Below are 72,089 nucleotides of genomic sequence, written 5' to 3'. Positions count from 1 at the left end.
TCAGGTCAGTTGAGACTGGTCTAGTACCAGTGGTACATACTTCGAGACTGACTTCGTGTCAGTGCAGTACTGGTCTGGGACCAGTGAGAGTGGTACACACTATGACGCTAACTTCGGGTCGGTTGAGACTGGTCTGGGACCAGTGGTACACTCTCTGAGACTACGATACTGATCTGGGAACAGTGGTAGGAGTGGTACTTACTATGAAGCTAACTTCGGGTCGGCTGAGACTGGTCTGGGACCAGTGGTATGCACTCTGAGACTGACTTTGAGTCAGTGGAGGATGATACTGGTCTAGGACCAGTGGTGTTGTACTCACTATGATGTTGACTTCGGGTTGGTTGAGATTGGTCTGGGACCAGTGGTACATACTCTGAGACTGACTTTGAGTCAGTATGATACATCCTCGATCATTTCTTCTTCTTCATAATTCAGACAAAAGCAGAGTGGAACAGAACAATGCAAGAGCAGAGCAAAACAATACAGATCAGTGCAGGGCAGAACAAGAAAAAGCAGAACAGCAGAATAGAGCAGAGCAGGGCAAGGGTAAGGCTGTACAGGGCAGTGCATTTGATGGATGAATAGTAACGACCGATAGACAGATTGCAGATGAAGTTCTCCATGGTTGAGAGGGAGTGTTAAAATTGGCAACCAGGGCAAAACTTCATGTGGTTAATCTTATTCATGGATGATAATATTTTTATTAGATTCCTCTTGTCGAGAGGTGTAGGATTGATATAAAGATCATCCGATTCCTATAAGTATTCATGGAGATATGAATTTATTTTGATTATGGAATTATTATCAAGCCGACCTACAACTCATGTAGGCTCAGAAACCCAACAGTCACATCTATTCACCCACCAACGTTGTGTATAAATATAAGAGGAATTTTCCTCATTTGGACTCACTCATCTCATCACATCTCTCTCTCTCTCTACTACGCAGAAATGAGTCTCTTCTCTATTGCGCTGAAATTGGTCTCTCTCTCACACATGTGAATCCAGAAGCTGTTGAATTTGAAGCTGCAACTGCAGAAGTAAAGATTGACTTGTGTGGCCTAGAAGATCTCCTCTTTGGAACTACGTTGTAGGTTCATCTGAACCTCCTCTGAAAGCCGCAACTTTTGGTGGTGGAATGAAGTCAATCCGATGAACGATTTGCAAGATATCGACTGCCCTAGTTTGAAGCCGGAAACTGCTAAAACTGAAGCTGCAACTGCAGAAGTAAAGATTGACTTGCGTGGCCTAGAAGATCTCCTCATCTGAATTGCGCTGTAGGTTCATCTGAACCTCCTCTGGAAGCTGAAACTTTTGGTGGTGGAATGAAGTCAATCCGACGGTCGGTTTGTGAGATATGGTCTGCCCTAGTTTGATAATGAAGTCGCTAATGCTGATGCTGCTGATCTAGGGTTTGCTACTGCTGATATGAATCAAATTTATTGTACTATTTCTCTCTGCTAAATTATTGAAGATAAAAGAAGATTTGATCAAAGGGTTTCCCCACACATTGTGGGGTTTGTCCCTGGCTAGCCGCCACATCTTGTGTCTCTTGTCTTGGCTTGTTTTCTGTCGATCGTTTAATGTTCTATCTGCACTTTACTTTATGTACATGTGATTGCTAATTGGTGGAATATAATAAGAAAAAGAAGTAAACTGTTATAAGCATAAAACATACCATAACTTAACATTTTTTCACTGATGGTCACCATTGCGGTGACTCGCTTCACACACATGCACGTTTTCCAATTTTCTGAATCCTGCACTTACTATTTGCATGTATGATCATTCACTTTTGTTTACACTCATTATCACCATGCATTCATAATTCTCATGTTTTCAGTCACCCGCCGGTGGGTTTGGGATGCCTTGGCCTAGACCTTGCCCTGCCTGGCTAACATTGCACATTTCTGGAAGTGAAGGATCTTCCTTCCCTCTAGAAATTAAGCAAGTTTGGCCCAGTAATAACCTCCAGGCTTGCATTGCACAACTCTGGGAGGTAGTGCCTTGATGGCCCTAGAAACTGTGCAATGCAGTTTGCTGGTTTGCATGTCACTGCTGATTAAAATTACACATTGCACAATTTCAATCCTTAGCAGGCTAGGTTGGACTGTGTATTGTGCAGTTCCAACAATTATTCAACCTCCCGATAGCCTGGACTGTGCGTTGTGCAGTTTTGGAAGTTAGTCTCCTAGCCTCCCGGTGAAAATTGTGCAATCTTCACAGAGAGAGACACATGTATGTTGCATGTCAGTCCTCTAGTTTGTTTTTGTTTTCGACTGACGGATTGCTTTTCATGATTATTGTTATGTCTCCAAGTATCACATGTGTTCGTCTGCCTCTCAGTAGCACAGGTACAATGGATTTTAGGAGAGCAGAGTTGAAGACACCGTTCAGAGCACAACTGGGGATGCAGTCGATCAAGTGTCTATGAACTTGCCTATCTATGAAGACATCAATTTGTTCATGGACAAGGATATCAAGATGAAATGGCATTGGCATCACAGTGAGAAGCACCATCTGCAATAGCAAAAGGTAGCACACCTGCATGTGACAAATGCAAGAGGAAGGTTGTTGACAGCGTAGATGTGGAATAAAGTTGCAAGCTCAAGCAGATCCACTTGTGATGAAAGAAGCTTTGGAGATTGAGGCTATGAGGGGATGGTATGACAAGAGGATCGCACGGAGGCAAAGAGAGAAACAGAGAAGGATTTGCAGGTGCTAAAGTGACAACTCAAGGAAGAACAAGAGCTGCACAGATGAGAGATGGAGTTGCAATATGAACAAGTACAACAAGAGGTGCAACATCCACAAATTGATGAAAATGCACCCATACAGGTTATAGACCCATCCCAACAGTTGGCATGGAGCAGACAGGGTGAGAAGTGTCATTGATCACATGCAAGGGTATTCAGGAGCATGGATGTCATTGTGTGCACGCATGCGATCCCACCCATTTGGCACACTCATCGAGGTGAAGACAAGAAGAAAGTCTGACTGGAGTTGAACATGTATTTCAACAAGTTGATGCGCATGGTCACCAACACATACTTGGAAATCAACATAGACACTATGCATCATTATGTTGCTGGTCCAACTACACTCAAGACAATGATGCGCATGTTATTATACGAGTTGGACAGACGAGCCATACCAGTGTACCTGAATGCAATGGAGGCAAGAGTTCGCTTTCAGCAGGATGTCACCATTGAGCGCACAGACACCATGACGGACAACCAAGCTTGGAATCAGTTCGCCACAGTCGATTATCGCGAGGATGTCGAAGGGTTTGTGTTCCCACAACTGTCCAAGTCTTAGTGATGTCTTGCATGGCTTGATCAAGCCTATTTTGTCTGACATTGGTACATGTGCATATTGTATGTAACATCTTGGCAAGTGGAAGTTCAAGTGTCAATAGTTGAATGTAACATTCATAGAGTAGTTGAAGAGTCATGAGGGTAGGTGAATAGTCACAAAAGGAAATGTCAATGGTCACCCCACCCTTTGCTATTTATAGTACCTCATAACTCATTGTAGAGGCTTTTGGTTAGCCAAGCTTCTAATAGGAGTATCTTAGAGAAAGCTTGGAGAGTATTGTAACGAGCCTCAATGTCTCCACAACGCAGAGCTAGTACATCTCTTTGGAGGATCAGGCGGCAGTCACTGTGATGTTTCGCTACCAGGACTAGTGGTTGGTCATGGTTGTTCTGTACGATTGGAACTTTCACTTCTTAATATAACAGAGCCAGCACGTTTCATGCATATGTTGTTATTGTATTTCAACTATCTTGGTTACTCTAATGATATATGTATCTGTTTACTATCGCATGCATTTATGAAATCTTTCTGTATAAGTATGTATAAATCTTACTGAGATGTGCTATTGGTTTAACCATCACTTTGGATTGTTATCTTACTTGCTTTCCAATTTGTGATGCATCTTTGTTTGTGTGTTCCCTTCCAATCTGCGTGCTTCCACAGGTTTCCAAGGGTCACACTCACCTCACTTTTTGTGTTTTAGAACCATTCAAGCACATTCCTTGGCTTGCTACACATGTCACACCCTTGCTACCAACAAGGACATCTTACTTGCCTCTGTGTGCAACCACGGTCAAGGCGATACCATACGACCCACTGCTGGGACTCCTACACCAAACAATCTGAGGTCTAGTTGGGACTTCTTACTGGGGAGATCCCCTGACATGTTGTCAAGTCCAGCACCATCAACAATTTATTTTGAGTTGTAATTAATTAATTCAATTTAATTGAGCTAAATTCAGTTAAACTAGTTCCAATTGTTGGAGGAACTAGTGGGAGGTCTACTAGTGTGGTGTTGGCTGTATTGATCAATCAAAAAAATAATGATTCACTCATAATTAAATCATGCATGTCAGATCTGAGAGTTACCCAGTTGAGATTGGAGTTCAGGGAAAATGTACTATCAATTGTATAATCATTCGAATTGTACAGGTGGTCCATGAAGTTAGAGGCAGGCTTATGAGGATTGCACAATTCCAATCGAGGAATTTCCCTAATTAATAGGTGGCTAATTTCCAAGGAAACAACGCAAGGAAATAGGGACTTGGGTAAGCAAAAAGTTGGTTAAGTATTGGGATGGGATTGTTTAGGAAGTTGTGAGACAGATAGAGATATTGCAGAGGTTGCTCGGTCTTGAGCAAACCTTTGTAATCTTCTCATATTTTATGACTAATGCAATATATAGATAGCATGGGTTTTTAGCTATGGATTTCCCTAGGAAATCATTGTGTAATGCATTGATTGAATTATTTCTCTTGTATGCTTCATGATTTCACGATTGATTAATTGTTTCTGTAGATGAGTAGAGCATATTCAAGCGTATTGTTTTAGTATATTATAATTAGCAGTTTGAATCTACAAGGAATTTCCACAGAGATTTCAAGATATCCTTAAACACAACCTATATCTTTTTGTTGTGCTTCTTTGTTAGACGAATTTTAGAGAAATATGTCGATGCCTTAATGATAAGAGATTTGCATCGACATCAATCTGATCAAACAATAGAGATATCCTACTTCTCCATACGGACCAAATGATGTATAAAGGAAGGGACCTGTATTCCTTTTGAGACAGAAACCAAGAAGATAAGTAAGATTCTAGAGATTTGGATTTCCGTACATGTACTATGTATAATACATACATGACACCTTCCCACACCACCACTGCAAACAGACATCTCAAGAAAAGGTGATAGACATCCTCGGGATGCTGTTTACACATTAGGCATATACTTGGACCAAGGAATCCCATATGTAGTAGGTTGTTCCACATCAAGATTCTATCGTGCAACACCAACCAATAGAAACATACAAGTATTCCTAGAACCTCCCATTTCCATACACATTGAAACCATTTGTATTTGTCTTGAGGTACCTCCATCATAGGAATCCTGTTGTATATTTCTTGAACAACTACTTGCCCCTTCTTCATTTTTCCGTCCCATACCATCCTATCCCCATTTGCATTGATATGAACACTAGAAACACATAAATTTGTCAGATATTATTCCCATTCTACATCCAGTGCCCCCGTAAGCCCCATCTCGTCCACCTTATACCAATGTTGGGAGAAAATTCCTTGATTTTGTGCATGATGAATATGTTTAAGAAAGTATATACCTTTGTCATGCAAAAATCTAAGAAGGGAAACAAACCACCAGAGAGATCCTTTAGTGCGTTTAATCCGATCTCAATCTACAAACCGTCTCCAACATCCCACTTGAGGAACCCAAGCAAACAAGGTAAGTTTTTCATCATACAATTCCATATGTAAGAGGAGTCCATTTGAAACCTTTCTCCCATCCTTATCCATTTAGAAAAAAAATCCCCCCGTCATATATTTTTCTCTTATGATCTGGGCCCAAATGCTACTACCCTCCATCACCCTCCATTGAATTTTTAATAAGGAGGGACATGTTAAAAGAAAAGAAATCCAAAATGCCCCAACCTCCATCAGATACCAAACATGTGATCATATTCCATTTGACCAAATGCATCTTTCCCTTTTGAAGGTGACCAACCCACATAAACCTAGCCATAAAAGACGTGATCTTATGGATAACCTCCTTAGGGAGATGAAACAAGTGCATCCAATAAATTGAAATGTGAAGTAAAACTAATTTAATCAAAAGCATGCGGCCCCCTATTGTTAGCCATTTGTGTGTCCAATTAGTCAACTTCTTATCAAATATTTTTAACATCCATTTCCAGTCCTTAATACCATATCTATTCGGTTTTAATCTAAACACCAAGTATGGGAATCCCTCCTCTAGATGGTAGGAAGTATTCTAAAATAGTTTATAGATGTCTATAATTGTCACATCCTTAGGTTCTCCAGAAATAAAAATAGACTTCGTTTGTTCATGTACATTCCAGAGGCATCTCCAAAATACCTTATTATATGATGTATTTGAACCCACTCATTCAAATTAACATCTCCCCCAAATAGTAGATCATCCATGAACATCAAAAGTGTGATGGCGATGTTTATCGAAACCCTGATTCTCGATATCTTACCTTTGTCTCCCTCAACCCCGCTCTTATGACTCAGACAATCTATGACCAATAGAAAGAGTAACGGGGAAAGTGCACAGCCTATGGTTGAAGCCCCCTGAAAGCCCTGAAAAACTAAGAAGGGAGGCCATTGATTATATAAAAGAAATTCAAAGTTGTTAAGAATGATATTATCCAGTTGATGTTCCTTGACTCCATCCCCACCTTATGCAAAATTATTCTTAGAAATTCCCAATCCACTGAGTGATATTCTTTTACCAAGTTCTTAATTCAATATTCTATCAATTTCGAGATCATCTAGTATACAAATTTGCAAATAGAGATAGGGCGATAATCGTCAAAGGTCATAGGATCTTTCTTCTTAGAGATGAGGGCTATAAAAGTAGAGTTAATGACCCCTATATATAGACGTGAATATTGGATTCCTCAACAACTGCAACGAGATCTGGGGCCATCATATCCATAAAGTGAGTGAATAATTTTACCCCTCATCCATTAGGCCCTAGGCACTTATCCCTGTCACAAACCTTCAGAATAACAATTATCTCCTCTTTACTGATCAGACTGCCTAAAAGATCATTATCTGCCTCAGAGAGCATATTAGGCATGTGGGACACAAACTCCATCTGCGAAGTGAATTCTTGTACTGAATCCTTATAAAAATCCCTAAAATGACGAACAACCATTTCATAGGCATAAGTAAAGAAAAATGACAAGGGAGCATTAAAAAAAAGCAAGCATAAAAAATGAGTATCACAGAGTGAATAAATAACTAATGAATACATCAAGAGTAAAAATATAAGTATACACAAATATAAAATAGAAGTTATATGCACAAAATGAATAAAATAAATATAATTAGTAAATTACGCTGAGACAATACTAATTACATAATTATATGAGAAGGAAGAATGTATAAAAAATAATGTTAAATGCATAGTATGCAAATCATAATGATTACATATCGTGGTAATAAAAATAAATAAGATAACATATAGACGATAGGCTCGAATGAAGTAAGTTACGTAAGTAAATAGATTGGACATGTAAATAAATTATAATAGTACAAGTGTTAACGAATGTAAATAAATTATAATAGTACAAGTATTAACGAATGTAAATAATTTATAATAGTACAAATATTAATGATAAAATATCTACAACAAAACAAAACAAGCAAGATGAATATGGTGAATGCTTCAACTTAGTTTTATTGGCCACAAATCTTTGGTGGGTCTTTAACGTAAAGGGCTTATGACAAGAAATCATATTTGGTAAATATATTCGGACAACCAATCTGGAGGACTGGATTGGTGTAGGGGCACCACCATACTCTAGGACATACTTCATTTGGTGTAGCTTTATGGATGCTTGCCTATGGTTTTGTGCCAATTTGCGTTGGCAGGTGGGTGATGAGACTAAGGTTTTTATTTGTGTGCATGTTATTAAGGGATTCTCTAAAAACCATATTCTCCCTATTCCTATCATTCAAATTCTCAACATGCATGGCTATAATTCTCTGGCTAGCCTTGGTGAAATACAAATATCATTGTTCTCTTCAACTTCTTGGCCCCACACATGGGAGATTAGCCTCCCAGAGCATTTCTTCACTGAATGGGAACTCTATCATTTCCAATTGGGTGACGCTGGTATCTCCCAGTCAAAAAAGCATGACATACCTATCTAGATGGTCACGTGGCTAAGGGAAACATTTATGCCTAGGAAGTTTACTCTTACATTTCAATTATATAACCATCCTTTTCCAGTCACTGACTGGATTGCTCAAATGTGGAAACAGGAGGTCCCTCTTAAGCTCAAATGCTTCATTTGGTTGGCCATAAATAACCAAATTCTTACTTGGGAAAACCTAATGAAGAGAATATTTCAGGGATTGGGGAGATGCTTGCTTTTGTGTGTTGGATTTTGAGGATAACACTCATCTCTTTCTAATATTTCCTTTCTCCTTGCTATATGGGAGGAAGTTTTAAGGTCTTTGAAGATTATTGCTTAGGTAGACCACTCCTCTATCCTTTCATGTCTTTCCTCCTAGTCATCTAGTTAGAGAGCTAATACAACTTTGCCTCTGTACATCCTTTGGGGGATTTGGTCTAGTATGAATGATTGCATATTTGAGGGCAAAGGTCCAATCAGTCAAATTTCTAGCCTCGTGATTGTTTCATATTTCCTGGAGATTGGTCCTTGGTCTCCCTGATCTCATTCCCGGACCATATCCTATATGGACTTGTAAGATAAATTTCCAATTGGATATTTTGATGGGGCCTCTTCCGGGGGTCTGTGTGGATGCAAGTTTTATATCTAGATTAGCTCTTCTGAAGCATATAGTTTCTGTTGGTATGGAGTGGTTGGTTCCAATTGCAGTCCGAAATTGGTGGCCCTTTGGGGGGTGTTGCAGTGTGCCCTCTGACTTGCAATTGACAAGTTTCTAGTAGTTGGTTATGCATTGCCAATCATTCAATGGATTCAGGGGCAAAATTCTCTCAAGGTCACCTTCTTGGTTAACTAGATGGAGAATACTAGGTCGCTTTTTCCCTCCTTTTCTGAAATCACCTTCTAAGATGTTTTTAGCGAGAAAAATACTCAAGATGATGCTTTGTCTAAGCGTGGAATTTATATCTTTCCTAGGCTGATTCATTTCGAACATCTGGTTCACAACTTTGTTGGAAGTGATGGTTATTTTGAGGTGTAAGAATGCGTGACTCTTTCAGGCTCTACTTTTTTGGATGTATTTTGAGAGAGGTCTTTTTTGTTTTGTACTCTTCATATCTTGTCAACTTCCTTGTTTTTTGTTCTGATTTTTGACTCTTCAGATTTTCTTGTTGGAATATCTTGTTAGGTTGCCCATGGGGCACATTTTGAGCATTTCATAGACCATTGGCCTTTTCATGGCTCTGCCACTAGGCTATTTGAATTAAGTTGTGGTGGATCTTCTCTCCCGTCAACAAGAAACACACTATGCAAATGTAAATGCCTCTGTTTTAATGAATACATGTTTTTTTCTTCTGAAAAAAATGGTGAACATAGTAAAATAAAGCACATAATTGGGCACATCGATTGACATACTATTAATAAAACATTGATGGTCAGAGATCTCCTAGCAAAACCATTGGATCCATAAGCTTTGCTATATATCGTAGGGCCAATATAACATGGAAAATATCAGTGTATAAAAGGAATTAAATATCAGTGCGAGTCTTTACCATGTAAATATATAATAGTGACTCATCTTCATGGTACTCGAAGAGAGATCTACCTACCATTAAATAAACCATGTTAATTAATTAATAAATTAAACTATTTATTTATTTACACCCCTTTATTTCTAGATTATCCCATCGTAAACACTGATGGCATGGAAAATGGTCTCAAACAGAACTAGATCTAGCGAGATTTGGTATGGATAAGATCACACCATAAATGGTCATCACAAATAACTAGAGAAACCACTGGGAATGATACTTGATCCATGACATATGAACAATATTTTCTCTAGAGGAAGAAATCTAGAGTGAAGAATAACTTGATTCGCTGATCTGATCTGTGATCCGGATTTAAACAAGAACGCAACAAATTACATAGATAACCATAAACACAGAGATGCAGTGGAAATAATAGTTCATTTCATTAATCTAAAATACTGAAATATGCTTACAAACAGGAATGGAAATAAACCAGCTAGGGCGATGGTAGCTTATCTCTGAGAAGAGACATGGTGGCTACATGCCATTGAACTGCCTTACAATGAGGCTCAAGGGCCTTTTTATTATTGAAAAACCCTAAACAACCAAAACCCTAACCCGAGGAGATGTAACTCCAAGAGTTTATGGGCCCCGTTGGGGTGAGTTGGACAGCCAACTTCCCCGGGTCGCGACTTGGTCATATTATCTCAGTTTGACATGCATGATATCCCGTTGGAAAGATCTCTCCAAGGACTACGACTGAAAATATGATTTTAGACAATAAATCACTGGCGGTAGATTTCCAGAGAAACATCGTTTAGGGCCTCAAAATGGCTCCGGAAGTTTAGGACCCGAAAAACTGCTAAAAATAGTACATTGTGCTATAATTAATGAAACTGAAAAATTGAAAGAAGCAATGGTGGGGGTCCAAGTGGAATTGGCGGGTGGCCACCAATATCCACCTAGATCATTCCTCTCCCCTTAGGAAGCAATGGTCCCAATTGCGTTGAGTTCCTCCATGAGATGAAGGAACTTCTGCTGAACTTGGTCCCTGGTGAAGGAGTAGGCCTGCCTTGACAACTCGATACAGTTGGATATTTTGCTGGTGAGTGTGCTTGATCTATGTGTCCATGATTCGATCAGTTGTAGTTTCTTCCATGCAATCTAGATTTAACTCTGTGGGTTTGAGTTGTTCTGCAATGTCAGATGTGTCTAGTAATGGTGGAAAGTGTGGCCGAAGGCAGTCCACATTGAACACTGGGTGCAGGCCAAGGAATGGGGGAATTCTGAGCTCAAATGCATTGTCTCCCATGGCCTTGGTAATCGTGTAAGGACCATATCAAAGTGGTTTGAGTTTCCGATAGGCTCCAGTAAGGCTTTTCTTTTGCAAATGCAACCAAACTTTGTCGCCCACCTGAAGCTTGTGTGGCACCTGATGTTGATCATGTCATTGCTTGTACTTGGCATTTGATTTCTCCAGAATGTCAAGGACCTACTGGTGAATATGTTGGATGTGCTCAATGAAGTTATTTTCCTTATTTGTTTTAGACTGGACATGAGCTGAATCTGCATGAGTAGCTGCGAATGGCATGGCCACATCAATGGGACATAGTGGTTGGAATCCCAAGCCCACCTTAAAAGGGCTGTGACCAGTCGAGTTGTGAAGAGCCTGGTTGTAGCTGTGCTGAACATAGGGGAGGCTCTCGTCCCATGTGCATGGATTCTTTGAGTTGTACATGCGCAGAATGTGTACGATCATCTTGTTGACAACCTCTATTTGGACATCAGTTTGAGGATGGAAGGTTGTGGACTTAGTGAGTTTGGTGTCTAGCATCGACCAGGGACTGAACCAAAATGTATTAAGGAACCTGCTATCCCGATCTAAGATGATAGACTGTGGGATCCCAAAGTGTACCCACACTCATTCAAAGAAGAGTTTAGTAGTGGCTTCTACTGTGATATTCTTCTTGCAGGCCGCCATAATGGCCATCTTCGAGAACCTGTCGATGACCACAAAAACACAATCATTTCCATGGTTAGTGGAAGGAAGGCCTGACATGTAATCCATGGAGATGGATTCCTAAGGTCGACTAGGGGTAGGCAGTGGGGTATAGAGGCCTTGATTCTTGAACGTCGGTTTGGAAATGGTGCAGGCAGTGCATGATATGATGTACTTCCCAACATCCTGTCACAGATTCGGCCAATATAAATACTTATGCAGTACTCCCACTATTTTCTCGACCCCAAAATGCCTAGTAGCTCGACTGTAGTGTGCTTCTCAAATCATCTTGGCACGCTCGCTTGAAGGAACACAAAGGTGACCTAGGTGGCATAACAGGGCATCCTGGAGGTGAAAATCTAGAACATGCTGACCCTCCAAGAGTGTCTGGTATATGTGGCTAAATTTTGGGTCTATTTTTTAGAGAAGTGGCCAATTAGAAGTCTCGTGCCCACAAGAGTTGAGCACAGTGGTAACGCCATGATCGGTGGTCGACTGAGGCAATCTGCAACATTATTGGTGTTTCCCTTCTTATACTTGATATTCAAGTGGAACTATTGCAGGTATGTGGACCACTTCTGATGACGATCATTTTGCAATTTCCCTTGGGTCTGTATGAACTACAGGGGTCGATGGTCTGTGTGGATGACCGTTTCATTCCCCAAAATATAATGCTTCCATTATTAGCAGGCTTGCATAATGGAATACATCTCTTTGTCATAGGTGGGATACTTTCGGACTGTTTCCAAAAGTGTCTCATTGTGATATGCCATTGGATGCCCGTGTTGAGTAAGGACTGCCCCAATAGCATAGTCAGAGGCATCTATCTCAACCTCAAATGGTTGTTGCAAGTCTGGTAATGTGAGCACTGGTGCCGAGCAGAGGCAATTTTTCAACTCTGTGAATGCTTTCTGTTGAGATTCAGACCAAAAGAATTTTTCTTTCACTCCTCCCTTGGTGACTTGACTCAAGGGCCAAGTAATATGAAAAATCCCAACAGGAACCTGCAATAGAAGTTGGCAAGAGCTAGAAAGCTGAGAAGCTCTGTCAGAGTGGTTGGAGATGGCCAATCCCGAATGACTTGGATCTTGGTTGGATCCACATGCACCCCCTATTCATCAATAATGTATCCCAAATACTGAACCTGGGTCATGCCAAAAGTGCATTTCTCCAAATTGGCACATAACTTGTGTTGCCGCAGTGTTTGGAGAACCTGTCAGATGTGGTGGAGGTGCTCTTCGCAACTCTGGTTGAAGATTAGGATGTCATCCAAGTATACCACTACAAATGAGTTGGTGAATGGCCGCAAGATGTCATCCATTAGCCTCATGAAGGTTGGAGCATTCGTCAATCCGAAAGGCATAACCAACCATTCGAAAAGGACCTCCTTGGATTTGAAGGCAGTGTTCCACACATCGGAGGGTTTAATTGGTACCTGGTGATATCTGGACTTCAAATCAATCTTGCTGAAATATTTCCCCCCCTTAAGTTGGTCCAGGAGGTCATCAATCCATGGGATCAGGTACCTATTATGGACAATGATCTTGTTCAGCGCCCGATAGTCAATACAGAGTCTCCAACTCCCATCCTTCTTCTGTACCAACACAATCGGGCTCCCACAGGGCAATGAACTGACATATGTGACATTTTTGTAGCAGCTCCTGAATCTGCCTCTTGATTTCATTGTTCTCCAGAATGGAGCACTGATAGACTGGTCCATTGGGCAGTGGCGCACATGGGGTCAGATCGATGGAGTACTTGACCTGACAGTGCAAAGGAACCCCTGCGGGGAGGTGAAGATGTCCTCGTACTCCTCCACGACCTTGTCCATCTGTAATTGTCGTGCGGAGGGGCCCTATCTAGAGGTCGTGGCCACCATATTCTTCTTTCCTTGATGGTGTATCATCATGAAAACAAATTTCCTAGTTTTGGAAATGAGCTTACTGCATTGTTTTGCAGTAACCAAAGAGATGGTGGTAGGCAGTGCTACCTCTGGTATCTTGTACAGCTTATTTCCCAGAGTAAAAATAATAGCATGAGGCCTTGATTCATACAGAGCATGTCTCTTCCACAAGTATAGTTGTCCTAATAATACATCACAAACTTCAAAGGGGAGCGATGTCACACAATACCTCATCCGTGAAGGGCTTGATGTTGTATGGAAGGCAACACTGCTGGCTCACGTGAAGATCCCATCCTTGGTGAAGCCACCCGATGGTGTATGGTTGTGATGTGTTGTGGTCAGTAAGCCCAGCCGCTTCACGAACTCTGTTGAAATGCGGTTCTTTTGGCTCCCACTGACGAAAATGAACTGTAGCGGGGAGCCCTTTACCCACATTTGGGAGTGGAAGATACGATCCTCCTCCTCTGGATTTTCAGGTTCCTCCTTCTGGATCTTCGTGGTGGCAATGGTGGCGTTGGGCTCCGCATCGATAATCTGCTTCCCTTTGTCATTCCCCTTGTTGGGTTCTGACTCAGAGTCGGAACATGCATCTAATTCTGAAACCTTTAGCTCGGCCACCAGTGACTGCTTGGCCTGACACTCACTTGTGTTGTGAGTGGAGCTCTTATGGAACTCACACCACTTTCCCATGTCCTTCCTTAGCTTCGCGACACTGTTCTTTGCTTGCAGCTTTGGCGGGTTGTCTTGGGTCACCCTGCCTTGGCTTTGTCCTTTGTTCTGCAATTTGGGGGCACCTTTCCCTTGCTTCGGATTTGCAGATCCAAAGTCTCACTTCTTTTGTTTAAACTTTTTCTCGACCTTGACGGCATATCGGTATGCTGTGTCGAGCGAGGAGATGTTCAGGAATTCTATTTCTTCCTTGATGTACTTGTGCAGGAAGCTGTGGTATTTGAGTACCAAATGCTGCTCTGTATTCTTGATACCCAACTTTGTGTGAAGGGTATGGAAAATATTGGTAAACTCTGGCACGTCTTGGTCCCTTCCTTGCCGTAGCGTGGTCCACTTTATGTATTGATCCTCATATCTTTTGATAGGGTAGGACTACTCCTTGATGTCATCCTAGAATGAATTCCAAGTGGGTGCGACTGAAAATAGTGAGCCTGTACTTTCATCCTTCTGCTCGCAGTAGTTTTCCCACCAATCCTTGACGTGGGGGGCTACTTTGATAAGAGTGAAAATAATCTTTTCCCGACTGGAAAAATCACGAACAGAAAAATAACCCTCTCATAGATTTAATCATTTATCGACGACATTTGCGTCTATCTGACCCTCGAATATGTGTATTTCAAAATTAACTTGTACCTTAAACGGTGTGGCGTTTCTAGAGTAGCTGTTGGAAACCGATGCGTCGCCCCTGGGTAGCTACTGAACATCATCACATTCCTTTGTCTCTCGAGGGCTTCTTCGAGCAAGATTTTGATAAGATCTCTTGTCCCCTCGTCTTTCTTTTCATCCGCCATGGGAGGTTGTCAAGATTTGCAAGGCTGGCCTTGCAAAGGTTCGACCAGTTCAAGCCCTAACTCCTTATATCCCGACCTTGTTGGGGACATGCAAAGAAAAACAGAGAAAAAATGCAGACTGCTCTGATACCACTGATCCAGATTTAAACAGGAATGCAACAAATTATAGAGATAACCATAAACATAGAGATGCAGTAGAAATAATACTTCATTTCATTAATGTAAAATACTGAAATATGCTTACAAACAGGGATGGAAATAAACCAACTAGGGCGATGGTAGCTTATCTCTGAGAAGATATGTGGTGGCTACATGCCTATGAATTGCCTTACAATGAGGCTCAAAGGCCTTTTTATTATTGAAAAATAAGAGAAAACCCTAAACAACCAAAACCCTAACCTGTGGAGATGTAACACCAAGAGTTTATGGGCCCCGTTGGGGTGAGTTAGACAGCCAACTTCCCAGGGTCGCGACTTGGTCATATTATCTCCATTTGACGTGCATGATAGCCCGTTGGAAAGATATCTCCGAGGACTATGACGGAAAAGATGATTTGAAATACAAAATCGCTGGCGGTAGATTTCCAAAAAAACATTATTTAGGGCCTCAAAACAGCTCTAGAAGTTTAGGCCCTGAAAAACTGCTAAAAATAGTAAACTGTGCTACAATTAAGGAAAATGAAAAACTGAAAGAAGAAATGGTGGGGGTCTAAGTGGAATTGGTGGGTGGCCACCAATATCCACGTGGATCAATCTAGATCTTGGGAATAGTTACAATTAAAAAAACTAATGATGGTTTTCAACATAGATCTAGAATGATAACATTGAATCCAAAAATTAACAAGAGATCTCGAAGAACAATAATTCCCAAAGGTATCAACAATTTAAATCTTGATATGATATCAAATGTAATGACCCATAATTAAAATATAAAAAAATAAATACATCAACCATATTATCAACACAAATCTTCAATTGATTAGCATAAAATTTTCAAAAAAAAAAACATTAGTAGAGAAGACATACCTGTAGAGTGAAGAACGGAAATAGATCTTACTACGATTTCAGGGTTGTAATGCCATCTAGATTTCTTATTTTAGGGTTGTAACACCATCTAGATCCTGCTGAGCACAACAAAGTGTTAGGGATGGATCTACTACCAACCTTACACAAGCTGCATCTAATATTTCTTGCAACTATCACTCTGAGCCCTCATTCAACTTACTACTACCAGGCCTTTCGTTTCATAACATTCCCTTCCTCTAAGAATGAGTGAATAAATGAATTCTTCTCATCTACAATTTCGCCATTAAATAGAGCCAAATATTCTAAACATGGTAAAGGGATTGGAAAGGGATCCACATTTGCACAGTCCATGTGTCATCATGCCCATTTTTATTTTAAATTTATTATTAACTTTGTTTGTTACTTGTTATTTTTATTTATTATTATCTTTTTTCGTTATTTATTATTATCTTTCATTCATTACTTGTTATTTTATTGATTATTATTATTATTATTATTATTATTATGGGAAATTACATAAATGAGAAGTAAACTTTCGAAAAAGGGAGAATAGTTATAATTATAAAAGTTGTACCGAAGAAGTAACCCTGCCATCCTCACTCTTGGAAACCTTTATATATATATATATATATATATATATATATATATATATATATATATATATATATATCCACTAAGTATTTAAATTGTTCTAATAACAAAGAAAAAAAATAACATAGAATTAAAATATAAACATTAATCCAATGAAAATTTACCCTCATTAAGAAAAGGGGGTTGTGCATGAAATTAAATAATAATAATTTATAATTTGAGAAATTCAATTTCATGAGAGAAGCTCCATGAGGCAAAAGCATAACACAAAAATCTCCAACTAAGATTTTAAGTTGAGAAAAATAGAGAGTAGTTGAAAGACAAAATCTGGACCTACTCGTTGAATTGAGTTAATGAACACAAAATACATAGTATAAATTGGGATCAAGGGACAACTAGGAGAAGAAATAGGTAAACATGTGTGGATGAGGAAGTAACCTTTTTATAAGAAACTAAGAAAATAATTTCATGAGAGTTTTGGTGAGCCATTGACACATGGATAGATGAATAATCAAAATATGGGAATAAAAGAAACACTTATTTTTCATGAGGTGGCAAGTGTCATTATTGAAACATTCTATAAAAGGAGGAGAAATTTATGAGAAAGGGACTCTCTCTTTACCCTACTGTTGGATGCCTACCATAATGTCATTTTGTGCTTAGAGTGACTATTGAGATCTATGATGAGTTTGGTGGAAGTGGAGGCTCTGTTAATGGGGAACTCTTGAACTTGGGAACTCTCCTTCACTTGCGAGTGTTTTTGTCTTCTGTACAACCCCATCACAACTTGGGGTTCCATAGGGAAGAAGAGTACCCAAGGAAAGGCTGAGAGGTTGACTAGTGAGTCAACAACGTTAGGTCGGGACATACGAATTCTACATGTGTATGAGGATGACATCAAGAGAGTGTGAGGAATTAACAGATATTATTTTCATGTTCAATCCCCTTGCTCATGGTATATATGACCTTTTAAAAAGTTCATATGTAATATTATATGTTATATTAGTTACTTGATTCTAGAGGTTTGAAAAATGGTTACATAGTTACAAAATCCTTGATTGATGGTATATGTACTTTGATTTACTTGTATGTGTATAATCCTTTATGTTGGTTGTCATCATTCAAGATGAATTAATTTTAAAAGAACACCTACTACTATTTATTATTTTTATAACTCTGCGGTTTTTGGATACACAATTTATTTGTTGTTAAGATTCCTTGTATATATGGCACCATTAGCATGAAAAATATTAAAAAAAAAATCATTGTGTACTTAGGAGGGTTCCTACACTTGGTATCAAAGCATGGTTCGCACACTGATATGGGGCACACCACTTGAATTAAAATTTTATGTAACAATGATAGGCACATTTCTATGATTATGTAACTATTGGCATGTAAACCCTCCTGTTGTAGCAGCTACAACCACCCTCCAAAATTTTCCCTTAACTTCGTTTTGGAGCCTTCCTACCAACGTTTCACAGCAACTTGTCTTGGTTCGTCAAGTTCACAAGTTTCAGTGTTTTTCTTGGACAAAGGCAACCTGTCAATCACAGCTTGATGTACTCCCCTCACAGGCTAATCACCCAGACTTGATCCAACTATTGGCTAAGCACCTCCCCCAATAAACTGCACATTTATGGAGGGAAACCAACCTTCCCCAGAAATTGTGCAATCCTGTCTCGCAGCCTGTTGGGCTCCATAATTGCGCAATTCTGCCAGTCAACACTCACAGTGAAATTTGCACAATTTCCCCAGCAGGGTTGCTCAACCCAGAATTTGTGAAAATCTGGGTAGCAGTTAGCTACTTTGCCCAAAAATTGCACAAATCTCCTCAGCAGCCAACCCAACTCCCAGCCAGAAATGCGCATTTTCTCCCAGCAGTTGAGCAGCCCCTTACATGTGTAGCTGAGTTGACTGGTTCCCTCCGAGACCAAGCAAAATAGACTTTCACGCATGAGTTACTTCTCCCAAGGCAGCATGCAAAAGCATCCCTTGATTCAGGGATCTACTTTTAGCAGTTGGAGGTTACATGCAAGGATCACTTCAGAAACCTCCCACCAAGTGTCGCTTTCCCTAGATTTGTGGCATGTGTGTCAAAACTTCGATGCTATCAAAACTCATCAACCGGATGCTATAGAGCTCATTCCTCACATCAACCTTGTAGCTCTAACATCCCACATCAATTCTAGGAGTTGTCGGCACATCCAGCTAAGATGTTTTGGGGTAAGCCTACCTTCCATGCCTTGTGTTGCATTTCTGTCGCTTTTTGTGTATTCGCTTATGTGAGTGTTGTTTGCTTGATTTCTTTGAACGTTTGTTGTCATTTACACGTATACTAACTTGTCCTAGCACTGTTTCAGTTTTTGTTGCTATCTCACTTCTGTCACATGCATTAAACTGTTTTGCATGAATGGTCGCCGATTCGGAAGCTCGCTTCACCCACATGCATGTTGATCTGTTTACTGAATCTTTCATTTATTGTTTGCATGCATGATCAATCACTTCTTCTTTCACCTAGTGTCGCCATGCATTCACTGTCATATTTTCTTTCAGTTGCCCATCGACGAGTCTGGCCAACGTTGGCCTGGTGTTATAGACATTTTTGTGCCTTACAGCATTGAGCATGAAATGTCCATAATCTAAGGGATCCAAAGTCCCTAAACATGTTGTTCCTACCCCTAGAGGAACAAGGCTAACTAACCACAGCAATTCACAGAAGTTCTCCACCTGAAACCACTCAAAAACAAGTCAATTCAGGATCATGTCAACTGCTCCACTGAGCATCTGCGCTGAATGTCAACTGCTACACTGGCTACCTGCGTTGAATGTCAACTCCAACACTAGCTACCTGCGCTGAGCGAGTTTGGACAAGTGGCAGGCTCATTCCTCAATGTGTCAATGCTCAGGAAGCTTCCAAAATGACACTTGCCTCAGGGAATTCGACTGGTGATGAGTAAGAGGTTCCAAATCTCCAAGTGGAAGCAAGAACCTCCAAGTGGACTCAAGAACTGAGAGAGGGAGAGGACACTAGTCAGATCTCAAGCTGACTCATCCTCTCTCCAAAATAACTATATATAGATCTCTCCTCCATGAGATCTAGAGGCTGGAATTTTGTTATTGTAAAGAATTGCTGTTGGTTTGAGACTGGAAACATTGGGTGCTTAATGCTTTGATGGGAGCTGAAGAAGGAATTCCATTTTGCTGGGAAGGAGATGCTGGATTGGAGCCCTCTGGGTTGTATCTCTTCCTAAACCCTGTTATCAATCAATAAAGCTATCTTGGTTTTCTCCTATATACTGGTGTATTTGTATGATTGCATTAGTGTATTTGATTTACTTCTAATCCTGAATCATTTATGAATATGAATATTTGCCTTTGTGTTGTGTTCTTCTCTTGTCGCAAGTAGCTGTTCTCTTGTCACAGGTAGCTGTTCTCTTATGATCTCGTGGGAATCAAGTAGTTGTTCTCTTGAGCAAGTGAGGAGGCAAGTAGCTGTGAACACCCAAAGAGAAGAGGATCTAGATCGAGGGACAAACGGAAGACAACGGTAAGTCTGTCGATCTCCCCTCTTTCACATTTCATAAAGGAAGAAACCAGAATAGTTGTATCTGTTTGTTGCTAAGGCACTGTCACACCTTAGGTGGATAGGATCATCCTGCATAGGCATTTTTCCCCACAACAAATTGGCGACTCCGCTGGGGAGATTTCTCTAGTCATTTTATTTGGGTTTACATCATTGTTTGCTTCATAGACTCAACAACAACAATCGAACTGCTTCTGCAAAGTAGACTGTTGCTGCCTTGATCCTTCACTGGATTTTGTCTATGATCTGAACAATGGACTCACAAATGACTTGATGATCCTTTGTGATAGTCTTTAGTACCCTCTCAAAGCATCCCTCTGATTATACCTTGCTTGTGTTTCTGATTTGGCCTGAAACAATTGATTTTTGAGCATTTTGTGACCCAGAACCCAGGGGAAACGAGAGTTTCTCCTTCAGCGCAGACACTGTGAAGGCAGTTTTCATTTCAACGCAGGTCCCGTGAAGGCTACCTGCGCTGAATGTCAAACCCACAGTGTTGGACTTGCGCTGAACCAGTTTAGCCTTGTGCAGCTGGGGTTCTCTGCTGTCTGTTGCCCTGTTTTGATCTCTGTTTTTGCAGCCTTTAACCAGCATAGGTACCAGTCTGATAACCCCTTTTCTTTGCTTAGATTCCACCTCCTTTTGTACAAAAAGACTGTGAGTGTTTTTATGTGTTTTTACGTCATTTACAGTTTTCCTTTGCATGAGTGAAATAATCATCCTGTAGCCCTTGATTCAGATCTGATTGACTGTGATCTTAGGAGAGAGTTCATTGGCTGTTTACAGTTGATTATCATTTGCTTTTGCTTATTGGTTTGAGTTTGTCTCTTTTAAGTGTCGAAACAAGTATTCATTTTGAAAGTCGCAAATTGATTGTAATCTCTTCTACCCTTGTTGTTTTCGAAAAAGTAAACTTGTTTGTATCTGTCATTTAAAAGCAAATTCAAAGTTGTACAAAAAGCTTTCTTTGTAGGCATCTATACTAAGAAAGTGGAAAACAAACACCTGCATTGTGCATTTGCATTTTGATAAGTTTGCATGATTGATTTAGGAAAGAGTGCATTAGAGTGTGTTGATTGCTATTTGAGAAAAGATATTGTCTTTCTTTTCCCTTAGTAGCTAGGATTTTCAAAGTTGAAAAGATAATAAAGCTTGCTTATCATCTTAGACTGCATTTAGGAATTGTACCATACATCTCGTGGTGATCCTGAAAGGAAAACTTCTAAAAAGATCAACTTAAAATAAACTGAATGAACCTAACAATGCTTTGCAACATAATGCACAACATAGAGGTCTAGGCTAGAGACGTGTTCCGGCGTCGTTAAGCCTAGTGACTGTCGATCTCGTGGAAGGTGGGTGATTCCTCCTGAGGGATGTTAGCGCTAGTACGGATTGTGCTCCCACGTACCGTCGCGTATATATTGGGAGACCCCTATAGGCATATATCCTTTATCCTTAGGAAGTCGTGTCGGCTGCCCTACTGATCGCAATGCAGTGAACACAGCATTCACGAAGATCGACCGCCCGTACCTTAAAAAGTATTCTGTGGTTTTGCGAAAATTTTGGCACACCCTCTGCCTAGATCTCTAGAGCAGTTTCTTTTGGCCTTTTTCAGACTCTATAACAGAAAAAGTCCATCCGAGCATTTGTCACTTCAGGCTCGTTAAAACATCGAAGGAGACTAGAGTCATCTTTAGCTTTTTCTCGACTCTTTAAAAGTGAAAAAGCAAGTTGTGTCTAAAGCGTCGTTAACAATTTATTTTAAATGGAACAATCACCCTTTATTCCCGCGTTGATCTTTAGGTTGAAAGGATAGAGCACACCAACCAAGGAATTCCCCTTGGTGGAAATCCTAGTCCCTTCTCCTCTTGGGGAGATGTTGGTGCACCCAACATGGCCACATTGTCGCTTCCAGGACTGACAATTGGTCTACCAGTCTGGCTCTTTTCAACCAATGTCATTCAGAACACCACAATTCCTGAACAGTCGAGTCAACAGTTAGATCAGACAAGAGTTGCCTCCCAGCCTTCCACTTCATCTTCCTCCCCTCCTTCCTCTTCGCTTGACGGAACTGGTCGAACAAAAAACCGGGTTCCTAAGGAGAAGAAGGAGAAGAAGAAGAAAGAAAAGAAGAAGAAGGAGCCTAAGGCGACTGGGGGCAAACAAGTGTCATCTGACAAAAATCCACACACAGCACTCGTAAGGCCTAAATCGCCATGCGTCATATGCAAGGGAGACCACTTCCATAGAGATTGTCCCTGTATCCCCCGGATACTAAGAGACTGGTCCCCCCGTTTGCACAATTCGGTAGCATCGACCTCTGGTAGCCATGTCGATTGCTCACCATCAACTAGTGGGAGTGAAGCCCCAGGACAGGGCGGGAAAGCTAAATTTCCCTGCAGACTGTGTGAAGGCGATCACGCCATCCGCCGTTGTCCCTTCTTAGACGAGGCAAAAATAGTTCTGGAAGATCGCCCGATTTTACGAGCGCATCTCCCTCCTGGATATCAAAGACTCCTGCCAAGTCCCTCACTAGTTGAAAACCCGGCTGACCCGCCCAGGTGGTCAACCGAAGCACTTGTCATTGAAGATGAACCGTCTGAATCCATACCTGACGAAAGTCTAAAGGTTGAAACAGCAGTTGACCCGGTTTTGCCTTCAGAGGATCTATCTTCGAATGACACCATCACAGAGGAGAATAAAGACGACACCGTCCAGATTCTCTTCATTAGCACTGACTCTGATGATCAAGGGGGCAATGCCACCATTCCTTTATCGCAGGAAGGAAGTTCATCAGAGCGCTATCTGGTCGTATACTCGGTCCCACCACCAAGCAACCTGGTTGTGTCCTTCGACTGGAACCAACTAGGTAGACCCCGCTTGCCAGCTAGCATACCATTCAGAATCATTGTCCAAATATACAGAATGGTAATGGCTGGTACAGTTATTGATGAAGGGGCATCTGTGAGTATCCTTTCCTCTATTGCTTGGCAAGCACTTGGTTCACCTGCGCTTTTGCCTGAAATGAGAAATCTATCAGGCTTTGATAAGGGAACCAGTCGACCTTTAGGGATCCTCCCCAATGTGCCCATAACATTGAAAGGGAAGACCGTTCAAATGAACATGATGGTCGTTCAAGGAGCCTTGGATTATAACCTACTCCTTGGACGAGACTAGATATATTGCATGGGAGCCATCGTCTCATCACTCTTTAGAGTAATGTGTTTTCCGCACGGAGGAAGAATGGTCAAGCTCGTGGACCAACTTTCATTCCCCGGATCACGCATCGCAAGTAGTCATGAAACATCGCTAAATGGTCTATTCACGCAAGAAGTGTCTCAACCCACGGTCCGTCCTCCTGATGAGCGCGAGTAATCCGGGAGGATATGACTAGAACCTAGTGGGTATGCATCCTGGCCTGCTTCGGCAGGGAAAATTTGGGTATAAGGTAGGTTTCCGCGGGAGTATATGACTAGTCCGTACCCCGTCCGTAGAGGAAGAGGGGTTGTTCTAGAATAAGATTCTTTTGTCAAAGTTATGTGGGTGGAATAAACTATTTTTCGCCCACCTCTGTTTATTTCGGTAGACATTGCTGAAGAAGTGTTTTGTTTAAACTACTAACAAGAAAATCTTTGGGTAACCTGAAAGAGGTAAGCCTCTCTCGTTAAGACAAATGTTTTGGCGGAAGAGAAGTAGAGGTAACCTTGAAATTCTGTTTTATACCTGGGGGCATGCAAACCTTTTGGAGTGCAAGCAAGGGGCAACTATTTATTTTTTTAAATTTTTAGGACATCTAACCCTTTAAACTCGTAGGATTAGTCGTTTCCGAACTTGCATAAAGAAAGGATCCGGGGCAAAGCTTACGTGAGATGAAGCTCCATAAAAAATAACATCTCCAATGAGACACTCTTATCATATGACTGGTATAAACGAGCAGTTTTAGCATAAAGTTCATGCTCGTTAAAAAATAAACGCAAGATCCGAGCAGTTTTAACGCAGAATTCATGCTCGTTAAAAAATAAACATAAGCTTGAGCAGTGTTTTGGCGCATTCAAGCTCTTTAAAAAATGAACCCATTACCGGTAAAATAACCATTGTGTACGTAACCTTATCAGCCATAAAAGCCTTGGTCGTGTTTGCACCGTCACCTCCACTTTTCATTTGGCCGATCGTTTACCTCCATATGATTGTTTACCCATTTTGAGGAACAGCTGCGAAGAGTGATTTCACCTAGCCATCCTTGTGACACTGCCGTGATTGGAAAATTCCAACCTGTACCTGGAATCAGCTGCTAACCCTGTTCATCACTCGTTCCTCAAAAGACGAGTCTTCTTTAAGCTCTTTTCAACTGACTCGTAAAATATGAAAAGATTGCCGAGTTTTGGCCTTCCAGCTTGTTAAAGCGACCGGAAGTGCTATCCCTCCTCTAGATTTTAATCTTTTTGGACCTGAGGGATTATTGCACAAAAAGATCGAGCACTTGTTTTATTCGGCTCGTTAAAACTATCGAAAACTCATCCCTTCTGTATTGTTTTATACTTTTTCAGACTTAAGGGATTAGATGACGAAAAAGGACTTTTGGAGTTAACTTTACGTACCTTTTTAGACTCTCTAAAAATGAAAAGGACTGAGTTATCCTTGTCGTTAGACTCGTTAAACCACTAAATAGCGACAAACTTGTCTTTAGACGAGAACGAGTTTCACTGTCGCTAGACTCGTTAAAACATAGCGATGGGCTTGCCCGAAGGGCAGGTTATAGAACAAGCATATGTTATCCTCCTCAAGCTTGACAAAAATAAAGAGGTATTGGTCAGCAATGACTGGGGAAAAATTGGGAGAAAATCGAGAAAACTTTGATGGTAGCAGGTCGCTCTTGAACATGACACTTTTCCTTCGTACCACAATCGGGTTGGGTTGTCTCATTCACCTGTCACATCACCATGGTCTCGCCATACCATCCATATTTGGGGTAATGCTACCGATCCATCGCATCAGTGTCGCCATATGTTCAAGAGAATTCGTTCAGAAAGAGTCAACCGGGTCCCATCCACTGCCATACATTATCCTTCATCCATTCATGACCGCCACCCTGAATCATATGTCACAGATCGTTTTCACCTCCATTAAAATCATTAGCTCCGTTCCGTGTCACTGATGTGGGATTCATCAAGGCCCTCCTTTGACGGATCGCTTCTTGTCGACATCAGCTCATTATCCAAGAATTTGATCTAGGAACAACCCCTTCAGTACTTTGAAGCTTGCATGCCTCAATGGCAAGTTTCTCACTTCCGGCGACAGGTATACATCAATGACCTTCGACAAGAAGATTTTGCGTGGTGTTCGACGCCAAGTCCTTTATTCACACCACGTGAATTGTACTGCAGTACCTTGAGGGTCATTATCATTATCGGTGATTCCTCTCGCGCTTGTTAACGGTTTACATCATTGACCGGTAATCAAGCGATGTCTTTCCATGCTCGACTTCAGCGCAATTCTCACATGGATCGACTTGTACTTAGAGTGAAGATCGAACGAGTTTGAAGACCCCGGATCTAGTTTCATCCATCTGGGCTGCGATATATATTCAGGAAAGATAAAGACATTTGACATGTACATCATTGCAGCAGATGATCATCCTACTCAAAAGATGATAATTTCGCCAAAATTATCAGTCTACCATTAGACGATCGTCTGTTCTATGTACAAAAATGAATTTATAAAGCTGAGCATGGGAATGCCCGCCTCAGCTAGATCATGAAAGCAGTATGAATCATAATGTATTGTATTGTATCTTATTACAGGTCTCCTCCCAGCAAATGGATGAACTTCGGACCCTCCTGGATAAAGCATTTCACCCGATAAATGGCCTCATACTTTAGGGGGCAACTGTTATAGACATTTTTGTGCCTTATAGCATTGAGCATGAAATGTCCATAATCTAAGGGATCCAAAGTCCCTAAACATGTTGTTCCTACCCCTAGAGGAACAAGGCTAACTAACCACAGCAATTCACAGAAGTTCTCCACCTGAAACCACTCAAAAAAAGTCAATTCAGGATCATGTCAACTGCTCCACTGAGCATCTGCGCTGAATGTCAACTGCTACACTGGCTACCTGTGTTGAATGTCAACTCCAACACTATCTACCTGCGCTGAGCGAGTTTGGACAAGTGGCAGGCTCATTCCTCAATGTGTCAATGCTCAGGAAGCTTCCAAAATGACACTTGCCTCAGGGAATTCGATTGGTGATGAGTAAGAGGTTCCAAATCACCAAGTGGAAGCAAGAACCTCCAAGTGGACTCAAGAACTGAGAGAGGGAGAGGACACTAGTCAGATCTCAAGCTGACTCATCCTTTCTCCAAAATAACTATATATAGATCTCTCCTCCATGAGATCTAGAGGCTGGAATTTTGTTATTGTAAAGAATTGCTGTTGGTCTGAGACTGGAAACATTGGGTGCCTAATGCTTTGAAGGGAGTTGAAGAAGGAATTCCATTCTGCTGGGAAGGAGATGCTGGATTGGAGCCCTCTGGGTTGTATCTCTTCCTGAACCCTGTTATCAATCAATAAAGCTATCTCAGTTTTCTCATATATACTGGTGTATTTGTATGATTGCATTAGTGTATTTGATTTACTTCTAATCCTGAATCATTTATGAATATGAATATTTGCCTTTGTGTTGTGTTCTTCTCTTGTCGCAAGTAGCTGTTCTCTTGTCACAGGTAGCTGTTCTCTTGTGATCTCGTGGGAATCAAGTAGCTGTTCTCTTGAGCAAGCGAGGAGGCAAGTAGCTGTGAACACCCAAAGAGAAGAGGATCTAGATCGAGGGACAAACGGAAGACAACGGTAAGTCTATCGATCTCCCCTCTTTCACATTTCATAAAGGAAGAAACCAGAATAGTTGTATCTGTTTGTTGCTAAGGCACTGTCACACCTTAGGTGGATAGGATCGTCCTGCATAGGCATTTTTCCCTACAACACCTGGACTCTGCCTTCACTGAGACAACATTGCACAATCTGGGGAAGGAAGGTTTTATATTCCTCTCCAGAAATGCACATTTCTACCTAGGCACTATCCTCCAGGACCATTTTGCACATTTTTGAGGGACAATGACTGCTGGCCTAGAAAATTGTGCAATGCAGTCATTGAGCATGCAGCCAGACTAGACTATGCATTGCACAATTCCAACAGTTAGTCAGTGTCCCAGCAACCCAGATTGTGCCTTGTGTAGTCTTGGCAGTGAGTCTCCCGACCTCCCGACTGAAATTACGCAACCTTCATGATCAGTCAAACATGTATGTTGCAAGTCAGTTCTCAAGTTCATTTTGGTTTTCGACTGACAGGTTGCTTTCCATGAGTGTTTCCATGTCTCCAGGTATTACAGGTGTTCATCTGCCTCTCAGAAGTGTAGGTACAATGGTTTCGAGAGAGAAGAGTTGAAGATACTGTTCAAAGCACACTTGGGGATGCAGATACTCAAGTGTCTATGAATTTGCCTACCCATGAAGACATCAAGTTGTTCGTAGACGAAGGCATCAAGATATGACAACAACAACATCACATCGAACAACATCATGAATAGTAGCATACCGAATGCAACAAATGCAAGAGGAAGGTTGTTGATAACACAAAGGTGGAAGAGAGTTGTGAGCTCAAGCAGATCCACTGATGATGAAAGCAACTTTGGAGACTCAGGCTATGAGGTGACGATACAACATGAAGATCACGTGAAGACAGAGAATGGAACAAAGAAGGAGTTTCATGTGCTGAAGCAACAACTCAATGAAGAACATGAAGCTGCATAGATAGATGAATGAGTTTCAGCCAGGAATAGTAGTGGACGCAACATGCACTCACAGATGAAACTACATGGGTACAAGTTAAAGAGACATCCCAACAACTGGCACAAAGCAGACATGGTGAGCAGTGTTGTTGATCGCATGCAAGGGATTCAAAAACATGCATGTCAGTGTACGCACGCATGCGATCGAACCCATTCAACACACTCACCAAGGCGAAGACAAGGAGAAAGCCCAACTAGAGCTGAACATATACTTCGAAAGTTGACTCGCATGACCACCAGCACACACTTGAAGATCAACACAGAAACTATGCATCAATGTGTTTCCGGTTCAGCCGCACCGAAGAAGACCATGTGCATGTTAGCGGATGAGTTGGATGAAGGAGTTGAACCAATGCACCGGTTACAATGAAGGCAAGAGTTCACTTCAGCAAGATGTCACAATGGGTTGCATGCACACCATCATGGATGACCAAGCTTGGCATCACCTCACCCCCTTCGCCATCACAAGCATGTCAAAGAGTTGGTCTCATCACAACAGATTGAGTGTCAGTGATGTCTTGCATGGCTTGCTCAAGACATGTTGTCTCACATGAGTACATGTGCATTTTAATGTAATGTCATGTCAACTATAAGCCAAGTGTCGATAATTGGATGTACGAGTCATAAAGTACATGAAGAGTCATGAGGGTAAATGAACTGTCACAAAGGGGAATGTCAAGGGTCACCCCACCCTTTGCTATAAATAGAACCTCATAACTCATTGTATAGGCTTTTGGTTAGCCAAGCTTACGATAAGACTATCTTGGAGAGAGCTTGGACAATATTGTAATGCACCTTGGCTTCTCCACTACACGGAACTAGTACATATCTTTGGGGGAGCAGGTGGATGTGGTTGCAACGTTCCACTATTGGAGCTAGTGGTTGGAAATGGATGGTATGATTGGAACTTACACTTCTTTATATAATAAGAGCCAGCATGTTTCATGCATATGTTGCATTATATTCCAGCTATCTTGTTTACTCTGAATGGCATATGTATTTGCTTTCTTACGCATGCATGTATGGAATACTTTGTATGAGTATGTATGAATCTTTCTAAAATGTGTTGTTGGTTTAACCATCACATTGGATTTTAAGCTAACTTGCTTTCCAGATTGTGATGTATCTTCGCTTGTGTGTTCCCTTCCCATCCAAGTACTATTACAGGTTGCCAAGGGGCGCACTCATCTCAACTGACATGTGTTAGAACCTCTCATGCACCTTTTCTGACTCATTGCAGTTGTCACACCCTTGCTACCAACAGAGTTATCATGCTTGACTCTGTGCGAAATCACGGTCAAGGCATTACCATACGACCCACTGTTGGGACTCCTATGCCAAACGGTCTGAGGTTTAATTGGGACTTCTTACCGGAGAAATCCCCTTGACATATTGGCAGGTCCAACACTGTCAACATTACTAGTGATAGAAGGAGGGCCAGATGACAAGATGTGTCCTCTCATCTTGTTTTGAACCTTGCATATCTTTCATGGATTATTGCACTCTTCTACCTCCGCGATGTTTTTCGAATCATGAAGATGTCACCATCACGAGGGAGTTTTTCGATCTCTTGTCCACTTACATGTATGATGCTGAAGGCAAAGTGGCCTGGCTTGGGTACTTACATGACTTCCTTTCCATGCTTCACGAGGAAGATGGGTGTTTTGACGAACATGTCAGCTTGTTGCTTGCATGCACACTTCACGAATCCCCACTTCGATGGTTGTGCAGCCTACTGGCAAACAACGTGCACTACTTTATCACTTTTGTGATCTCATTGAAGACACTTGCTATCATTTTGATCTAGACCATCTTGACCGAAAATTGTTATAGCAACAAAAGGCTCTGCATGAATCAATCATGGATTTTTGGCAGCGCTTCCATGATTTGCAGTTTCAAGCTCCGAGGAGCCAGATGAAATTTTCCTATATTTGGGACCAGTTCGAGTATTGCCTTAAGGAACCTACCCGTCCCAAGAAGAATCTTGAAATCAAGCCTCACTCAACATTCTTCACTAATGGAGTTGCGCAATCCCATGCAGATGCAGCCACTATCTTGATTCACTGTCTGCCATCCCTTCATTCAATAACTCCACCACTGCTGAGTGATGTTGAGGATCATGCTCACTCACTTGTTTAGCGTTTACATCCTCCCAACATCACTTCACTCAATTTTCACGCAATGTTGGTTGTGAGTCCTTTGAGTTCACATATGCATTATGTTCCATGGCCTCCGTCTTCACACTCGGTTGTTCCTCTGGATGATATTGTCTTTTGTTCTTCCAGTCTAGTCTCTTCAGTTGTTGTGAATGAGGAACAAGCCACTAACGGTGTTGGTGTTGCACAACCAACATGCATTGTCATTCATGAAGAGTATGAGTGGGAACTGGAGCATCAACAATCAGTGAAGGATGAATCCATTCCGTCCGAGCCCCCTCCGTTCTTTCCTAACATCTTTGGTGAGCGTACCATCCATGATTTTCGATGTGTCTTCATCCACGTATGCACCCATTGTTGACCACTCGCAGGACACACCAGATGTTGGTCCATCATTCAACAACGGAGAGGATAATTTATTCGTTGAAAATCCACTTAATCTTTCATCTGTCTTTTCCAGAAACATAGAGGATGAGTTTGTTCACTTTTCATCTACCCCTCTATCTGATTCATCTAATCATGAGGATGCCGATGAAATCATTGATTTTAATGATTGCGGCTGTCGCGATCCATTTACTCCCATATTTGATCATGATCATGACTCTATCACATTTGATATTTCGAAGCCACCGATTTATGATGATCTATCTGATGATGAAGTTGAAACATCCAAGACTGTCGAGGCACTTCAACCCAAGCTGATGGTTATGTCAGGTCCTCACTCTCATGGGGTTAGTCTCACTTTTGATAAGGAAACTATTCAATCACCCAAGGCTCCTCATCACTCATCTGTATGCATTGAAGATCAATCTCACACACATACCATACTTCCTCCACTCGAACTGCATGATCCCATTGCTCATGCATTGGAGGAATCTTACATTGCAAGCACTCATTTGTGACGCAAGTTATCTTTGTTTCTTTCGTTTTCTTGCATGTCACAGTCAAGAGTGTGCTTATGCTTCAAATTAGTTGCATGTAGTGTCACAAAACACTATGATAAGTCTAGAGGCTGCTCGTCATGCACTTGTACTCACTTATGTCCTGTGGGCACTTTGAAACACGAAGTGTGGATGTCTTCATTGTTATATCTTTCTTGCTTGTTGGTTCGCACAACTGGGTTGCTCATGGACCAAGTCTTCACCAAAATGGGTCAACCAATGCGCCGATGGCTGCATTGGAAATATCACTTAACGTGATCAAGCCCATGCACCGTTAGTATAGGAGTAGGAGTAGTGTTTTCTTTCAGTCAGCTTGCTTACATGCTTGTTTGCTTACTTGCTTTGTTTGTTGGTTTGTCTGCTTGCTTGTTTTCTTACTTTCTTTTCTTTCGCTTTTTCTTCTGCTCTTGCTTTGCTTTGTTGTTTTATTAGTTCATTTGTTTCGTTCATAGGTTAGTTTCGCATGAAACCATGTATGACTCTTGAAATGAACTGGGTAAAATACAAGAGGGCTTGTATAGCTATCAGTACTTGGTTATTTGTCATCTTGCCTTTGTATCAAGAACTTGTTACTTTTAGTCCATGATACGTTGAAGGAAAATACATACTGTTCGAAGTGAACCTTGGTGAAAACACAATGCTTGCACGCAAACTAGTGTCACCTTATCTGGTTGGTTGTTTTTGGGTTAACCCTTGTTAGCTCAGTCAAGTAGAGTAATGTGAGGGGGAAAGCCTTAACATGCACGTCAGATGTATAATAAACTACTTCTCTGCTGAGACAACCTCTTTTGCTCTCAATAAGTCGGGATCCCTCTTCTGCCTCTAAAATGAATAAGTAAGATGCACAATTACAAAAAATGAAAAAAAAAGTGAAAAAAAGTTTGAAAAAATGAAAAATGAATAAGGCGAACGAAGAGAAACACTTCCTATGCCGAGAGGTGATGCAAGTACCTCTGCCGGTGTACTGACCAGGCTCACTGGCAGTGGAGCCATGCTTGTGTTCCTATGTGACTCCATTGGGGTACTGTCTAGGCCCACTGGCAGTGGAGCAACACCAGAAATGGAGAGAAGACTCTGATGACTATAATGCTTGTGCATCAATATACCCCTCAACCCCAATCAAAAAAACTGTGTTGCCTTGGCTTGGAATGTGTGTCAATCGACCAAGATCTTGGCATATACTACATCTTACAATCAAGCTAATATGAAACTAGGATGAGCTAAGAATTGAAAAATACTTCTAGAGGTGTTAGACTTGCTTTTCATGAACAAGGTCCATTCAGAGAGTTGGATTTCTACCAATGTGTCACCAAGTGTTGTAGCAGCTACAACCACCATCCAAAATTTTAACTTAGCTTCATTTCGAAGCCTCCCTACCAACTTTTCATAGAAAATTGTCTTGCTTCGTCAAGTTCACAAGCTTTAGTGTTTTTCTTGCACAAAGGCAGCCCGTTGATCACAACTTGATGCACTCCCCTCACAGGGTGATCACCCAGACTTGATCTAGTTGTAGGCTGAGAAACTCCCCCAGAAAATTGCACATTTCTAGAGGGAAACCAACCCTCCCTCGAGAAATTGTGCAATCTTGTCTGGCAGCCTGTTGGGCCCCAGAATTGCGCAATTTTGCCAATCGACACTCACAATGAAAATTGAGCAATTTTCCCCTGCGGGGCTACTAAACTCAAAATTTGTGCAAATCTAGGCAGCAGTCAGCTGCTCTACCCAGAAATTGTGCAAATCTCCTGGGTAGCTAGCCCAGCTCCCAGCCAGAAATGCGCATTTTCTCCCAGCAGTTGAGCAACCTCTTGCATGTGCAGCTGAGTTGACTGGTTCCCTCCTAGACCGAGCAAAACAAACTTGCATGCATGGGCTTCTTCTCCCAAGGCAACATGCAAAGGCATCCCTTGATTTAGGGATCTACTTTTAGCAGTTGGAGGTTACATGCAAGGCTCACTTCAGAAGCCTCCCACCAAGTGTCGCTTTCCCTAGATTTGTGGCATGCGCGTCAGAACTTCGATGTATTAAAAAATCATCAACCAGATGCTGAAGAGCTCATTCCTTACATCAACCTTGCAGCTCTAACATCCCACATCACTTCTAGGAGTTGTCAGCACATTCAACTCAATTGTTTTGGGGTAAGCCCGCCTTCCATGCCTTGCGTTGCATTTCTATTTCTTTTTCTGTATTTACTTGTGTGAGTGTTGTTTGCTTGATTTCTTTGAATTCTTGTTGTCATTTACATGTATACTAACTTGTCCCAGCATTGTTTCAGTTTTTGTTGCTATCTCACTACTGTCGCATGCATCAGATTATTTTGCATGAATGGTCACCGATTTGGTGACTCGCTTCACCCACATGCATGTTGATCTGTTTACTGAATCTTTCTTTCAATGTTTGCATGCACGATCAATCACTTCTACTTTCACTTATTGTCACCATACTTTCACTGTCATATTTTCTTTCAGTTTCCCATTGACGAGTCTGGCCAACCTTGGCCCAGACTCTGCCTTCACTAAGACAATAGTGCACAATCTGGGGAAGGAAGGCTCTTTCTTCCTCTCCATAAATGCGCATTTCTGCCCAGGAACTCTCCTCCGAGACTGTTTTGCACATTTATGAGGGACAGTGAGAGCTAGGCCCAGAAAATTGCGTAATGTAGTCACTAAACTTGCAGCCAGACTAGACTGTGCATTGCACAGTTCCAGTAGTCAGTCAAACTCCCAGCACCCCAGACTGTGCATTGCGTAGTCTTCATAGTTAGTCTCTCGAACTCCCAACCAAAATTGTGCAACCTTCATGATCAGTCACACAGGTATGTTGAAAGTCAATTCTCAAGTTCATTTTGGTTTTCGACTGACAGATTTCTTGCCATGAGTGTTGCCATGTATCCAGGTATTACAGGTGTTCATTTGCCTCTCAGCAGTGTAGGTACAATGGTTTCAAGAGAGTAGAGTTGAGGACACCGTCCAGAGTACAGCTGGGGATGGAGTCGATCAAGTGTCTATGAACTTGCCTACCCACGAAGACATCATGTTGTTCGTAGACGTGGGCATCAAGATATGATGACAACAACATCACAACGAGAAGCATCATGAACAACAACATACTAAATGCAACGAATGCATGAGGAAGGTTGTTGATAACATAGAGGCGGAACAAAGTTGCGAGCTCAAGCAGATCCACTGATGGTGAAAGCAACTTTGGAGACTCAGGCTATGAGGTGACGACGCGAAATGAAGATTGCATGAAGACAAAGAATGGAACAAAGAAGGAGTTGCATGTGTTGAAGCTGCAACTCAAGGAAGAACATGAAGCTGCACAGATAGACGAATGAGTTGCACACAGGAATAGCAGTCGACACAACATGCACTCACAGATGAAACTGTGCTCGTACAAGTTAAAGATCTATCCCATCAGCTAGCATAGAGCAGACATGGTGAGCAATGTTGTTTATCACATGCAAGGGATTCAACAACATGCATGTTAGTGTACGCACACATGCGATCAAAACCATTCAACACGCTCACCAAGGTGAAGACGAGAAGCAAACCCAACTAGAGATGAACATGTACTTCGGCAAGTTGACGCGCATGACCACCAACACACACTTGAAGATCAACATAGACACTATGCATCAATGTGTTGCTGGTTTAGCCACACCAAAGGAGACCATGCCCATGTTATCGGACGAGTTGGATGAAGGAGCCAAACCAATGCACTAGTTGCAATGGAGGCAAGAGTTTGCTTCAGCAAGATGTCACCATGGGGTGCATGCACACCATCACGCACAAACAAGCTTGGCATCAACTCACCTCCTTCTCCTTCAAAAGCATGTCAAAGAATTGTTCTCATCACAACAAACTGAGTGTCAGTGATGTCTTGCATGGCTTTCTCAAGCCATCTTATCTCACATGAGTACATGTGCATTGTAATGTAACGTCATGTCAAGTGTAAGTCAAGTGTAAGTCATGTTTCGATAGTTGGATGTAACAGTCATAATGAAGAGTCATGAGGGTAAATGAACTATTAAAAAGGGGAATGTTAAGGGTCACCCCACCCTTTGCTATAAATAGAACCTCATAACTCATTGTATAGGCTTTTGGTCAGCCAAGCTTCTGATAAGACTATCTTGGAGAGAGCTTGGACAATATTGTAATGTGCCTTGGCTTCTCCACTGCACGAAGCTAGTACATCTCTTTGGAGGAGCAGGTGGATGTGGCTGTAACGTTCCACTATTGGAGCTAGTGGTTGGACATGGATGTACTGTATGACTGGAACTTACACTTCTTTATATAATAAGAGCCAAGACGTTTCATGCATATGTTGTATTGTATTCCAGCTATCTTGTTTACTCTAAATGGCATATGTATTTTCTTTCTTACACATGCATGTATGGACTATTCTGTATGAGTATGTATGAATCTTTCTGAAATGTGTTGTTGGTTTTACCATCACTTTGGATTACCACCTAACTTGCTTTCCAACTTGTAATGTATCTTTGCTCGTGTGTTCCCTTCCCATTCGAGTACTATTACAGGTTTCCAAGGGGTGCACTCATCTCAACCCACATGTGTTAGAACCTCTCATGCACCTTCCTTGACTCACTGCAGCTGTCAAACCCTTGCTACCAATAGAGTTATCATACTTGCCTATATGTGAAATCGCGGTCAAGGCATTACCATACGACCCACTGTTGGGACTCCTACGCCAAATATCTTGAGGTCTAATTGGGACTTCTTACTGAGGAATCCCCTTGACATGTTGGCAGGTCTAGTACCATCAACATTTATGGTGCTAGAAGGAGGGCCAGATGACAAGTTGTGTCGTCTCATCTGGTTTTGAACCTCACATATCTTTCATGGATTCTTGCACTCTTCTCCCTCCGTGATGTTTTTGGAATCATGAAGATGTCACCATCATGAGGGAGTATTTTTATCTCTTGTCCACTTACATGTATGATGGTGAAGGCGAAGTGGCCTAGCCTAAGTACTTACATGACTTCCTTTCCATGCTTCATGAGGAAGATCGGTGTTCTGACAAAGTTGCCAGCTTGCTGCTTGCATACACACTTCACGAATCCCCACTTCGATGGTTGTGTAGCCTACCGGCTGACAGTGTGCACTCACTTGAGCACTTATGTGATCTCATTGAAGACACTTTTTATCATTTTGATCCAGAGCATCTTGACCGAAAATTGTTACAACAACGAAAGCCTCTGCATGAATCGATCATGGATTTTTGGCAGCACTTCCATGACTTGCAGTTTCAAGCTCCGAGGAGCCAGATGAAATTTTCTTATCTTTGGGACCGGTTCGAGTATTGCCTTAAGAAATATACCACTCCCAAGAAGAAGCTTGAAATCAAGCCTCGCTTAACATTCTTCACTGGTGGAGTTGTGCAATATCATGCAGATGTGGCCACTGTCTCGATTGACTCTCTGCCATCCCCTCATTCAACAACTCCACGACTGCTGAGTGACGTTGAGGATCATGCTCAATCACTTGTTTAGCTTGCACATCCCCCCAACATTACTTCACTCAATTTTCGCGCAATGTTGGTTGTGAGTCCTTCTATTTCCCATACGCATTCTATTCCATGACCTCCATATTTGCACTCGGTTGTTCCTCCGGATGATACTGTCTTGTGTTCTTCCAGTCTGGTCTCTTCACTTGTTGTGAACGAGGAACAAGGCACTTACGGAGTTGGTGTTGCACAACCAACATGCGTTATCATTCATGAAGACTATGAGTGGGAGCTTGAGCATCAACAATCAGCAAAGGATGACTCCCTTCCGTTCGAGCCCCCTCCGTTCTTTCATAACATCTTTGGTGAACTTGCCATCCATGATTTTGCATGTGTGTCTTCATCCATGGATGCACCCATTGTTGATCACTCGCAGGACACACCGGATGTTGGTCCATCATTCAACAATGGAGAGGATAAGTTATTCATTGAAAATCCACTTAATATTTCATCTATCTTTTCTGGAAACATAGAGGATGAGTTTGTTAGATTTTCATCTACCCCTCTGTTTGATTCATCTGATCATGAGGATGCTGATGAGATCATTGATTTTTTTGATTATGGCTGTCGTGATCCCTTTACTCCCATATTTGGTCATGATCATGACTCTATCACATTTAATATTTCAAAGCCACCAGTTTATGATGATCTATCTAATGATGAAGTTGAAACACCCAAGACTATCAAGGCACTTTAGCCCAAGCTGATGGTTATGTCATGTCCTCACTCTCTTGGGGTTAGTCTCACTTCTGATCAGGAAACTGTTTTAATCACCCAAGGCTCCTCATCACTCATCTGTATGCATTGAATATCAATCTCACACAGATACCATACTTCCTCCACTCGAACTGCACGATACCATCGCTCATGCATTGGAGGAATCTTACATTGCAAGCACTCATTTGCGATGCAAGTTATCTTTGTTTCTTTTGTTTGCTTGTATGTCACAGTCAAGAGTGTGTTGATGCTTCAAATTAGTTGCACCTAGTTTCACACAACACTATGATAAGTCCATAGGCTACTTGTTATGCACTTGTACTCACTTATGTCCTGTGGGCACTTTGAAACAAAAAGTGTGGTTGTCTTCATTGTTATATCTTTCTTGCTTGCTGGTTCACACAACTGGGTTGCTCATGGACCAAGCCTTCACCAACATGGGTCAACTAATGCGTCGATGGCTACATTGGAAATATCACTTCACATGATCAGGCCCATGCACCGTTAGTATAGGAGTAGAAGTAGTGTTTTCTTTCAGTCAGTTTGTTTGCTTACTTGCTTTATTTGTTGGTTTGTCTACTTGCTTGTTTTCTTACTTTCTTTTCTTTTGCTTTTTCTTCTGATCTTGCTTTGCTTTGTTGTTTGATTATTTCACTTGTTTTGTTCGTAGATTAGTTTCGCATGAAACCATGTATGACTCTTGAAACAAGCTGGGTAAATACAAGAATGCTTATACAACTATCAGTACTTGGTTATCTGTCATCTTGCCTCTATATGAAGAACTTGTTACTTTTAGCCCATTGTTACACAGTAATTTGTCACCATCCTTGTTACTCCTCTTGTCGTACCTTGGAGGACTCATCCCGGGAGTTATAAGAAGTGACAAAGTCTAAAAACACTTGCATTATGTTCCCCTGAGTATGTACTTCATGTTCCCTGAAGACACCTCCTACAGATTATCCCTGAAAAATGCTCTTTTTCCATTGGCGCAAGTCCACAGTATCTCACCCGCACCAATCATGGAGATCCTCAAAAGAGGGCGCGAGCATTGGCGCTCTGTCTTAGAGCAGTAGTCGCGCCAACCAAGTTTGGTCATGCTTTTTGCCTTAACGCACGTCCGGCTGTTGTTTCCTTCATTACATGGAGCTTTTTTGAGGATAAAAAATCAGTCTTATGTCGAGCTCTATCCTATCTCCATCTTTAATGGCTTTTGGGGATAATGTTAATCCACAATAGGTGTCCCGGTTCATCGTATCCTCCTCCCTTCTTCATCTATATAAGCTTGTCCTTATGCATTGACAAGCTAGTGATAGTCATTAGTCATGGAGTGCTAGATGTTGAGTTCTTGAGTTCTTGGAGGAATGTTAGTGAATGCTAGAGAGGTTATGCTGCCGGAGAGGAGATGCATTGCAAGACACATATAGTTACTTGCCCAGCCAGGAGAGGTTCGACGTCAGAACCATGGTTGTAACTTTTCCTGTTTATTATTAATTAATGAGCGACTGCTGTTATAGTTCCAATCTCATTGTCTATTATGGTGATGTGTTGATTTATTTCCTTTCTGACTGAAATATAGTTATGCCTTGGTAGATTTTATGTTGGTATCTGTCTCTTCCTTTGCATGTGCAGGTGTTCGTTTATGATCTGCTGGAGCGAGGGAGCGGGGATATCAACTCTGCTTCAATCACAGCGTTGGACTCCAGGTTGGTCTTCTTGATTCACCTTTGATGCATAACTAGGAACTTGCGTAGCAGCGTGGTTTGATTGTGGCTAGTTCTGTTTTAGGCTAGTGGGATCGCCTCTGTCCGCAGAGGGGATTTACCTACCCAACAATTTGGCGACTCCGCTGGGGAGGAGCTATTTGATTTTTGTCTTGCATGTTAATTTTCTTCTGCTTGCTTGAGTGAATGAGCTTCCTGAGTCAGTTTTGAGTTTATTCTTTACTGTTTGACCCATCTGAGCACTGTCAACCCGACCTGAGGTCGTATCATTTATTTTTCTAGCCGGCAAGCTTCATTGGCGCGGTTATTACTCTGACAGTCGCGCCAGTTGGCACATGTTGCTCAAAAGAAACTCGCGCCAATCCTGTGGTAGCGCAAGTTTCAGGCTGACAGTCGCGCCAGCCCTGTAAATTTTGCCTGTGTGTGGGTGGAAAGCTCTTTCAGTCTCTTTTTATATCTCTTACAGCCTCTGGAAGTGTGTTGAACCTCTGCTTGACTGGTCTTAGCCTTTATCCTTCAGCTGTTTGCTTATTTCTATTGATTTTCGTCTCAGCCCTAGAACATCTAGTGACTTTGCATGTCTAGCCTTCTGTGGGAAGTTTCGGTCTCTTGATTATCCAGTCAGCTTGTTGGTTGTGTTCTGCACCTATCCAGTGATTTGTTAAAGCTTGATCTTCTATACTCTGAGTGCTTCACTTCTAGCCTCTTTGGATTTCACTTAACTTCATTCGAACTTAGAGTACATGGTTCAGTGAAAGTCTTTGTGTTTCTCCTTGCTTGCATGGTTCCTTTTGGTGTTTCAGAATTGGTTCTATTTCATTGACTGAACTTGGATTGTGCAAATCTCTTAAGGTTTGTTTAAATGCATCATGCCATCTTAAAGGAAAGAAAAACAAAAAATCTTTTGCATCATATTAGTTAGCATTTATTGTTATTTGTTGCTATTAAAAAGAAAAAGAAAAAATTTCATTTCTTGTTATTAGCTGCATTAGGATCTTTGTTGTTCGTTGAGTGATCATTTCGTTTGTGAAAAGATATCAACCCTCCTGTAGATAGAATTCATCGAATCAAATGATATAATTTTGGCATATAGTTTGCATTTAAGAAGTTTTTGAGATATCACATACGGTAGGACCAAAAAACTGAAACATAATTGAAGATAAACTTTAAAATGAACTCAATGAACATAACAACGCATTGGAACATAATGCAAATACTCTAGAGGTCTAGGTTAGAGACGTGTTCCGGCGTCTTTAAACCTGGTAGTTTATCGTCGAGTGGTTGGGTGATTCATCCACGATGAAACGATAGGTGCCAATACGGACTGTGCTCCCATGTACCGTCGAGTATATATTGGGAGACCCCTATAGGAATAAAGCCTTTATCCATAGGAAGCCGTGTCAGCCGCCCTACGATTCGCAATGCAGTGAACACAGCATTCACGAAGATTGACCACCCGTACCCTAAAAAGTATTCTGTGGTTTTGCGAAAAGTTTGGCACACCCTCTACCTAGAATTCCAGAGCAGTCACTTTTGATCCTTTTCGGACTCCCTAAACGAAAAGGTGCCTGTGAGCGTCTTGTCACTTTGTGCTCATTAAATATTCGAAGGAGACTAGAGTCATCTTTTATCCTTTTATCGACTCTTAAAAAATGAAAAGGTTAAGTTCAGTGTCTTAAAATTTATTGGCCACGATAACATTACCCAATTAGATTTTGTTTGCGTTAGCTTGAGTAGGATTATTTCTCGTTCAATGGCAGCCTTCCCGGCGCCCACCGGCCAAGGTGTTCCTCTCGATGGGAACCCTCATCCATTTCCTTATGTTGGAAATGTCGGTGTTCAGTATATCGCAACTTTGTCTTTGCCTGGGTTAACCATCGGTTTGCCCGTATGGTTGTTTTCAAACTCGGTGGTCTCGAGTGTGATAACTTCTGCTCCGAATGAACCCACCTCCCAGGTAATACCCACTTCGAATGTTACTTCCGAGGTCAATTCCGTCCAAACCACCACGGCAAACAAAGCCTCGAAAGCAAAGAAAAATGGGAAAGCGAAAAATAAGCCAGAACAACCTAAACAGGAAACCCCAAAACCTCAACCTGAGGACGACACTAAACGCAAACCCAAGTATCCTTGTTTTATCTGTGATGAGGATCACTATACCAAGGATTGCCCGAGGCGGTCCGAAGTGAGTCGTTTGTTAAAAGGCACCCCTGGGAATCCTGCGGTGCTCAAAGAGCCCTTTCCCACCCAACACACTCAAAAAACTCAAATGGTGGATGACCCTACTCAGCCTCCCTCTTCCTTTGGTTCTCAAGTGTTTATGGCTGGAACGATACCCATCAATATCAGTACTCGAACAAAAGATTACCCGCCATCTACCGGGAAGGAGCCTGAGATACCCTCTAGTGCTCCTCCGTTCAGTTCGGGTCCACCACCACCTCCTCCACCCGAACAACGTCTTGCTGATTCCAAGGTGGACCCTTCCCCTTCTTCGCCTACTGCTGCGTCCTCATCTTCTACTTCGCCTGGTGAAACTCTGGATTCAAGTAACCAGGTGGCTAAGAAGAAAAAGAAGAAGAAGACCAAGAAGAAGAAGACTCCTAAACCAGAGGTTAAAGGTATAACCCAAGTCGAGCCATCTTGTGCTCCTCCGCGGAAGGTCAAATTTCCTTGTAAGTTGTGCAAGGAAGACCACCTTCTCCGCGATTGTCTTGGCATTCCCAGGGTTTTAGAAGTATGGTCTCATGATCTGGACCGCCCTGCATCGTCCTCGGTAGATCGTGGCGATGTTACCTTATCACCTGGAAACGGTAAGGGAAAAGAGAAGATTTGAATCCCTTGTAAACTTTGTGAAGGCAATCATCCCCTTCACCTTTGTCCATTCATGGATAGAGCCACTATTGTATTGGAAAGTCTTACAGCTCCCTCAACCCAACTTCCTACTAGTTATCAATGTCTTTCTGCAACTACAGAACGTTACCTTGCTGACAAAGAAATCAACCAAGATTCCTCTCTTGTCCAGCCTCCTCTTCCTGAATCTGGCTCTGCCAAGCCTGTTCCAGACCAACCATTGGTCGGAAAGAGCGTCGACTGGAGTTCACCACCCGCCGACCACTCTATTTCGGAAGAGCATCAAACTCATGTTCTTCTCGTCTCCTCAGATTCTCCTACATCTGGAAATACCCCTACATCTGAGAGTCCTACTGCGCTCTCCCCCGAGCAGGGGGGCAATCATACGATTCCCCCACCAAGTAGTTCAGTCGTTTCCTTTGACTGGAGACGTTTGACTACCTTCCGCCTCCCATCTCATGTGCCTTTTTGGGTCATGGTACACGCCTATGACAAGGCAATACCTGGCACTGTTTTGGATGAGGGTGCATCTGTTAGTCTTATGTCTGCTACTACTTGGCAAGCTTTGGGTTCCCCACAGCTTGTGCCCGTAGCATCGAATCTGACTGCTTTTGATGGAGGAACTAGCCAACCATTAGGGATCCTTCCAAAGTTCCCTATTACTTTGGGAGGCAAGACCGTCTATATAGACATATCGGTTACCCAAGGTGCTTTAGATTTCAATCTTCTCCTTGGTCGTGACTATGTTTATGCCATGGGGGCCCTTATTTCTTCACTTTTCCGTGTGGTTTGCTTTCCACACAATGGACGAATTGTGACTATCGATCAATTATCGTTCGTTAGTCCACGGGTCCCCCCTGCGCAGTCGTCATCCCCTCCTGGTGTTCATCCACCAGTTGCATCTGCCTCACCACAGGTCAACTACGTGGCCACCTATCCTGTGCCTGTATCCAGCGATGCCACCGTCGTGCATAGTGTCCTGGGGGCATTGGGTCTTGACTTCTGAGATGTTGTCCTTCCACCGAGAGTGGCACTCTTGGAAGCCCCGACATCCTGTTCATTATGATGAAGTTCAGGCGGAGCACAGTTCGTTTTCCTGTGTCAAGCTCCTTAAAAAATGAAATTAGGTGGCGGAGCATAGTTCGTTTTCCTATGTCAAGCTCCTTAAAAAATGAAACTAGGTCTAGCCGAGCATAATTCCTGATCTTGTGTCAAGCTCATTAAAAAATGAAATAAGGGTTATGAGGATAGTTCTTTTACTGTGTCAACCTCATTAAAAAATGAAACCACTCCCTTTCCAAATCGAGTCTTTTGATTAAGATCTCGTAAAATACAAGTCGAGTCTTTCACAGATCTCGAGAGTAAACCTTCATTCCATCCACTCCGTGAATGCCATGAAGCTTGGGGGGCGTGATTGCCTCGATTCGCATTATCATGCTGGGGGCATGCAAATTTATAGCAAGCATAGTTTTTCATTTCAAGCTTGTGTAAACATGAAACAGAATCCAAGCAGAGTTCTCCATGGTTCAAGCTTGTGAAAAAAATGAACCCATACCTGATTTACATCCCGTGATTGCCTTTTATCTGCTAAGTTCTGCTAGATGAGCCTTGGTTGTTTCATTCCATCGCCACCATCTCTTTGGCCGATCATATGCTTTCACTTGGTTGTTTCTCCTTTCCTGAGGAACCGCAGCGATGAGTGGTTTTATTAGCCAGCTGTTGAGGCCTCGAAAATCGCTGCCACAACAAAGGGGAAACCACCCGTTCCGGACCTTAGTGCAGCTCCTTTTCCGTTTGGAATAGTGGTTCCGACTGGGGATAATGGGACCAGTTTCCCAAGAATTATAAGTGAACGGGATGGATGAGTGACTTATGAATAAGATGGTAATAAGCGGACAGCTAAACTATAAACAAAATGTAATAACTATAATCGGATCCTGGGATTTATCACTTTGCAAAGCGTAGCGTTTGATGATATGTGCTTTAAGGCAGGCATGTAGATGACTCTAACACTTTAAGCATAGATGTTTAAAACCATTTAAACATTGCTCTGCATAATTAGTTATGCAGAGCGATTAGAGCAAATTACTACACTTAATCATTCATATCATTGATACATGCATGGGTGAAAGAGATAACAAATCATCAAAACATTCAATAGTGAAACGAAATGAAGATTCGTTGTTATATCGCATACATGCATTCAACAATAGTAAAGATAATAACACAGTAATTCATATAATAAGAAAGAACACAGATACAGATAATAGTACCATGTAAGCTGCTCGATCAATCCAGTATATTAATCACTATGTCGCAGTCCTTCCTTCAAATCAGAAAGCATTCCAAACAACAGACAGTCGTGCGCAATTGTGTAAAACAACCTTCTAATCAAAATTCAGAACCGTTGGTCGAGTTTCACAAAAGAATATAGACTGAAGCACAATAGTGCAAACTTCAGCCTTTTAAGTCTATTACAAAATTTTACGACCCTTTCCAAAACAATGAAAGGGTCTATAAATACTATACTAATCTAAATATCTAAACAACTGAAAAGCTATTAAATTGGCATCAATAAATGTTTGTTCCATCTTTCTTGGCAATCTGGCAGTTGGCGGCAATGCTTCATTCGGTGGGTTCTTTGCCTTTACTCCTTAGCTGACATATCGCCAGCATTGGCTCTACTTCTGGTGGAGTGTTGAGACGCGAAGTTAGCTGGGCATCATATGTAGCATCTTGAATGTCGGGGATCAAGCATCCGAGGGCATCTGTTAAACACTTGAGAGCAGACCTTTGAGTATGTGGCTTGATTAGAAAGAGCCAATATGCATCAGAGGTTAAAGTATTTACTCCGGTAATTAACTTCCTCTGTTCCTCCAAGTCATGATAACTTGATTCTTCAAGCATACCTGCTGTTGTTATGCTTCCAGGTGTGCACTTGGAGATCATGTTTGCCAAATAAAGTGTATCATTGACTAGGTCGATCATATTGCTGGCAATTATTTTACACCTGGAAGCCGCCCTTTCTGCTTTCATTACCTGAGTGTTCCATTCCGTGAAGAGGATGTCTTTGTACGCTTCATGGATTCGGGACAAATTCGCCGCTTTCCCTTCGTCAGTGTCTTGCCACTCAATATAATCGGATATGGCTTCTTCGGCCTGATCTAGCTCATTCCTGGCCTTCTCTATTTGCTCACACACTGTTGTAGATATTTCGCATAATGGCTCAGCCTTAGCAAGTTGTTGACATAGAAGTCTGATCTGAGACAGTAATGCGCCATTTATTTGAGTTGCTTCTGCTCTGAAAACTTTCACATTTTGTGTGCTCTTGATACCTTCGAGCTGTGCTGATAGTTGAGCTATTCGCTCATCTTTTGATTTCATCATCAGCTCATTTGATGCTTTCAACTGTGACAATGCCTCCGACAATTCTTTTGCCTTCTGAGTTTCACTTTGGTCTATCCTTTGTCTTTCAATTTGCAGTTGCTGGGTTAACAAATTGTTTTCTTGCTGTTGAGCCAGCAACTGCTCTTCCACCTGTGCTGCTTTGTTTTTCGCTTCAATTACCTCTGCCTGTAATGCATATATTTCATGGTCCTTAGTCTTCAACAGAAGACTTACCTCCGATGCTTTGTCGATAGTTGCTGCAGAATAATCTCCCACGAATTGCGACAGCTTTGTTAGATCATCGGAGGGATCCAAATCCTCCTTCCAGACCATATTGCCCGTGACTGTTTGCTCAGGAAAGATAGAAGGTTGATCAAGCCTTCGTCTTTTCTTAGAGCGCTTGATAACGGCTCTATGCTTTGGGCTGTAGAAAATATCCAGGGGAGGAATTTCTTCCACCTGGAGAACAATTTGATTGGAAGGGTCCTTATTGATTATCTCGACATCCTGTGAAATGGGTGGGTCGCTGGTTCCTCCTAGAACCTGAGAAGAAGTGGTATCGGGTGCATCGCTTGTTTTAGAGGAGCCTTTGTCTTTGGAGCCTTCCTTACCACTGATAATGGAATCGAATTGGTTCCATTGTTTAATCAATTCAGGATCGATGGAGGTTTGCTTATGTTGCTCTGTATGGGCTTTGCTTCGTTCTTTTTCTTGTTCTAACTTCTGCTATTCTTCAAGTGCTTTTCGCTGTTGCTCCTCTTGCGTTTTCCGCTGCTGCTCCTCAAATTCCTTTTTCTGCCTATCTGCTAGTTCTTTCTTCAGTTTTTCTTCTTCCTTCTTCTTCCTTCTTTGCCTTTTGCTGCCTTTCTATCTGCTCCTTTTTCTGCCTCTCTACTTGCTCTTTTCTCTGCTTCTCAGCCTGCAGCTTCTTCTGCCTTTCCTCCTGTTGTTTATCCTGTTCTTCAGTTGTAACAGGCGGTGGATGTATCTGTTGCCGACCAGGCTCGCTTGAGGAAGACGCTGGGGCTGTGGATAATAAATCTAGAGGCAGAGTTTGCAACCTCTGCTCCCTAAGTTTATTAAACTCTGTCAACGCCTCATCATTGTATTTCATTATTGCAAGCTGTTTGGCTTGGCTTATTGTCTCGGTACCTACGAACAGGTCATCAAACATATCCTCTTGATGATCAACTTTCGTCAATTTTGCTTGTTCTAGGGCAGTGTAGGCAGTTTGCTTTGGATCATAGAGTCTGCTTGGGAGAGTGGCCAGGGATAAAGCTTGGAGTTTTGTCGCTTCCTTTTCTGCATGCTTGTAATTAAGGAGAGTAAAAACCCCAATTCTTAAAGGAAAAGAGGGCCAACCTCTCTTCTTCTCCTCTTTGAGAGTTTGTGTAACACTCTCGGCCATAATCTGGTAGCAGATTTCCCGGGCTAACAGCTTGTCTGGGATATATAAAGGGAGGACATGTGGCCTAGCCTTACTCCCAAAAACTCTGATATAGGTGAAATACTCCTCCCCGAACCAACTTGCTACGGCTGGTAAGTCAAAAGAAGCTTCATAGGAAATTCTGGAAATGGGTCTGTCATAAATAGAATAGTAAATGGGCACCATGAAACCATTACAAATTTGGTACAAATGGTCCTTGTAAGAGGACTTCCACAATTTCTGATGGTATAAATGAATGGGTGTTGGATCTTGGGTGGTCCATCTCCAACCGAGGACAGGAAACTCAGAATTAAGACACAGGGTATCCATAATGTAAGCAGAATAATAAAATGGCGGGATTTTCCTTTCGGTGACTATAGTTTTGGCTCTAAATTCACGAACAGCTACGACCAACTTATCAGAAAGAATAGTGGCCCAATCCATGATTATAGCATTGATAGCCGCTTCCATTAAGGGAACCATGTCAATATTGATATTAACGGAGTCATGTAATCCCCACAATCTACACATCATAATCCCCGCATAGCAATAGGGAGAAGCCAAAGAAACGTTGGAGTACTTACCCGAACTTTCATGCTTGTGCTTGGCTGGGTTCTGCCTCCAATCTCGGAGGGGTTTGGATGGTGATTCATTTTCTTTTGCGAATTTCTCCACGAAGGCTCTGTTGTAGACTAGCTCCGGTTCAGGCAGATGATACATTCGCCTCAGGTCATCAGGCTTGAATGACCCGAAAATCCTTCCGTCCCTTGTATGGAAAGTTCTATCAGTGATAGGGATTTCTTCAATTGCCCAGCGCACCACATCTGTGTAAGGGAGAACCTGCTCTCTGGCCGCTATTCTGTGTAAAAAGGAGTCGGCCAAGTCTTTGAGCATTGCATCAGATTTCCTTAGTACATCAACACTAGCTGTTCTCACTGTCACTTTTGGTTGCTCGGCCTCCAACAGATTATATGTGCCCTGCCATGTGGTCCTAGCAAGACCAGTGCACGTAGTGTCCGAGATTAAACCTTTCTTCGAAATTGAAGCAGCTTGACCTGCAACAGGTGTTGTAGTAGAACCAGAACTCCTCTTATTTTTCTTCCCCATCATGTTCAGGCTTTTCTCAACAAACGAACTCTACACAAGTGCAAGAGAAATCGTAACACGAGAAATAATGAAGACAAAGCATAATGGGAAAGATATATATCACTTGAAGCGTGGCGATATTAATTTTCAAAAGGTGGCTGCGGATCCAATCACTGGTAAGAGATCGCATATGCATTAATGGTGTTTTTAAGGCCTACTACCCATTAAATGACCTTTACACTGTTATTCAGTTGAATGACCTTCTAACGCGTGCAACAGATATGATAATGCCTTAGACGCAAGTATTCGTTAATCGAAGGGGCAAGGTTATTAAATACGCATGCATTACCTTATCCCTGCATTTAACGGCATTTTGAAATCTGTGCTTTATCAACCGGATTTAAATATAACTTTAAAGCTTAAAGCAATCGCTTTTTAAAAATGCCGATTACCGATGAACAATGTCGCATCGCATGGGGGAAAGAGTTACACTATCGTTCGAAAGCAGCCCTGGCGAACGCCGATTGCGATATCACATCGGACTAGCATGTGAACAAATTACCAGATGCATATTAAGTGATTTGCCGACTTCTGATAGCGATATTGCATCGCATTGGGGAAAGACCTGAGTGCCTTATAAGAGTGCATAGGATACCGCCGACGGCCGATAGCGATATCACATCGGGTCGGGGTTTAAAACTTAAAGCGTTTTCCCACAAGAGGCAGTGCCGATAGCCGATCGCCGATATAGCGTCGCATCGGGGTATAAGATATGTGCTCTTTTTTGTGTATGCATTGAATACCGCCGATCACTGATAGCGATATCGCATCGGCAAAGACCGAAGTGCTGTTTAAATGTATCTCTCTTGTCATTGCGATATGCGATCTTGCGATCGCTTTATCGCAATAACAAAAGATTGTTTTATTTTGGAAACATTGTTATTCGAAAAAGGCTTCAATTCACAAACACTTTTGATTATCATACCTTTTCCGAACAAATTCATTAATACCAATTAATTTATTAAAAGGGACCCATTTCATATGTTAATTGTTTGTAAATACAGATGATATGAAATGGGGGGTTGTTGTAGGGCACAACAATTGGCGATTCGTTGGTAGAACCAGTTATCTCTGAAATTAACATAAATACTCAAGCTTTTCATAAATAGAAACTCAATCAGAAGGAGAAATTTCTAATATAACTAGCTATTCATGTGTTCTGACTAAAGTGAACTCCCTTTTGTTAACTTCGTCCCATTTAGTTTCAAGAAACCAAATACATAATAAGTTTCAAAAACAAGTCTTTATTGGTTCATAGTGATAAAATAGAAAACTTTCCCACATCAGCTTTTATAATTAACCCCTTTGTCATAGGTAGAGCCTCTGTTGCCAGCAAACGTTTATAGTCTCGACAGGGATACCTTTTAACCATAGTATTGTCCACTTTTCCATTCACATAAGAGTGTGATTAACAGAATGAATCCATAAAATGTTTTCATATTTTATTTTTCATCTGTTTTTCTTTGTAATAAATAAGATAAAAAGCCACTGTCCTGGTTTGGTAGCCAGTTTATGACAATGCCATTCACTGGTAATAATTTAACTGATCAAGCTGGCTCGTGATGAGACCCCTTGTCTTGAAATTTCAAGCCATTACCCTGTTTTGGTAGGCAATATTGGTAATGTCAGTTAACCTATTTCCCTATGAACATGGTAAGCAGGCTTATGATAAGACCTCTTATCTTTAATCTTTTATATTTTAGAATTACACTCTGAGTAATCATAACCTTTAGTGAATGGGGTGAACAATTTTCTCCTTAAGAGTAGGTGGATGACAGGTGAAGAGTTGAAGATACTGAAAATGGGTTAGCCTCTATCTTTTAACAGATAACCTTTGGAGACTAGTTTTGGAAACAGAAAATGATTTAGAACTCTTACCTCTTGAGAGGAGTCTTCAAAATTTAGATTATAGTTTCAGAACACAAGGATACCTAATTTCCTAGAAACTATTTCTTTTGATTGAGGGTTCTATTATCTAAAAACAAATATTTATATTATTTTTGTGAGACAGCTTCGTCAAACACAACAAAAGGTCAATGGAGATACTCTACAATTTTATTTCCTACCAATCCTACAAACTACGCAAATCTACAAAAGGAGAAGGGGTTACCTTCTCAATTAAAGAATTTCTTCAGGATCAGGCCATTGACGGGGAGAGAATCTCTCAACCCTGATAAGTCTTGCAATATAAAAGTTGAATGGCCTATCTTTTCACAGATCTGAAATGGTCCAAGCCACATTTTCTGAAATTTGGTATGCTTACCTTTATCTTCATGGGCCTTGTCCCATTTGAGAACTAAGTCACCAACTTGAAGTTGTTTGGAACCGGATGATGCTGAGTCGAAGGATGCTTTGATGATTTGTTGATGTTTGGCATGAGTGATTCTGGCTTTTTCCCTCTCTTCTTCTAATTTGAGAATTTGGTCATGTCTAAGTTGGATAGAAGAAGACGGAGTCTCTTGAATGAACTGCACTAGGGCTAAAGATGGGAGAACAAGATTTGTAGGCAACACGGCTTCTTTTCCATATACCAAATTGAAAGGAGAGGTCCCTATAGAAGCCTTTTGTGTTATTCTATCAGCCCATAATGCAAAGACCAAAAATTTATGCCAGTTTCTATGATTCTGTTCAACAGTTCGCTTAATGATTTTGATGAGATTCTTATTAGTAGATTCGGCTAAACCGTTTCCCTGGGGATAATAATTGGAAGAATATTTCAGTTTAAACCCCCTTTTAATAGCAAAATCATACATAGCGTTTCCTGAGAAATAGGAAGCATTATCAAAAACAAGAGCGTTTGGAACACCAAACCTGGTAATGATGAACTGATCAATGAACTCGATGATTGCCTCTGCGTTTGCCACCTTCAAAGGAATAGCCTCTACCCATTTAGTAAAATAATCAGTAGCGGTAAGGATATACCTATGTTGTTTGGAATATGGTGGAGTAATTTCCCCGATGATATCTAATCCCCATTGTTCGAATGGCTGTTCAATGTTGACAGGTTGCAGAGGGAAAGCTGATTTTCGTTGTCTTCCACCAGATGTTTGGCAATTAAGGCATTTTCTTACGTGCTCATGGCAATCTCTAAATAGAGTAGGCCAATAATATCCAGCATGAATAATCTTGTGAGCTGTTGTGTCAGCTCCAAAATGTCCCCAGCTGGTCCATCATGTAGCTCCTGCAAAACCTTTTGGGCTTCAGGTTTCTCAAGACATCTTAACAGGATAGAATCATAATTTTGTTTAAACAACAGATCATCAATGAGAGTGAAATTCTTAGCTTTTAACCTAATGGCCCTTTTATTTTTGTAAGATAAATTTGGAGGAGCATAACCGTTCTTCAAATAAAATATCAAATCAGCATATTGAGATTCAGAATCAGTGACACTTATCTGATTGATGGATTCAATCTGATCCTCATCGCTTGATTCGTGAATGTTTGATGCTCCTGCCAATATCCTGTAAAAAACTTTGCCCCTAACAATCTTTGCTGGCTTTATTTCTAAGTCATACTCTTGAAGCGCTGTAACCCAATTGGCTCTTTTTTCACCCAATTCTTTCTGAATTAATAGTTGTCTTACCGCTGGGAAAGGAACTATAACTTTTGTGTGGGTTTTCAAAAGGAAGGGTCTATAATGTTTGACTGCTTTGAATACAACAAAGGCTTGTTTCTCCACATCAGAATAATTCAATTCGGCACCTTGAAGATTTGAACTGAAAAATGATATGGGTGCTTCTAAGTTGTTATCATTCAGTTGTGTGAGTACTGCGGCATATGAAGTGTTGGATGCAATAGTATATAGTGTAAAATGATTAGAAAAATTTGGAGTATTCAAGGCTGGGGCATTGATTATTGACTGTTTGATAACATCAAAAGCTTGCTTTTCTTCCAATCCCCATTTGAAGACTGAATTCTTCTTGATCATTGTCTGAAGTGGTAATACAATCTGCGAAAAATCTGGAACAAATCGTTTGACAAAATTAATCTGACCCAAAAATGACTGCATTGATTTTTTGTTATGTGGGAAAGGGATTTCGGAAATTTCATTAATCCGATCAGGATCAATATAAATACTATCTTTGGATACTATAAAGCCTAAGAGTTTTCCTTGGTCTAGAGCAAAGAAGGACTTTTTTGGGTTTAGAGAAATACCATATCTTTTGCATCGTTGAAAGATCTGATTTAAGTCGTGCAAATGATTATCTCTCTTCTTAGAATACACAGTAATATCGTCTAGTAGACGACTACTGATCGATTAATTAACCCTCTGAAGGCCATGTCCATAGCTCTCTGAAATGTTGCTCCGGCATTTATAAGACCAAAAGGCATTTTCTGATATGCATAGGTTCCCCATTTTGTTCTGAATGTAGTTTTAAGCAGGTCATCAGGATGTACCAGAACTTGATTGTACCCTGAAAAACCGTCTAAAAAAGACATTAATTCAGAACCTGCCACCGATTGGAGAATTTGCTCCATAGTAGGCAATGGGAAGTTGTCTTTTAAGCTCGCTTTGTTCAAATTCCTGAAATCAATACAGATTCGAATGTCGCCATTTTTCTTTCTGACTGGCACCATATTAGAGACCCAGTTTGAATGTCAGACTGGAAAAATAATTTTGGCTTTCAAAAGCTTATTAAGCTCCGACTTAATCTGGCTCTCCAAATTTGGGTGTATTTTTCTTAATTTTTGCTGAATTGGTTTTTTATCAGGAAGCATAGGAATGGTATGCTGGATAATAGATGTATCATATGTCTTTAAGTCATCATATTTCCAAGCAAAAACCTGTTTGTTTTTTCTTAACAATTTAATAAATGCTTCATTTTCATTCTGAGATAGTCCTGTTCCTAAATTGATGTTTTGAGGAGACTCTTTAGTTCCTAGATTTATCAATTCAAACCTAAGGGTAGAACTTTGAAGCTTTGTGTTAATTACAGGTTTAAACCTGTCTTTGATATCATAAAGATCTTCTAATTTTACCACTGGTTTAGGGATCGAATTTTCTTTGAGCACTTCTTTCATCTGGGAATCATGATCATCTTCCTCAATAACTTGCTTATCATAAGAATTCTCAGAAGTTAAAAATTGCAAAATATCATCATCATGATTAAATACTCTCCAATTAGTGACATTGTCAGGAATTGAGGGTCTGAAAAGTAATTCTACAGAAAATCTATCAAGGCTGTAGTCTTCAGAAGGTAGAAGCTTTGAAGCTACATTGGCTAGTAAATCTGCGGCTAAATTTTGAGATCGAGGTATAGAAGAAATGTTGAATGCCAAAAAGTGTGAGGTAAGCTCTTGAACGAGCGATTGGTAATGTTTAAGGTGAGTCGAAAGGCAATGAATTGCATTTCTAACCTGTTTGACAATGATTTCCGAATCACCGAATACCTTTAGATATCGTACCTCCAGGCCGATTGCTTTGTATAATCCTTGGATTAAAGCTTCATATTCGGCTGTATTATTAGTGCACTCAAACTCTAACCTACAAGACAGCATTGTCTTTTCTCCTTGCGGACTAACCAAAATGCAACCTGCTCCTGAGCCTTCGCTGGACTTAGAGCCATCAAAATATAAAGACCAAAATAAAGGAATATTAACAAAAGTATCTATAATTTTCTCAGCATCATTAAAACACCTGGACCTATCAGTTTGTGAAAAATTTTCTATTTGAGATGTAAAATGATTGACTGAAAAAGGAGATGGTTGGGCAACAAAGTTGCCAAAGAATGATTCTGCTGAATAGTTCCCCAAGATATTATTATTGAATGCCACAGGTTGGTTTTCTTGCTCGAATTCAGTAACTGTGTGGGTCATATGCTTCTCACGATTGATCCTTATTTGATTTGGCTTTCCCTTGTAGGGAAGCCACATATGTGACCAATATGTGGAAATATACCCATGTAGTTTTTCGGACCAATCTCTGCTTAAAATCAAACCATAAAATTCAGGTATGTCAACGATTAGGATGTCAATCCTTTGAACAATTCTGGGGTCGGCTGACAACCTGATGGTTACAGAATTAATTTCTCCCACAACCTGCACTTTAGTTCTATCCAACTGTACAATATGAATGGCAGACTTCTGGGGTTCAATGTTCAGCTTAGAGCAAACTAAAGCTGGCATTATATTAGATGAGGCCCCTGAATCTATTAAACAATTGTGTAGGTTTCTATTATAAATCTCATAAGTGAGCAGGAAGGGTGGAGTGTGAGAATTTGATTTATCTCCGATTAAGACTGAATCGGTAATTTCAACCATACCTGCGGGAGGCTGGCCTTGATCGTTGGCAGCTCTTGTACTGGGAAGGGGAGTAGAGGGAACATCATTTAATTCTTTGAGAAGTAGCATTTGCTGATGTTTTAGTTTACTAAGTTCAAACATGGTTATATTTGCCTTGGTTTTCTTCATATCATCAACAATGTTATATTCCATTGAATCGGATACCACTAGAGTCTTGGATGTTGAAGGAGAACTAGAAGTTGAAGGCTGGTTTTGAGGAACTACCACAGGTGACTTCTTTGGGGGAACTTTTTCCTTTGCTGTAGTAGCGCCTGCGCTCCTCTTCTTTGAAGTTGCCTGGGCGGGTTCAGGAGTGCTTTTACTTCTTGTAGTAACCGGAAAGGCTTCTTCTTCATTCTCCATATCAGAGTTTGGGAGTATAAAATCCCACATTCCGTGACATTCAGCTACTTCTTCTTCATCATCGGTCTGTGAAGGTGTTTCCTCTTCCTCTTCTTCTTGGTCCGAATCAGCGTTAGATATAACATTAGGTGGCTTTGATTCGGTTCTCTTAAAAGTCCTAAATGGTATTTTGCTTGAAGTTTCGGCCACCTGCTTTTTAATCTCAACCATTTCATTAGACAATGTTTTAAGGACCTTTTGTAAACCTTCCATGTCATATGGGTCCTTCGGGGTTTTCTTCTTGGAATCTTCTTTAAACGAGACTTTTTTAGCTTTTCTATCTTCTAGAGCAGCTTTCTTTTCAAGAGCATTGATGCGCTTTTCAACGGCAAGTGCTTCTTTCATATTTTCAGCTAACGTAGGTTTGCCAGCCCTGTCAACAAAGATAGCTATGTTGGCAGGTAGGGCAGTGATGTACCATTCGCTTCGGATTTGTTCACTTGGTTTAGAAGCTGTAGGGATTTTATTCAGTAGTTTATTAAATCTGGCATTAAACTCCTTTATTGGTTCCCTGTGCTCTATTCTCAAATTGGAGAGGTCATTTATTAAAGTTGCTAAGGACCTATCATCTCCATATTTGGTGAGAAACTTCTCTTGGCATGTATTCCAACTGGTAATCGAACCAAAGGGTAAGGAAAAATACCAGGATCCTGCTGATCCTTGTAAAGTGTAAGGGAAAAGTCTTACTACGACATCTTGCTCTGTCACTCCTTTTAGGTTAACTGCTAACATGAAGTTGTTGATGTGTTCTTCAGCCTGGATCCCATCATCTGGATTGAATTTAGGCAGCCATTTTTCGGGGTCATTGGGTAGATCATGCAATGGTCCAGGCATGTTGACTGCTCCTGGCCCAGTCCATGGATCTGCCATTATAATGGCAATAGTGGTTGGGACTACTGCTGGGATTCCGGATGTGTTGGAAAGGGTTGAAGATGAGGAGTGAATAGATTGGGATATTTAGGCTTCTGTTCCCTGGTGAACAACAATATGTAATGGAGGAGTGGGTGGTTGACTTTGCAGATGAGGAGATGAAATGGAGGATGTGGAAGAAAAATCCCCAGTATCAGATCCTTCATTATTTTTCTTTGAATTTTTCCTTGTGGGTAAAGGAAACTCAGTGGGTTCAATACCAAGTTTTTCGCTCTGAAGTCTGGTAAGAGGATGAGTGAGGTTGAACTGCGAAGTCGCACTGCTTTATGATATCTCAGATTTCTGTGGTGAGATCGAGAAGCTCTGAAGTTTATGGATTAGAGACTGGACTTCAGGAGATTCAAGACTTAGCTGTTCTGGGATATGATGGGATTGAGCAGTGGTGGTAGATTCCTCTTCTTCTTGGTTATGGGCTGGCGAACCAGCATGTAATTGAGAAGAACGAGGAGATTTGGAGGGAGAATTACTCTTAGAATGACTTGCCGATTTGGGTCGGCTTGCCATTCACAGTTAAGCCCTCCTTCTAGCGCCAATTTTGTTGAGGCCTCGAAAATCGCTGCCACAACAGAGGGGAAACCACCCGGTCCGGACCTTAGTGCAGCTCCTTTTCCGTTTGGAATAGTGGTTCCGACTGGGGATAATGGGACCAGTTTCCCAAGAATTATAAGTGAACGGGATGGATGAGTGACTTATGACATAAGATGGTAATAAGCGGACAGCTAAACTATAAACAAAATGTAATAACTATAATCGGATCCCGGGATTTATCACTTTGCAAAGCGTAGCGTTTGATGATCTGTGCTTTAAGGCAGGCATGTAGATGACTCTAACACTTTAAGCATAGATGTTTAAAACCATTTAAACATTGCTCTGCATAATTAGTTATGCAGAGCGATTAGAGCGAATTACTACACTTAATCATTCATATCATTGATACATGCATGGGTGAAAGAGATAACAAATCATCAAAACATTCAATAGTGAAACGAAATGAAGATTCGCTGTTATATCGCATACATGCATTCAACAATAGCAAAGATAATAACACAGTAATTCATATAATAAGAAAGAACACAGATACAGATAATAGTACCATGTAAGCTGCTCGATCAATCCAGTATATTAATCACTATGTCGCAGTCCTTCCTTCAAATCAGAAAGCAATCCAAACAACAGACAGTCGTGCGCAATTGTGTAAAACAACCTTCTAATCAAAATTCAGAACCGTTGGTCGAGTTTCACAAAAGAATATAGACTGAAGCACAATAGTGCAAACTTCAGCCTTTTAAGTCTATTACAAAATTTTACGACCCTTTCCAAAACAATGAAAGGGTCTATAAATACTATACTAATCTAAATATCTAAACAACTGAAAAGCTATTAAATTGGCATCAATAAATGTTTATTCCATCTTTCTTGGCAATCTGGCAGTTGGCGGCAATGCGTCATTCGGTGGGTTCTTTGCCTTTACTCCTTAGCTGACATATCGCCAGCATTGGCTCTACTTCTGGTGGAGTGCTGAGACGCGAAGTTAGCTGGGCATCATATGTAGCATCTTGAATGTCGGGGATCAAGCATCCGAGGGCATCTGTTAAACACTTGAGAGCAGACCTTTGAGTATGTGGCTTGATTAGAAAGAGCCAATATGCATCAGAGGTTAAAGTATTTACTCCGGTAATTAACTTCCTCTGTTCCTCCAAGTCATGATAACTTGATTCTTCAAGCATACTTGCTGTTGTTATACTTCCAGGTGTGCACTTGGAGATCATGTTTGCCAAATAAAGTGTATCATTGACTAGGTCGATCATATTGCTGGCAATTATTTTACACCTGGAAGCCGCCCTTTCTGCTTTCATTACCTGAGTGTTCCATTCCGTGAAGAGGATGTCTTTGTACGCTTCATGGATTCGGGACAAATTCGCCGCTTTCCCTTCGTCAGTGTCTTGCCACTCAATATAATCGGATATGGCTTCTTCGGCCTGATCTAGCTCATTCCTGGCCTTCTCTATTTGCTCACACACTGTTGTAGATATTTCGCATAATGGCTCAGCCTTAGCAAGTTGTTGACATAGAAGTCTGATTTGAGACAGTAATGCGCCATTTATTTGAGTTGCTTCTGCTCTGAAAACTTTCACATTCTGTGTGCTCTTGATACCTTCGAGCTGTGCTGATAGTTGAGCTATTCGCTCATCTTTCGATTTCATCATCAGCTCATTTGATGCTTTCAACTGTGACAATGCCTCCGACAATTCTTTTGCCTTCTGAGTTCCACTTTGGTCTATCCTTTGTCTTTCAATTTGCAGTTGCTGGGTTAACAAATTGTTTTCTTGCTGTTGAGCCAACAACTGCTCTTCCACTGTGCTTCTTTGTTTTTCGCTTCAATTACCTCTGCCTGTAATGCATATATTTCATGGTCCTTAGTCTTCAACAGAAGACTTACCTCCGATGCTTTGTCGATAGTTGCTGCAGAATAAGCTCCCGCGAATTGCGACAGCTTTGTTAGATCATCGGAGGGATCCAAATCCTCCTTCCAGACCATATTGCCCGTGACTGTTTTCTCAGGAAAGATAGAAGGTTGATCAAGCCTTCGTCTTTTCTTAGAGCGCTTGATAACGGCTCTATGCTTTGGGCTGTAGAAAATATCCAGGGGAGGAATTTCTTCCACCTGGAGAACAATTTGATCGGAAAGGTCCTTATTGATTATCTCGACATCCTGTGAAATGGGTGGGTCGCTGGTTCCTCCTAGAACCTGAGAAGAAGTGGTATCGGGCACATCGCTTGTTTTAGAGGAGCCTTTGTCTTTGGAGCCTTCCTTACCACTGATAATGGAATCGAATTGGTTCCATTGTTTAATCAATTCAGGATCGATGGAGGTTTGCTTATGTTGCTCTGTATGGGCTTTGCTTCGTTCTTTTTCTTGTTCTAACTTCTGCTGTTCTTCAAGTGCTTTTCGCTGTTGCTCCTCTTGCGTTTTCCGCTGCTGCTCCTCCAATTCCTTTTTCTGCCTATCTGCTAGTTCTTTCTTCAGTTTTTCTTCTTCCTTCTTCTTCCTCTGCTCTTCTTCCTTCTTTGCCTTTTGCTGCCTTTCTATCTGCTCCTTTTTCTGCCTCTCTGCTTGCTCTTTTCTCTGCTTCTCAGCCTGCAGCTTCTTTTGCCTTTCCTCCTGTTGTTTATCCTGTTCTTCAGTTGTAACAGGCGGTGGATGTATCTGTTGCCGACCAGGCTCGCTTGAGGAAGACGTTGGGGCTGTGGATAATGAATCTAGAGGCAGAGTTTGCAACCTCTGCTCCCTAAGTTTATTAAACTCTGTCAACGCCTCATCATTGTATTTCATTATTGCAAGCTGTTTGGCTTGGCTTATTGTCTCGGTACCTACGAACAGGTCATCAAACATATCCTCTTGATGATCAACTTTTGTCAATTTTGCTTGTTCTAGGGCAGTGTAGGCAGTTTGCTTTGGATCATAGAGTCTGCTTGGGAGAGTGGCCAGGGGTAAAGCTTGGAGTTTTGTCGCTTCCTTTTCTGCATGCTTGTAATTAAGGAGAGTAAAAACCCCAATTCTTAAAGGAAAAGAGGGCCAACCTCTCTTCTTCTCCTCTTTGAGAGTTTGTGTAACACTCTCGGCCATAATCTGGTAGCAGATTTCCCGGGCTAACAACTTGTCTGGGATATATAAAGGGAGGACATGTGGCCTAGCCTTACTCCCAAAAACTCTGATATAGGTGAAATACTCCTCCCCGAACCAACTTGCTACGGCTGGTAAGTCAAAAGAAGCTTCATAGGAAATTCTGGAAATGGGTCTGTCATAAATAGAATAGTAAATGGGCACCATGAAACCATTACAAATTTGGTACAAATGGTCCTTGTAAGAGGACTTCCACAATTTCTGATGGTATAAATGAATGGGTGTTGGATCTTGGGTGGTCCATCTCCAACCGAGGACAGGAAACTCAGAATTAAGACACAGGGTATCCATAATGTAAGCAGAATAATAAAATGGCGGGATTTTCCTTTCGGTGACTATAGTTTTGGCTCTAAATTCACGAACAACTACGACCAACTTATCAGAAAGAATAGTGGCCCAATCCATGATTATAGCATTGATAGCCGCTTCCATTAAGGGAACCATGTCAATTTTGATATTAACGGAGTCATGTAATCCCCACAATCTACACATCATAATCCCCGCATAGCAATAGGGAGAAGCCAAAGAAACGTTGGAGTACTTACTCGAACTTTCATGCTTGTGCTTGGCTGGGTTCTGCCTCCAATCTCGGAGGGGTTCGGATGGTGATTCATTTTCTTTTGCGAATTTCTCCATGAAGGCTCTGTTGTAGACTAGCTCCGGTTCAGGCAGATGATACATTCGCCTCAGGTCATCAGGCTTGAATGACCCGAAAATCCTTCCGTCCCTTGTATGGAAAGTTCTATCAGTGATAGGGATTTCTTCAATTGCCTAGCGCACCACATCTGTGTAAGGGAGAACCTGCTCTCTGGCCGCTATTCTGTGTAAAAAGGAGTCGGCCAAGTCTTTGAGCGTTGCATCAGATTTCCTTAGTACATCAACACTAGCTGTTCTCACTGTCACTTTTGGTTGCTCGGCCTCCAACAGATTATATGTGCCCTGCCATGTGGTCCTAGCAAGACCAGTGCACGTAGTGTCCGAGATTAAACCTTTCTTCGAAATTGAAGCAGCTTGACCTGCAACAGGTGTTGTAGTAGAACTAGAACTCCTCTTATTTTTCTTCCCCATCATGTTCAGTCTTTTCTCAACAAACGAACTCTACACAAGTGCAAGAGAAATCGTAACACGAGAAATAATGAAGACAAAGCATAATGGGAAAGATATATATCACTTGAAGCGTGGCGATATTAATTTTCAAAAGGTGGCTGCGGATCCAATCACTGGTAAGAGATCGCATATGCATTAATGGTGTTTTTAAGGCCTACTACCCATTAAATGACCTTTACACTGTTATTCAGTTGAATGACCTTCTAACACGTGCAACAGATATGATAATGCCTTAGACGCAAGTATTCGTTAATCGAAGGGGCAAGGTTATTAAATACGCATGCATTACCTTATCCCTGCATTTAACGGCATTTTGAAATCTGTGCTTTATCAACCGGATTTAAATATAACTTTAAAGCTTAAAGCAATCGCTTTTTAAAAATGCCGATTACCGATGAACAATGTCGCATCGCATGGGGGAAAGAGTTACACTATCGTTTGAAAGCAGCCCTGGCGAATGCCGATTGCGATATCGCATCGGACTAGCATGTGAACAAATTACCAGATGCATATTAAGTGATTTGCCGACTTCCGATAGCGATATCGCATCGCATCGGGGAAAGACCTGAGCGCCTTATAAGAGTGCATAGGATATCGCCGACGGCCGATAGCGATATCACATCGGGTCGGGGTTTAAAACTTAAAGCGTTTTCCCACAAGAGGCAGTGCCGATAGCCGATCGCCGATATAGCGTCGCATCGGGGTATAAGATATGTGCTCTTTTTTGTGTATGCATTGAATACCGCCGATCACCGATAGCGATATCGCATCGGCAAAGACCGAAGTGCTGTTTAAATGTATCTCTCTTGTCATTGCGATATGCGATCTTGCGATCGCTTTATCGCAATAACAAAAGATTGTTTTATTTTGGAAACATTGTTATTCGAAAAAGGCTTCAATTCACAAACACTTTTGATTATCATACATTTTCCGAACAAATTCATTAATACCAATTAATTTATTAAAAGGGACCCATTTCATATGTTAATTGTTTGTAAATACAGATGATATGAAATGGGGGGTTGTTGTAGGGCACAACACCAGCTTCTTAACCTTTACATGTTTCGAGTAAGTTCCACCATTACCGGAACCAGTTGCTACCTTTTATACCACTCGTTCCTTCAAGATGAGTCACCTTACGCTCTTTTCTGACTCGTAAAATATGAAAAGATTGCCGAGTATTTTTCCTTTTTGAGTCGTTAAAGAAAATAAAAATAGAGGTCCGCTTTCAGCTCTTTTCTGACCATTTAAAGAGGAAACGATTGCCGAGTCGCTCCTCTTGACTCGTTAAATGGTAATAAGGGGCGGTCGTTTTAAGTTATTTTTGTCGACCGTTAAAACATAAAAAGATTACCGGGTTCTTGTCGTTTCGAACTCGTTAATGGTTACGAAACGACGTGGTTTTGACCGCTTTTTTACTTTTTCAGGTCGAAATCACTAATTATGAAAAGTACTCCTCGATCATAATGATCGGGCGGTTCTTTTGGGTATTTTTTTCTAGTTTTTCGGGCCCGAGAGACACAACTTTATGAAAAAGGACATCCCTGGAGTTTCCTTTTCTGCTGTCTTTTCAAACTCTCTAAACATGAAAAGACGCTGAGTTCTTCCTTTGTCAGACTCGTTAAAACTTAATGACATCGGATTTTGTCACAACGCAAGCATATGCTATCCCCGTCAAGCTTGTTAAAAATAACTGGGGTACTCACCAGAAATGGCGGGGGAAAAAGAAAATTTTTGAACCATAATTATTACCGTGATGGCAGTATGTCGCTCTTGAACATGGCACTTTTCTGTTTTCATGTCCGGGGTGGGGATATCTCATCTCATATGTTTCACTTGCTTCCATGGACTTGGGTACCTTATTTGACCTCTCATCCACTCATTGCCTCGTCATCATGACCTTTGATACATTGATGTCAAATACTGCCAATTCCGTTAATGTGCCGCCGATATGTTCAAGAGAAGTTGACCTCTGCAAAGAAACAACCTCCCTCTGATAGTTCGCACAATCTTGATTCACAACATTATCTCTGTCTCGTGTCGATGATGTGGGAAACATTATTGCCCACCTTCGATCAAGGTCACTTCCTGTCGACTTCAACTCATTATCCAGGAAGTTGATCTAGAGACTCCTTTCCGGTGCCTTGGAGCCTGCATGCCTCAATGGCAGGTTCTTCGTGTTCGACGTGAGGTCTTCATCATTGGCCTCCGATCGAATGATTCTACGGGTGTTCGACTTCAGATCATTAATTCACGCGCCGTAGATTGTACCTATAGTACCTTGAGGGCCATTGTCATTATTGGTGGTACCTCTCGCGTCTGTTAACAGTTTCCACTATTGACTGGTAATCAGACGATGTTCATGCATGTTCGACTTCAGCTCATATATTCACATGCTTGAACTTTTACTCTTGTTCGGGTCGAGATGGAGCGCAAGACCCTGGATTGTGTCTGTTGTAATCCAGGCGTGATTCTTGATACTTGACTCATTCACTGGATGGCTACGACCATGCCTGAGTCAATTCATTGATCCTAACCAGATGGCTGCGTCCATACTATGGATCTAGATTATTTATGTACTCTCTTATGGATGGCTGCGACCATACCACGTACATCATGTAATTGAACTATCAGTCATGTCTCTTAATACAGATCCTCGGCTGCAGTAACTATATGTGTTCTTGTGTGTTCTTGTAAAGCATTTCACCCCTCCCCACCTCTCGGACTTCATGCTTTAGGGGGCATCTGTTACACAATAATTTGTCACCATCCCTGTTACTCCTCTTGTCGTACCTTGGAGGACTCATCCCGGGAGTTATAAGAAGTGACAAAGTCTAAAAACACTTGCATTATGTTCCCCTGAGTATGTACTTCATGTTCCCTGAAGACACCTCCTACAGATTATCCCTGAAAAATGCTCTTTTTCCATTGGCGCAAGTCCACAGTATCTTACCCGCGCCAATCATGGAGATCCTCAAAAGAGGGCGCGACCATTGGCGCTCTGTCTTAGAGCAGCAGTCGCGCCAACCAAGTTTGGTCATGCTTTTTGCCTTAACGCACGTCCGGCTGTTGTTTCCTTCATTACATGGAGCTTTTTTGAGGATAAAAAATCAGTCTTATGTCGAGCTCTATCCTATCTCCATCTTTAATGGCTTTTGGGGATAATGTTAATCCACAATAGGTGTCCCGGTTCATCGTATCCTCCTCCCTTCTTCATCTATATAAGCTTGTCCTTATGCATTGACAAGCTAGTGATAGTCATTAGTCATGGAGTGCTAGATGTTGAGTTCTTGAGTTCTTGGAGGAATGTTAGTGAATGCTAGAGAGGTTATGCTGCCGGAGAGGAGATGCATTGCAAGACACATATAGTTACTCGCCCAGCCAGGAGAGGTTCGACGTCAGAACCATGGTTGTAAATTTTCCTGTTTATTATTAATTAATGAGCGACTGCTATTATAGTTCCAATCTCATTGTCTATTATGGTGATGTGTTGATTTATTTCCTTTCTAACTGAAATATAGTTATGCCTTGGTAGCTTTTATGTTGGTATTTGTCTCTTCCTTTGCATGTGCAGGTGTTTGTTTATGATCTGCTGGAGCGAGGGAGCGGGGATATCAACTCTGCTTCAATCACAGCATTGGACTCCAGGTTGGTCTTCTTGATTCACCTTTGATGCATAACTAGGAACTTGCGTAGCAGCGTGGTTTGATTGTGGCTAGTTCTGTTTTAGGTTAGTGGGATCGCCTCTGTCCGCAGAGGGGATTTACCTACCCCAACACCCATTATACGTTGAAGGAAAATGCATACTGTTCGAAGTGAACCTTGGTGAAAACACAACACTTGCGCGCAAACTAGTGTCACCTTCTCTAGTCGGTTGTTTTTGGGTTAACCCTTGTCAGCTCAGTCAAGTAGAGTAAGGAAAGGGGGGAAACCTTAACATCCATGTTGGAGGTATAATAAACTACTTCTCTACTGGAACAAACTCTTCTGCTCTCAATAAGTTGGGATCCCTCTTCCGCCTCTGAAATGAATAAGTGAGATGCACAATTACAAAAAGTGAAAAACAAAGTGAATTTTTTTTGAAAAAATGAAAAATGAATAAGGCGAAAGAAGAGAAAGGCTTCCTGCGCAGAGAGGTGATGCAAGTAACTCCACCACCGTACTGACTAGGATCACTGGTAGCAGAGCCATGCTTGTGTTCCTATGTGACTTCGTTGGGGTATTGTTCAGGCTTGCTGGCAGTAGAGCAACACCAGAGATGAAACTAAGACTCTGACAACTATAATGCTTTTGCATCAATATACCCCTCAACCCCAATCGAAACAAATGTGTTGCCTTGGGTTGGAATGTGTGTCAATAGACCAAGATCTTGGCAGATACTACATCTTACAATTAAGCTAATGTGAAACCAAAATGAGCTGAGAATTGAACAACACTTCCATTAGACTTTCTTTTCACGAACAAGGTCCATTCAGAGAGCTGGAGTTCTACTAGTGTGTCACCAAGTGTTGTAGCAGCTACAACCACCATCCAAAATTTTAACTTAGCTTCATTTTGGAGCCTCCCTACCAACTTTTCATAGCAACTTGTCTTGCTCCGTCAAGTTCACAAGCTTCAATGTTTTTCTTGCACAAAGGCAGCCTGTCGTTCACAACTTGATGCACTCCCCTCACAGGCTGATCACCCAGACTTGATCTAGATGTAGGCTCAGAACTCCCCCGAGAAATTGCACATTTCTGGAGGGCAACCAGCCCTCCCTCCAGAAATTATGCAATCTTGTCTGGCAGCCTATTGGGCTCCAGAATTGCTCAAATTTGCCAATCAACACTCACAATGAAAATTGAGCAATTTTCCCCAGCAGGGCTGCTCAACTCAGAATTTGTGCAAATCTAGGCAGTAGTCAGTTGCTCTGCCCAAAAATTGTGCAAATCTCCTGGGTAGCTAGCTCAGCTCCCAGCCAGAAACACACATTTTCTCCCAGCAGTTGAGCAACCTCTTGCATGTGCAGCTGAGTTGACTGGTTCCCTCCGGGACTGAGCAAAACAAACTTGCATGCATGGGCTTCTTCTCCCAAGGCAACATGCAAGGGCATCCCTTGATTCAGGGATCTACTTTTAGCAGTTGGAGGTTACATCCAAGGATCACTTCAGAAACCTCCCACCAAGTGTCGCTTTCCCTATATTTGTGGCATGTGCGTCAGAACTTTGATGTATTCAAAAATCATCAACTAGACACTGAAGAGCTCATTCCTTACATCAACCTTGCAGCTCTAACATTCCACATCACTTCTAGGAGTTGTCAGCACATTCAACTCCACTGTTTTGGGGTAAGCCCGCCTTCCATGCCTTGCGTTACATTTCTATTTCTTTTTGTGTATTTACTTGTGTGAGTGTTGTTTGCTTGATTTCTTTGAATTCTTGTTGTCATTTACATATATACTAACTTGTCCTAGCACTATTTCAGTTTTTGTTGCTATCTCACTACTATCACATGCATCAGACTATTTTTCACGAATGGTCACCGATTCGGCGACTCGCTTCACCCACAGGCATGTTGATCTGTTTACTGAATCTTTCATTCAATGTTTTCATGCACGATCAATCACTTCTGCTTTCACTTAATGTCACCATGCTTTCACTGTCATATTTTCTTTCAGTTTCTTGTTGACAAGTCTGGCCAACCTTGGCCCAGACTCTGCCTTCACTAAGTCAATAGTGCGCAATCTAGGGAAGGAAGGCTCTGTCTTCCTCTCCATAAATGCACATTTCTGCCCAGGAACTCTCCTCCACGACTATTTTGCACATTTATGAGGGACAGTGAGAGCTAGGCCCAGAAAATTGCGCAATGTAGTCACTGAGCTTGCAGCCAGATTCGACTGTGCATTGCACAGTTCTAGTAGTTATTCAGTCTCCCAGCACCCCAGACTGTGCCTTGCGCAGTCTTCGTAGTTAGTCTCTCGAACTCCCAACCAAAATTGTGCAATCTTCATGATCAGTCACACAGGTATGTTGCAAGTCAGTTCTCAAGTTCATTTTGGTTTTTGACTGACAGATTTCTTGCCATGAGTGTTGCCATGTATCCAGGTATTACAGGTGTTCATCTGCCTCTCAGCAGTGCAGGTATAATGGTTTCAAAAGAGCAGAGTTGAGGACACTGTCCAGAGTACACTTGGGGATGGAGTCAATCAAGTGTCTATGAACTTGCCTACCCACGAAGACATCAAGTTGTTCGTAGACGAGGGCATCAAGATATGATGACAACAACATCACAGCGAGCAGCATCATGAACAACAACTGAAGGTAGCATACTAAATGAAACGAATGTAAGAGGAAGGTTGTTGATAACACAGAGGTAGAACAAAGTTGCGAGCTCAAGTAGATCCGCTAATGATGAAAGAAACTTTGGAGACTCGGGCTATTAGGTGACGACAGGACATGAAGATTGTGCGAAGACAAAGAATGGAACAAAGAAGGAGTTGCATGTGTTGAAGCAGCAACTCAAGGAAGAACATGTAGCTGCACAAACAAACGAATGAGTTGTAGCCAGGAATAGGAGTGGGCGCAACATGCACTCACTGATGAAACTATGCTCGTACAAGTTAAAGATCCATCCTAGTAGCTGGCACAGAGCAGACATGATGAGAAATGTTGTTGATCACATGCAACGGATTCAACAGCATGCATGTTAGTGTGCGCACACACGTGATCGAACCCATTCAGCACACTCACCAAGGCAAAGACGAGAAGCAAGCCCAACTAGAGCTGAACATGTACTTCAGCAAGTTGACGCGCATGACCACCAACACACACTTGAATATCAACAAAGACACTATGCATCAATGTGTTTCCAGTTCAGCCACACCCAAGAAGACCATGCGCATGTTAGTGGACGAGTTGGATGAAGGAGCCGAACCAATGCACTAGTTGCAATGGAGGCAAGAGTTCACTTCAGCAAGATGTCACCATGGGGTGCATGCACACCATCACGGACGACCAAGCTTGGCATCAGCTCACCACCTTCGCATCACAAGCATCTCAAAGAGTTGGTCTCATCACAATGAACTAAGTGTCAGTGATGTCTCACATGGCTTGCTCAAGCCATGTTGTCTCACATGAGTACATGTGCATTATAATGTAATGTCATGTCAAGTGTAAGTCAAGTGTCAATAGTTGGATGTAACAGTCATAGAGTAGATGAAGGGTCATGAGGGTAAATGAACTATCACAAAGGGGAATGTTAAGGGTCACCCCACCCTTTGCTATAAATAGAACCTCATAACTCATTGTATAGGTTTTTGGTCAGCCAAGCTTCTGATAAGACTATCTTGGAGAGAGCTTGAACAATATTGTAACATGCCTTGGCTTCTCCACTGCACGAAGCTAGTACATCTCTTTGGAGGAGTAGGCAGATGTGGCTATAACATTCCACTATTGGAGTTAGTCGTTGGACATGGATGTATTGTATGATTGGAACTTACACTTCTTTATAATAAGAGCCAACACATTTCATGCATATGTTGTATTGTATTCCAACTATCTGTTTAATCTAAATGGCATATGTATTTGCTTTCTTACGCATGCGTGTATGGACTATTTTGTATGAGTATGTATGAATCTTTCTTAAATGTGTGGTTGGTTTAACCATCATTTTGGATTGCCACCTAGCTTGCTTTCCAACTTGTGATGTATCTTTGCTTGTGTGTTCCCTTCCCATCCGAGTATTATTACAGGTTTCTAAGGGGCGCACTCATCTCAACCCACATGTTTTAGAACCTCTCATGCACCTTCCTTGACTCACTGCAGTTGTCATACCCTTACAGAGTTAACATATTTTCCTCTGTGCGAAATCGCGGTCAAGGCATTACCATACAACCCATTGCTGGGATTCCTACACCAAATGGTCTGAGGTCTAATTGTGACTTCTTACCAGGGAGATCCCCTTGACCTGTTGGTAGGTTCAGCACCATCAACACCTCCTTTTTATTAATGTAATCTATGGATTCTAGCAAAACTCAAATATTGATTTTGCAGACTTCACAAATGCACTTCAAGCATATATTTTTTACGAATAAGCCTTTGACTACTCTAAGATTTCTTCAAATGAAGCAACACCCATATCAAGCAAATTGAACTTAATTCTTCTTAAAATTGGTTCCATTCTCTTGGTTATCAAGAGACTGTTGGGGAAAACTGATGTCCAAAGGCAGTATTAAAGTAAATTGGCTCAGAAACTCCACATGGCCTAATCTCTAGAAGTATTCCTTCCTTTAAGTAATGATGTGAATTGTCATGTTCACATTTGTGTTTTGAGTTTTAACATAAAATCTTCCATATACATTCTTGTTAATTGCACATATTTCTCAGAAGAGCTAGAGTGTCCTCCAAAAAACATGCCATATTTCTTTGAAGACCTAGAGTGTCCTCTAGAAAGCATGCCATTTTTGTTTCTTGGTGGTTTACATCTTTATTGATATGATTTTCTTTCTCTAATTTCCTTGCATTATGACCATGGTTCCAGTAAACTCAGAGGGACTTGCAAATGTGTGGAGTGTGGCATCTAGCCAAATGCTTGGTTCTAGATTTTGCATACTTGTGATGACTAAATTATGTGTTTTACTATGATGGGTGTGCTGGATAGCATGAGTCACATGTCATGGAAAAAAAGGTCAATCTATGGACCATATTTGAACTATATTAATCTTTGGACTATATTTGGGGTGTACATGAATTTAATCTTTCATTTTTAAGATTTGGAATTAAGAATAAAGAAATCATATAACTAGAAATTTTGAAGAGTTGTAGAAATCACCACTGCTTGAGCAAAAATTACAAAGAAAAAAGAAAATCACCTCAGAAAAATAACTCAAAACCCTCCTACTCTACTTCATATAATATTTTGGGTTCAGGCCATCAATTAAGCAAATATTGGATTAAAACACTAGAGGTCATTAACTTAAATTATGCAAAGATGAGATCTATAAAATATGACAACATACCTATTTGCCTTTCCGGAAGAATTCCACAACTGTACAGTGTAAACCCTCATGTAAAACAAATTACATAGGCTCGCTGAGGATCTTATATATATATATTTTTCAAATATTATATGATACTTCTAATCTACAATGCCTATGTTATTATATATGGTGGAAATGATGCAAATAACTATAGCTGGATTACGCTATGAATGTCCAACATTCCCGACGCTCTAAGCATTTCAGGTAAGACACAACAGTTTGTTTGAATATCTATTCCACCAGATTCGCACAAGACTTACAAGTGACCTATCTGCAAGGAACAACCTCCACACGGCTTGGAGGTGCGAGGGATCCCACAAAGAACAGTTTCACAATAACAACATTTAACTCCAAATTTGATAATGAAGTTAAAGAAATCGTACATAAATAAATAGGTTGTGGTGGATTCTCGGGCAACAACAACTGGTACCATAATCACGCACTCCTCGAATCAACTGGAACCATAATCACGCACTCCTCGAACCAACGATAAATCTCGCAGCTTACCATAAAAATGAGTGATGGACATGCACAATCGTGGCACTTGCACACACCATGTTATCCGAGCCATTTGAGCATGGAGTTGAAATCTGTCACTGCTATTTTGAAAATAAGTTAACTGGAAGATGATTTGAGTATATCATGCTAATGAAGGTTGACTATTATAGAGGGACGTTGTTAGTAAATACGTGAATTAAAAATTAAATGCCTTAGTCTAGTTGTGCTAGGTTTTGGAAGTTTTTTTTGATAGAGTTTGGTGAAAATACTGTAGATTTTTTTTGAAATACTAAATCCATATATAGCTCATTTTAAACAACACAAAATAAAATTTAGTAGAAAAAATATACCCAGACTCCAACCAAAAATCCAAAACTTAGCACACTTAGACAACAACGATTTTAATTAATTAATAATGATCGTTGATTTTGGATCAAACCCTAAATAAATTCGATCACTCGAAGTCACTCTGATTCATCCTCGTGCATTCAAATATGTACTACTACAAGACTTATGAGTAACAGCATCAAAATTAACTTCGTCCACTAAATTAACCTCAGGTGCTTTCCTCCACCCTTCAATTGTAATCGCTCCATCACCAACTCAGATCTTAAGGGATTCTAGTCCAACTATGTACGGAATAATTATGATGCATAGTAACTCTGGCAGGAAGGTCAGATTTCCCAACTAGCTAGCCATGACCGCATTGACAGGATGTAACGATGCATGATCTGTGATTGATTTAGATACTAATTAAATAATGCGAACAAATCGTGACTCATTGTTGAGGAAAGAAAGAATTATAAAGATAATTCGAGGTAAGAAATCTACTTTTTGCAGCCGTCTCTGGATGCACAATTTAAGGATGCACCAACTTAGAAAAATAATTACATTAATTTAACTAATAATTATGCCATGTATAAATTGGTAACTAGCTTGGATTTAAATATGTTAATACAAAATGAGAATAATAATAAAAGTTAAGAGTAGTTTCATTGTTTGGAATTATATTTTTAATGGATCAATCTTGTAATTTATAAATTAAAAGAGGCTGGGAATATGTGATACAAGATGAAATTGAGTGGTACATTACAAACTCCCATTTGCAAATGAATAACTTATCAAAGTTCCTTGCCATGGTACATGTGTGTGCGAAGTAATACAGCTAATATGATAACATTACTAATTGTACCTATACATAACACACATAAATTATGTGTGTGCGAAGTAATACAGCTAATATGATAACATTACTAATTGTACCTATACATAACACACATAAATTGTGCATCTATTTGTGCAATTGGGTTCATAAAAGATGAGTTTCCCTTGTAGTTGTGTGTCTTACAAATAAAAAGGTTGGGTGTTTCATCAGTTGTCAGGTTGGTTGTTACGTTTAACTCTATAACTCTAGACAAATCAAATGAGTTAAGAAGGGTTATGGATCTCGTGTTTCAAATTAGATTTTTTTTCGTATAAGACATTAACTTGGTTTGAAAATTTAACTAGAGTCGTAGTTAAATTTATATAATTATATAAACATTCAAGAGTAGCCCAAAACATTAATAAGTAATAAATTATGAAAATATTATATTTATTGTGAAATATTGAAATACAATAGTTGTTTACTAATATAAAAATTTTATGATATTAGAAATAAATAGAATCCAAGAACTTTCGAGGATTAGTTTAATTAGTTGAGTTTCTATCGTTAAAGCATCTTGTTATTTAGAAGTTATGAGGTTAATTCTCTTCAACACTCTCGAGGTTAGGCTCCATCCCTTTGGGTGGATCTACCTGGGACATTTCCATGGACGTAGTAGTCACCAATCTCTAGAGTCCGTGAACCACATCGAATAAATAAATAAATAGAATGCAAAAGACTAATTAATATCAATAGACGAACCTGATTTTTTTGTTAATGGGAAAAGTTGAATGTAGTATATGAGAGATATTCAATAATCTTTTTTTTATGCAACATTAGTCAATATCTACTCAAGGAATGTTGTCAATAAAAATCCATAAGTCACATATTCAATTATGTTGTGTGTGTGTGTGTTACATGTTCTATTCTAATTAAGTCTCTAA

The sequence above is a fragment of the Pinus tabuliformis genome, chromosome 7, assembly GCF_031772625.1.
Source record: "Pinus tabuliformis cultivar Carrire ecotype Pingquan chromosome 7, CPIR1, whole genome shotgun sequence".
Classification (NCBI taxonomy): domain Eukaryota; kingdom Viridiplantae; phylum Streptophyta; class Pinopsida; order Pinales; family Pinaceae; genus Pinus; species Pinus tabuliformis.
The sequence above is the reverse complement of the archived record's forward strand: the minus strand, read 5'-3'. Positions refer to the sequence as shown.